The 60,948-nt window shown below is 38.6% G+C and overlaps 1 protein-coding gene across 2 annotated transcripts; it reads left to right on the top strand.

Annotated features, from left to right (window-relative positions):
* The first annotated feature begins 20,991 nt into the window (after positions 1-20,991).
* On the top strand, positions 20,992-23,294 carry LOC147614470 (tubulin alpha-1 chain). 2 transcript variants are annotated; one of them, XM_086780467.1, is made up of 5 exons: positions 21,133-21,280; positions 21,370-21,532; positions 21,676-21,910; positions 21,999-22,369; positions 22,517-23,294. In XM_086780467.1, exons 3-5 carry the CDS (start codon positions 21,688-21,690, stop codon positions 23,171-23,173), a joined length of 1,251 nt encoding a protein of 416 aa, XP_086636593.1. In that variant the 5' UTR covers positions 21,133-21,280; positions 21,370-21,532; positions 21,676-21,687; the 3' UTR covers positions 23,174-23,294. The 2 variants fall into 2 exon arrangements, with proteins under 2 accessions (XP_086636592.1, XP_086636593.1); XM_086780466.1 differs by lacking the exon at positions 21,370-21,532 and having other exon boundaries at positions 20,992-21,280.
* Positions 23,295-60,948: the final 37,654 nt, after the last annotated feature.

Genomic DNA, 60,948 nt, shown 5'->3' with positions numbered 1-60,948 from the left:
ATTGAAGGGTGCCTTCACAAAGACCAAAAAGAAAGGAGAGGAACAATTATATGGCCTCAAGACACATGATTGGCACAAGATATTACAGGTATATAAATATTTACCTTTTCATTTTCTCATTGTGGTACATAATTTGTAAGCTCATATACTAACTTTCATTTTTTTCTATGCATAGTTTATTCTTCCAATTGCTATAGTTAGTTGTGGAGACAAGAAGGTGAGAGAGGCTATTTACAAAATGGGAAGCTTGGTGAGGTATGAATCTTCTCTTCAATTCACTAAGTTATATTATTTATTTGGAATTCTTATGCGCTCACAAGTTATGTATTGGTAAATATACACGTAATTGCTATGTATGTAGGTACATATCCTTAAAGGAAATAGATCCTACATCCATTGAGATGGCTCGTCTCAATGGTATTGAGGCAGTTCTCACTAGCCAATTGCATCTTGTGGTGCATTTGGTATTGAGGCAGTGTGTATGATCGAGGACAACTTCCCTAGAATAATTCTCACTAGCCAATTGCATCTTGTGGTGCATTTGGTTGATGAAGTGGCATTGTTCATGTTCGATGGATGTTTTTCCTTGAAAGAAAACCTTGAAGGACTTTGTGAGACAAAGAGTAGGGCTAAAAGCAAGCATGGCAGAGGGATGGTTTATGCAAGAGTCTCTTGTGTATATCTCAAAACATCTATCTCACATAGATCCTTCCATGCCACGATTATGGAGCAATGAGGAGGATGATCGACTAATCACTAATGTGCCTCAGGGACAAGGAAGGCAACGAAGACTAGATGAAGCATTACACCATAAGGTGAATACATTCTGCATTCTAAATAGTCCCATCATGGAGAAGTGGATTGGGAGATACAAGGATGCAATCAATAGACGAAAGGATAAGAGAAGAGCTTTCAGAAGAGCAAATAGACGCTTGCCCCCATTTCCACCTAGCTTGGAACCTCTACCAAATGTGATCAATATAGAATGGCTTTGTATGGCATCTCAAAATGGAGAGATGATCCCAAGAGAAGAGCATGAGTATGCAAGAGGATGTGACTCTCAAGTAAGTACATTCTTCTTCTCTATCTCACGTATATACCTTGTTTAATGAACTATATATACTAAATGTCATGCTTTTGTTTAATGTTAGTACGAACTATATAATGCAATATGGTCAGAGGGAAGGCACTTTCGCACGGAGCATGTGGATTCTAAAAGAAACACATTTGATTGTGGTGTGATGGCAACTTTTGAGCAAGAAAGTCGAGCTAGTAGACATGATACCAATGTCATAGAGGACAATCTTGAGTATTGTGGAACTATTCATGATATTCTTGAGGTTGGATTTAGTGCATTTAGTCTATTCATCTTTGATGTCAAATGGTTTAAGGTGATATATAGAGGTGCTCATACAACCGTGAAAAAACATCCAAATGTGTTCTTCCAAATTGATTCCACCAAGTTTTGGAATGATGAGAAAGATACCTTCGTACTACCTCAACAAGTCAGTAACCCAACCAATCCCAAATTAAATCTTGATGTAGTATAATAAAAGTGTAACCTCTTTGCTTTGTGATATTAGGTTGTGTTTCATGCGCCGATCAAATTGATCCAAAGTGGTGGTCTGTTATACAAGTTTTCCCTCGTTTAAAACATATCTTTCAAGATCAAGATATCGAGGCCGAATCTCTGGATGAGGTGCAAGTACTAGCTCAAATCGGCTCATTAGAAGAAGATGATGAAGAAAAAATTTTGGACGGGGCCGATGAAGAGCATGAGGAACATCAATCGGAAGAAGATGATGAGTCACCTATCAATCATGACAATGTTTCATTGGATCATGATAGTGATATTGATATAGAAACCCATCTTTTCGTTGAGCTTCCATTAGATATAGACATTGATGAAGCAACACATATGGATTTATTACAAGATGGGATAGATTCATGATCTTAACATTGTTTCGCTTCTCAAAAGTTTTCAACTATCTTATTTTTTGCTTGAAATATGGCTCCAAGGGTTTTAATGGATGATTTTTTAAAACTATACATTATTTTCTGTGTGCATGTGACATGTATTTTCAGAATTCAGCATCCAACAACTCTCTAGAATTTCTTCCAGCAAAAATATTAGCGTAATTTCGCTCCTATCCTCTTTGTTCATCATCAGCAACAAAATCACAGTATAGCAGCAAAATTTCGCTGCTAAAGGTGCTGCTTAATAGCAAAATTTTACTGCGGAACAGTGAAATTTCGCTCCTCCACAATGAAATTTCACTGTGCTAGAAGCACCGCTGATGAGCAGCAAAATTTTGTTGCCCAGCAAAACGAACGTAATCCTTGACATCCCGACAAAAAAGCACTGTTGAAACGTTGTTGTGCCCCCAATGTGTTGTAGTGCCTCATGCATGAAGCTTGCAATTCCGTGCCTTGGTTAACGATTGGAGGCTCCCAAGTTTAACACTCTCAAGCCAATGGTCAAGCTTGCAATACCCTCCACACATCCAAACAAGCCAAGCCATGTCAAGCCGGTCAAGTTTGTGATTCCTCCTGAGTGTCCCAACTCAAGGCGCGCACATCCATACAAGCCAAGCCCATGGATTATTATGCATAGGTGTAAGTGACCATGGTTTTTGGCAGGTAGTATGCACATGTGTAGGATGTGTGGGCATCGAGTATTGACTCCCTACCAGAGGGTATTGCAAGCTTGACCGATTAGACATGGCTTGGATTGTCTGGATGTGCAGGCATCTAGTCTCTACTAGAGGATATTGCAAGCTTGATTGGCATGAGAATGCTGGAAGGAATATCAAGATTAACAGGCCTAACAAGTTTATTGTCAAGGCGGTCCAAAAGTTTACATTCTGTACCAGAACGACTGGCAGGCCCTGTGGGCTTGCCAAGTTCAGAAGCCTTCAGTCCATATACTGAAAAGGAATCACGAGCTTGTCACGCTTGGAGAAGCTCGACTTGTTGGGTGCAAAAGCCTCCAGTCTCTACTTACTCTGCAAAGGAGTCACGAGCTTGACATGCTTGCACAAGCTGGACCTGTTTGGGTGTGAAACCGTCAAGTGCCTTCCAGAAGGATTTACGAGCTTCATGATTGAGGAGCATGCAGGAAGTGGAAGCTCAACACTCAAGAGTCTTCGTAAATATTGTAAGTCGCCCAATGAGTAAGCTTCATTCCAATAATGTAGTATTGCAAATATCTCTAGATTGTTATCCATGTTGTGTAGTTGACCACCATTGGTTAATGTGTGCTATGTCAATTGTCGGATATGTCAAGGAGTAAACGTATGTCCATATGTTTGCATTTTTATACATACACAGCTGCATGTTTTATGCAGGATTCAAAAGGGGTAATCCCACCAGGGAAAGCTTGCATCAAATGCTCTACCCATGTACAGCTAATGTAATACTCCTTGGAACTTTCTCAGGAGGCTCTCTTTATTTTCTCTGAAGCATGTGTCCAAAGTGTTTGGAACATTTTGGAACGGAGTTTGTGACTCCAAGTCATTTGTTCGATTGCATGCAAGTAGCTGGAAAAATTGCTAAGGTCCCTTTCACCAAGGGCAGATGGCCAGCCCATGTTGCAAGTAGCTGGAAAAATTGCTAAGGTCCCTTTCACCAAGGGCAGATGGCCAGCCCACATGGGCTGGCCATCATGTTAACACATTTATCCCCAGATTCTGCTCATCATTGGAGTCCCCTTTTGGTCCCTTTTCATGGCCCTTGGTTGTGGGCTGGCCACCCTTTTTTGTATATGCTTTCTAGCTTTTTTCCCAGGTCGGATACTTCATGCCCTAATGTCGGCAATATGGTCCACAATATGGTAAGTGCATATGCTCTAATGTAGCACATGTAACACATTTGGAGAGCAAAAACGCTCTCCAAATGACCCGCATGCACTACATTACTGCATATGGGCAATATGGTAAGCCCATATATTCTAATGTAGCACTTGTGGTCCATTTGGAGAGCAAAAATACTCTCCAAATGGTCCACATGCGCTACATTAGCGTATATGGGCAATATGGTAAGGCCATATGCACTACATTAGCATATGTGGGCTTACCATAAAAAGTATATGCACTACATTAGTGCATGTGGGCTTACCATAATGCCCATATGAGCTACATTAGCGCATATGGGCTTACCATATTGCCCAATGTGCAACATTACTGTATATGGCCCTATTTAGAGAGCAAAAACACTATATGTGCTAATGTAGCGCATATGGGGAATACGGTAAATTTCTCATATGTGCTGCATTAGCACATGTGACCATACCATAAAGCACATACTACTTTACTATATTGCCCATATGCGTTACATTAGCACATATGGCCCATTTAGTGAACAAAAATGCTATATCCTCTTATATAGTGCATATGGGCAATATGGTAAGCCATATGTGCTACATTAGCACATGTGGGCTTTACTAAATGGCCCAAATGTACTAGGGTGTAAGCAGGTTAACGTAGTATGTTATTTATGCTTGTTAGCACATTTCAAAAGCTTCTTTAACTAGCATGGAAAATGGTAGTTGTGTGGGGTGATATTATAATAGTCTAAAATGTGTGATAGATCTTAATAGTATATTTACCATGTATGAAATATCACGTCAAGTTTTCCACCACTATTCTTAATGATGACGAGGAGTAAGGGAATTGAAATGTGAATCATAAGTCCTACTCGTGTAAAAGTAACGTTTTGAATTTTTTGTGGACACTACTCACAAGGCTTACTTTTTGTTTGTGAAAGTATGAAGCAACAGAGGAAAAGAGTAGGCTCTCCAGCCGAGCAGAGAACACCAAAGCGAGCGAAGAAATTTGAAACAGCAGGCTCTCCAACAGAGCAAAGAACACCAAAGCAAGCAAAGAAATTTGAAACAGCAGGCTCTCCCCAGTAGAGCAAAGAATACCAAAGCGAGCCCAAGCAGCCCCTCCAATCGAGGTGGAGTCAGACAGATAAGAGGAGAAGATGCTGAAGAAAGACAAGTTGTCCTCAGGAAGTAGGTTTCTAACTCATAGAATGTGTTCTCTTTTTTTTTCTTTTGTACATTGTGTGAATTTAGATTAACATCACTAGTTAATACAAAGACCATCTGCCCCAATTCTTTCTCTCAATGCATTAGTCCTCTCTCAAATGTGTTTCCTCAATGCATTACTCCTCACTCTTTCTTCTGATATTGAATATAATTCTTTTTCTCAAATGTGTTCGCTCAATGCATTAGTCCTCTCTCTTTCTTTCTTCTCATTTATATAATTCTGATATTGATGTTTCTTGCATGTCATTTCTATAGCAAGATGGAAGGTCCCTAAGGTATATTATCTACTTCAAACTGCTTTCTGCATAACAAAAGAGGATTTCCACACACAGTGCAACCTCGACATAGAAGGCAAGGACCCAAGGCTCTTAAGGGATTCAGATGTCTCTGAATCTGATTGGTTGTCTCAGTATTCAAGCACACGAGGGAGATAGGTGCATATCGGATTAAGTGCAGTAGTATTCGAGTTCGAGGATGTTTTGATATTTTACAACAAGGTATACCAGAAGCGCCCTACAAACATGGAATTTAACATCACATTTGCTAGAGCATATGTGTTGCAATTTAGTCCAAGTGTTGTCAGAGCAGGAAAGGCAATGTATTTTGCTTGGGCTGTTGTTGCCAAAGATCACAACAATGATCTTCAGAAAGGCGGCTACATTGACAGCCATTTCCTCCGCCGTTGGAAGGTAAACAATGGTGGCGTGGACAGTGCTAGAGGACAACAAAGGGGCACAACTCCAAATTGAAGAAACTCTTAACTCAAGAGCAGCAGCAAGCAGTAGCTTAAGTTTCCCGCATGCAGATTATATGTCTAAGGCCTTGAAGAGATGAAAGCATTAATTGAAGATGTAGAAATAAGAATGAGAGAGGCCAAGCATGCATATGCAATTTGTGAGAAGAAATTGGAGGCTGCAAAAGTTCAAAAATTGAGTGAGGAGAAATTTGCCAAATCCCTCAAGCTGTTAAAAGAACAAATGGAAACAACACAATCAAAGTTGGCTTCCTTGTCTGATGAAGACTCCATCACCAAGAACCACACTTAGTGAGTAGCTAGCAACACAGGAGTCGATGTTGCAGGTTTTGGAGGAGGATCAACAGACTTTATGGACCTATCTGTGATTAAGGTGAATTTATTAGTTTTTCTATTTTTATATTGATTGTACGTGTGTACATTTTGATTAACTGCCTTATGTGTGTTTTCTAATGGATATTGATTAACTGCAGGAGGTTGATATGGAGCTATAGGCTGATGTAATCAAGGAGCTAGAAATGCAGCATGCTTTGCTTGTAGAGATGCTTAGTAGAGTCGAAGGGGGCCAGCAAGTGTGCCTCTTCCCACCTTCACCTTCTATGGTCTCCCACACCATAGATAACCTTATTGTAGTAGGAAAGTGTGCTAGGTGTGGGTAGGGTTTTAACGTCGATGAAACCTTGATGTTGGTGGTACTGCCATGCAAGCACACATATTACTCAATGTGCTTTGCATCATTATGCACTCTTAGGGATCGATGTATATTTCCCTAAGAGTGCATCATTATGCACTCTTAGGGATCGATGTATATTTCCCTACTGTACTATGGTGATTCCGTGGTTTGGAGAGCAGGTAAAGACCTTTTGTTTCATTTTTACATGTATATAATTTGTCACCAATATGCTAGTTAACACTCACATGTATGCTAGTTGATAGGATCCAGTATACTAGTTAACAGCAGTCACACTAACATGCTAGTCAACAGTCACCTATGTTAGTTATCAACAGTCACCTATATGCTAGTTTATAGTCCCCAGTATGCTAGTTAACACTTACCAGTATGCTAGTTAATAGTGTCAAGTATGCTTGTTAACAGTCACCTGTTAACAAGCATGATAGTTAACAATGCCCAGTATGCTTATTAATAGTCACCTATTAACAAACATAATAGTTAACAGTGCCCAATATGCTAGTTTATAGTCCCCACTATGCTATTTTATAGTCCCCAGTATGCTAGTTAACACTTATCAGTATGCTAGTTAACAATGCCCACTATGCTTGTTAACAGTCACCTATTAACAAGCATGATAGTTAACAGTGCCCAGTATGCTAGTCAACACTCCCTAGTATGCTTGTTAACAGTTTCCAATATATTAGTTAATAATCACCTGTTCACTAGCATGCTAGCCAATAACCACCCATGTTAGCTAGCACTTAAATATGTTTAGTTAACAGTCACATGTTCATTAGCATGTTAGTCAACAGTCAGCTACGTTAGTTAGCACTTAAGTATGTTTTGTTAACAATCACATGTTCACTAGTATGCTATTTAATACTACCAATTTGCTAGTTAACAATCCCCAGTATGCAAGTTAATGTTAGCTCTCAGCTATACGGGTTAGCAATGACCAAATATGCTAGTTACCACTTCTTACCTATGTTAGGTCTCAACAATGTTAGTTAGTAGTGACTAGATATGACAAATAGCACTTTTGAACTATGCTAGCACTTTTCAACAATGTTAGTTTAGTAGTGACTAGATATGACAAATAGCACTTTTGAACTATGCTAGCACTTTTCAACCATGTTAGTTATCAACTATGTTAGTAAGCAGTGACCAAGAATGATAGTTAGGAATTCTCAACAATGTTAGTTAGCACTTCTTAAACGTGTTAGTTCTCACGTGTTAGCACTTTTTAACCATGTTAGTTATCAACTATGTTAGTAAGCAGTGACCAAGTATGATAGTTAGGAATTCTCAACAATGTTAGTTAGCACTTCTTAAACGTGTTAGTTCTCACGTGTTTGTTAGAAATGACCAAGTATGCTAGCTAGCACTTGTGAACATTGCTAGGTCTCAACTGTACTAATTAGCTTTGACTAGGTCTGCTAGTTAGCACTCATATGTAGATAGCACCAATACGCTAGTGCAGTCACCTACTCCCTAGACTCATATGTTAGATAGCAAATGCTTTCCAATTTGTACTTATGTTTTTCAGTTGGTTTGTATATTTTTGTAGCTCTGTTGATATGCAACTCATCAAGACAAACAAATGCCCAAAATATGTTTTCATTTGGGAAAATGGAGAGCAGCGTAACAGTAGGTCATATGCACATGTAGGATAAGGGTGGTGAAGACAACGACTCTTCTGTAGATTTGGCCAATTTGAAGAATGCTACTGATAGTGTCGGTGTTGACATAAACCTTATTTTACGATATGTCAAATTTGGAGCAAAAAGGTGACATATAGGACCTGAATTATAGTGAGACACAAGAGTTGGAGAAGGAAAAGGTACAGGACCTGAATTATAGTGAGACACAAGAGTTGGAGGAGGAAAAGGTACAGGATGAATCAGACCACACGCAAGAGGATGCACTACCGTCTGCCCCATATGAAGAAATTGCTGATGTCTTGAAGGAGTTGGAAAGTCAAGGGTATGATCCAAAGATTGTTAATGTAGGAGATGACTCTCCCTTGGGCCACCTTCTAGGTCAGATTGCAAGGAAGAAGGGTCGCGAGCACATGGTGAGCCGAGTATCTCCTGCAAAAAAATTGAAGGTCATTACAGGTATAAAAAAATCCCAAAAATCAAAATCACCTAGTGTAAAAGTTGGCAAAACTTGTGCATGAAAGAAGCTGTGAGGTCACAAGGCTAGTTCTTTCTTCTGTCCATCCTAGTAGTTGCACACCTCATGGAGGTGGTGTATTTTGTAGTTCTCAATTATATTGGAACTATGTTTTGTAAACCAATGATATAATAAAAAATGTCATTTTTTTAATCCATGAGTTTCAATTTTGTGTATGAGTGCACAGCATGCAGAGAACCGTCCACAGCATGCAATCGCCAGTCTTATGTGTACACCCTTGGATAAAGAGAGCCTAGAAGTGTTTCACATGGTAGCCAAAAAGTAGCTTTAGAGGGATTTTGTAAATTTGTGGCCCAATATGTAATCGATACTTCTTTTCACCTCTTATTGCAGCCTTTTCGAGGGCTTTTGTAAATTTTTGGCCCAATATGTAATCATTACTGGGACGACCTCTTAAGAGGGTGATTGTAATTTTTTGGCCTGATGATAATACAATGAATATACATTCAAAGAATCTGCAGTCTATTAAAGTGTGTATAAACTAACATGTACAGTTTATGAAAAAGTGTTGTTTGTTCAAATGAGTCACTTGTTGATTAGTTACAAAACAGTTACCTCTTCTCTCTATTTAGTCAATATGTTTAGTTAATAGTCACTTGTATGCTAGTTAACAGTTACCAGTGCTAGCTAATAGTCCCTGGTATGCTAGTTAACAGTTACCAGTGCTAGCTAATAGTCACTTGTATGCTAGCTAATTACTACTAGTTAACAATCCTTGGTAAGCTAGTCAATAGTTAGCAGTATGCTAGTTAACAATCCCTAGTATGGTAGTTAACAGTATACCAGTCTTCTTTTCTCTGGAAAAATAAAGAGGCACCTATTCTATTCTCAGTATTTACTAATATGTGTGTTAATAGTCACCACTAGCATGCTGTCAACAGTACCTATGTTAGTTAATAGTATACCAGCCTTTTGTTCTCTGGAAAAACAAAGAGGCACCTATTATATTCTCTCTAGTTAGTTAACAGTCACATGTATGCTAGTTAATAGTTACCAGTATGCTAGTTAACAATCCCCAGTATGCTAGTTAATAGTTACCAATATGTTTGTTAACAGTCACCTTTTCACTAGCATGCTATCAATAGAAGTCACCTATGTTAGTTAGCAGTATACCAGTCTTCTGTTCTCTAGGAAAACAAAGAGGCTAGTTAGTTAACAGTATACCTATATACTAGTTAGTTCCTATGTTAGTTAGTAGTATACCAGTCTTCTGTTCTCTAGGAAAACAAAGAGGCTAGTTAGTTATATAGTATACCTGTATGCTAGTTAGTTCTCTAGCTATGTAGTTATTAGTCACGTGTATGCTAGTTAACAATAGTTACTAGTATGCTAGTTAACTGTCACCTGTATGGTAGTTAGCATTCACTTGTATGCTAGTTAATAGTCACCTATATGCTAGTTAATAGTCACCTATATGCTAGTTATTAGTCACCTGTATGCTAGTTAACAGTCACCTGCATGCTAGTTAGCATTCACTTGTATGCTAGTTAATAGTCACCTATATGCTAGTTAATAGTAACCAGTCTTTTGTCTAGGAAAACAAAGAATGTGCAATATATTAAACTGTGCATTTATTAACACATAGTTTAATCGTAGTTTGTTTAAATAAGGCGGTTTATAAAATGCCATGTATTAAAAACGAGTCACATATCAAATGGCATGCTATTAAAAATTGCCTTATAGGTTTTTGGAGTGATACAGTAAAATTTATTTTTTTGGGGATATGCTCCATGGGTATCTTAATACAACGCACAAGATGTGGTAGTATGTGAACTGGGGGCATATTAGAAAGAAGATTAAAGGAATATGCATCTCTCTTCTTATATTGCAAACCCTTGATGACATATGTTACTTTAGCAATTTTATTCTGCCATTCATCCACATAATTGTCTTCAGCCTCGTCCTTCTCTGCAATACATTTGATAAGGTAAAAGTCAACTGCCTCTGTATTGGTTGTACTACAAAAGTGTCACCAATTTGTAGTGCATTGCTCAACACATCATGATGTCCCTCATATGACACTTCATCATATGTATCTTCGTCATCAGGAAGGGGTTCGGAATCAGGTAAGGGTCGCAAAATATGATAATCCCAGGGGAACATGTGCTTTGTTGACACATCTATTCCAATGACCATGCATACATGCATCACAAAAGCAAGCCAAATATATAGTGGCAAGTCTTGTAGAATCCCGTGGGTTATGAGCACGAATGGCATGCACAAAGCGTGACTTTGGGATAGGTTCACAATTCCATTTTACCTCCCTATTTACATCTCCTACTTTGACCTCTGAAAAAACACGGGCATAGGTTCTCTGTTTTGAAGAATAGCAAGCTTCAGCACCCTCTGATAGGTTGGCCCTATAGTAAGCGACTACATTAGCAGCACACTTTAAGGTAGCACCATCTGGCTTTAATTGTTCATGTGTCAACGTTCTCTTCACCACAGCTCCTGCTCTGTCATGTTCTCCCTTGTCATGTTCTGATGCTGAGAAGAAATGACTCATTTGTATCCTAGTAAAACGTGCATACCTTGCTATAAAATAGAATGGCCTGTGTGCGTTGAACTATGAAGCAGCACCATCAGACCACACCCAATGTGATTTAATTGTTACCCCTTGTTTCTTCAACCATTTAAAGTGCAACATAAAGCAATGTTACACAAATAAGGTGTAATGAGCTCTGTCATCTGAAATGAAGAAGTGGACAGTTTTGATGAGTTCACCTGCCTTCTTGTAGTAAGTTATGTGTACAAGTGTGGTAACTTGTGTCGAATGCCAATGCATAGACTGGATCTCATTGTGTCAAATGCCAAATTCTTCACACCATAGTTTTTGCATTGCCCCATCAAGCACTTTCTGTTATGGAAGGACTCATCTTCTTGCTTCAGGCAGACTATTGACTCCCACAACCATGTGACACCATTGAAGGTATGCGCTATAGATGAGCATGTTTTGTTGGTACCATCTCTAGCACAAATCTCACAACTGCATGGACATCCACACCCATGGAGACCAAACTTCTGAGAGCACATGTGATTGAGTGCATCTTTCAAGAAAGACATCTACACATTGATGACACGGAAGCAGTATAGCTGTATATGCCTTTATAGAGTGTCACACTTCCACACATGCATACAAACACACCCATAACACCAGACCCAAGAGCATAAACAAGCTTTATTTCAAAACAAGTCTTTGTCTCTACAAAGTTGTGGATACCCATTATATCCTCAGAACCGTCCTCACCTAGCACCCATTCACAATCAGCCCATTCTTAACAGTCCACTGCCTCTAATCTCATGGCTAGCATCTTTCTTCCTTGACGTGCATGCTTCTATCCACACCTAGCTCCTTGAACATCAATAGCAACCAAGACACCAATACACTACCATGACCAGATACATCACCAATATCATTTATCTTTGAATTCCCAGACAACACTTCCATACACATAGACTAACAAAGACAAACTAGCAGTTACCACCACTTCAATTCTCGAGACAGGCCAACTTAAAGCTTACATCTCCATGCTTATTGACACCCTTAAAACAACTTCAAACTACAAAATCAATTCAAATTGCTAGAATGAGAGACGGCATAGATTTCCTAATGCCTTTGCCCATATGACTTTGCCACAGAAAATTGTGTATAGCGTTGAGAGCAGAAGGCTCCACAACAGTAAGAGCAGTATTGAAATACTCTCTGAGCTCTATAATCTTCCCTGCCTTCACAGTCCACACATGCACCCAACACTTGCTGCTGTCTCAACAGTCTCGCTTTCCTTCACTGCTTCGCTGCAGATGGCGTTCTCCTTTCTCTACTTGGCTGTGCTTGACACCAGTCTCTCTTTTACTTGGCTTTGCTGCCGTTGACCCTCTCCCCTCGTCGCCACCAACTAGTTGTTCCTTCTCTTTTTCACGTTTCCAGTCGCTGCCACCCCTTGTTCTCTTTGCTTGCTGCAGTCGACCCTCGTCTTCTCTACTGCAGCTACTACGACAGCGTACAAGGCGACACCCCCAGAAACTCTCCTCTCCTGCAGCCCACAGTCGGCCCTTCTTCTCTCTCCTTTGCTGCACTCTGTAGTTCCCCCTGCCTCACACCATTGTTGACGCACGTGCTCTTTACTGTCGACGCCAGCCTCCTCTTTCCTCCACTCTCAGTTGACACTGCCACCTTCTCTACTCAGCTGCCCTCGATACCCGCCTTCTCTTCTGCAGCTACTGCTGCGGACATGGGATCACACCCAACCACTACTGCCAATAGAGGCGGCTCCCCAGCAAGTCGCCAACCCCTGTCTCTCCTTGCAAATACTCAGTCCTCTTTTGTTCTCCCCCACAGCCGGCCTTTTTTTTCTTTTCGCCTGCAGTTGACGTGTTCTGGAAGAACCTGCCACCTGGCCCAGATTGGTATCTTTCCTTTTCATCGAATTCTCCCTACGCCACCTTCCTCCTGACACACACATGTCCATCATCACCTTCCTTTTATGCTTCCTTTTTAATCTTGGATATTCTTCACTCCACACACATTATATTGGCCCCCTAACAACTAATTGCCCCCACGCCCATGCACACGTTCGAATACAACCTACAAGTGCCTTTTTTTTTGGGGGACATGCACACATACAGAGTGACCGAATGGCTGATACCATCTCTAGCAGACCACGCTCCAGACAAGCCTGTGCTTCCAAGATTTGATCATTTTCCCTGCGTATATACACTTCCATCAAAGCTTAAAGCCTGATTGTCGTATCCATGACGCCCACACAGAGTCAATGGGTGCTCCATGACTTTACCACAATACGAAACATCACTCATGTACACATGTACAAGTTGAGTTTAAGGTTTTCTAAAAACTTCACACAACGTGATATTCATAGCAACATGTATATCTGTCCTTCACTTGACGAACAAAGAAAGGAAAAATACGAAACAACTCAACCTACAGATAAAAAACCAAAAAGATACATTACTTAGCATGAAAGATGTGCTACTTGGGTTGAAAGATATGCTAACAGCACAATAGATATGCTACTTAGCAAGAAATATATGCTAACAACATGAAAGATATGGTCCTTAGCGTGAAAGATATGCTAACTAGCACGTATGATATGCTACTTAGTGTGAATACTATGCTACTTAGCATGACCTGAAGTATGATATGCTACTTAGCATACACGATATGCTACTTAGCATGACTTGAAGTAGGAAAGATATGCTAACTAATATGCAAGATATGCTAATTAGCATGAAAGATATGTTACTCAGAGTGAAAAATATGCTAATTAGCATGTATGATATGCTAATTATCATGAAAGATATGCTACTTAACATGAAAGATATGCTACTTAGCGTGAAAGACATGCTAACTAGCATGCGCGATATGCTACTTAGCATGACTTGAAGCAGGAAAGATATGCTAACTAATATGCAAGATATGCTAATTAGCATAAAAGATATGTTAGAGTGAAAAATATGCTAACTAGCATGTATGATATACTGCTTAGCATGACTTGACGCAGGAAAGATATGTTAACTAACATGCAAGATATGCTAATTAGCATGAAAGATATGTTACTTGAGTGAAAAATATGCTAACTAGCATGTATGATATTCTACTTATCATGAAAGATATACTACTTAGCATGACTTGAAACTAGCAAGATCAAATAGATGTGCTACTTAGCAAGAAATATATGCTAACTAACATGCAAGATATGCTACTTATAGCATGAGAACTTTTTATGCCAGTTAGTTAGCATCATTTAGGCTAATCAGTATATGATGAATGTGCTAATTAGGCAAAGAATGTGCCTATAAAATGAATTAGTAAGTTGGTTAACACTTGAAACTAGAACAATTAAACATAATATACCTGCGGCTCATTGAGTAGATGGACTGGGTGTTTGATGTAACTTTTCTTTTCTAATCTTTTTCTATAAACATCCTTCTTATTGTTGGGAGAAACAGGTGACTCAGATTCTCAAAATGAGTAAACTAGTTTTTTTTAATTCTTCAGTTATGGTACTACCACGTTGATGCTTCCAACATGGAACCAATGAGAATAACCCATTACCATCTTTTGAAGTGGCTTGGACACGAGACCTTGCCTTGTACAAGGATGGCTTGGAAACCTGCAAAACCCTTGCACCTTAGCAATGGGCATATCTTCAGTTGAGTTCATTAGCATGGTCAAAGTACTTTTCTTTAAGAACAACTCTTCTTTGTTTGTTGGCTGCTTAACAATCGCCAATGTGTTGCGCACATTGGCTACTAGATCCGCTTGCACTTGCAGCTCCTCTCTAGATGATTGATCTCGTAATCCTAGCACTGCAGGGTGTTGTAGAATTCGATTGAAGATTTCACACTTTAGTTTCTTTTCCATGCTTTGGGTCCTGTCATTAAAGAACTTTATTGTCTCAAAGATGATTTGCTGCTTTATTGATTCATCAATCTCCATCAAGTTAGTCTCGCTCTTGCGCTTGCTTTGTTCCCTCTATTCTCTCTTCTTTTTGGCCTCATACTCCGTGATGATGGCACGTGATTCAAGTTGTTTCTCCCAAAGGGCATGATTGGTTGAATCTTCATGTCTTTAAAATCCTACAATTAGTGAAAGTGAGCTTTACAATCTAGTCAAGTGACTTGGTAACAATACAAAAATGTAGCATGTACCATCTTCTTCCATGAACATTGCAATCATAATACAAAAATTTACCTTCTTCCATCACTATTGGGAATGCACCTCTGTTGTCCTCAACAATCAGCCCTGTAATCTTGCCTCTACTAATGTCCACGTTTGGGGAGAGAGAGAGAGAGAGAGAGAGAGAGAGAGAGAGAGAGAGAGAGAGAGAGAGAGAGAGAGAGAGAGAGAGACGAAAGTGAGAGGAAGAATGAAACAAGGCGTTCTGAGTGTGTGTGTCCACCAAAATATTTGTGTGTATCAACAAATCAACCCTTCCATCACTACTTCTTCCATTCACTATTGAGAATGCACCTTTGTTGTCCTCAACAATTAGCCTTGTAATCTTGCATGTAATGTCCACGTTTTGGAGAGAGAGAGAGAGAGAGAGAGAGAGAGAGAGAGAGAGAGAGAGAGAGAGAGAGGACTTTCTTGCAGGTGTTTGTTAGAGAGAGGGAGAGTGGGAGGGAAGACATGGGAGTAGGTGTTGAGGGTTATTTTTTAAATTGTATTAAAAAACATCTCGTTAAAAAAAAACTCTTTTTCAAAAGACACCTGGTTAAATAAATAGAAAGACAAATACCATATGCTAGCAAGCAATGTCCATGGATATGTTATTTAGTAAACGTTAACATGCTTACACCCACTACATTAGCGCATATGGGCAATATGGTAAGCCCATATGTGCTACATTAGCATATGTCGGCTTACCATAAAGCCCACATGAGCTACATTAGCACATATGGGCTTACCCTAAGCCTATATACGCTAATGTAGCGCATGTGGGCCATTTGGAGAGCAAAATCGCTCTCTATATGGCCTACATGCACTACATTAGTGCATATGAGAAATATGGTAATTTCTATATGCACTGTTACAATAGCACATGTGGGCTTACCATAAAGCGCACATGAGCTACATTAGAACGTATGGGCTTATCGTAAGCCATATATACTAATGTAGCACATTTGGGCCATTTGGAGAGAAAAAATGCTTTCCAAATGTTCTACATGGGCTACATCAGTGTACAAGGGCAATATGGTAAGCCCATATACGCTAATATATCGCATGTGGACCATTTGGAGAGCAAAAACAATATCCAAATGAGGAAGGTGGTTTTGTGGTTTTGGAAAACCCACTAATGGTTTTCCACCTAGTTTTACTCTTTGGACAATAGATTGATGGGGATTGGTTACCCAATGGTAAAAAACAAGCCTTCTTTCAACCATACATAAACATAAATCCATAAACGTGTTCTTCTTCAATTTAAATTCAAAAAAATTACCAAAATCACCTCTGTTTTTGTCTCTTTCACCTCTTTGTCCACAAGTTTTTGATCGCCTTAAAGAAGATTAAATTAAACCAAAGCTCTGATACCATTGTCAGGGGACCCTTTAATCTTCTTGAAGAAATAATTAAAAACTCATAAAATATATCAAAAATTAAAACAAAAACTTGAATTAAATTGAAATAAATTAACATAGCATAACACAAAAGCAAAGGAAGGAAAATAATATCACCGTTAAGACAAGATTGGGTGCAATCTCTCCCCCCATGCCGTCTAGCTCCACTTCTCCACGACATGAGTATTTTGAGAATTTTATTAATAAAAATAGCCCAAAGAGCTAATTATAGATGAGCGTACAAGTTGGGCTTCCTTCTCCCACTTTTGGGATATTGCTTTACACATTTTTAACCATGTAAAATCTCCTAAGGTTTGTACATATAAAAACCTTTGCCCAAATAAAATTGCTAGTGGGTCTTGTTAAATAAAATGACTTTGTGCACATTTACACCTATACATTGATCTTGTGCCCACTTTCACATTTCATTAAGTTGAATCCTGCACAAATTAAATTAAACATATTTTGTATAATTATTAATTCATCACAAATATGATAAAATATATATACTTGTAAATAACAGGAGCCTTGAGATTGTAGCCTTGATTTCCACGGGATGGGACCATGTGGCTACAAATCTATCAATAAAGGGCCTTAAAAAAAACATCATTGTGGAGGTACTTAGCGGTTCTTAGATACTCTTACATGAGGTATCTGGACCATTGCTTGGGTCTCTGTGCAGGGTGGTGGTGCCCTACTTGTATATTTTTGGAAATCAAAACGAGCATTGATAAAAATCAGTGCAGTTCCATTTAGGAGGCTAGATAATAGCTAGAGATGGTCTCACCACGTGATAGTGTGGCGAGACTAAGGTCATAACCCGATGCATGCTTTTTGCTCCCTCTTAGCTTAGATCGAATTTGGACCAGTCTTAATATTACCCTTGTCTTAACTAGAAAATTTGACCAGTCGGTAAATATCATTCCTCACTGTTTGATTGGTGTTTGCATTTTGCTTAAATGTACCTTACTCGTGGTTTCGTGTTGCCTTACAGACCTTCCAAGACCTTTGACATTTCATACATCTAGCAACAACCTCGCTAATCTTCATTGACATATTCCGAGGATGAAATTTGCATCAAGAAGGGGGTCATGTTAACCTTCATCGGACACCCAGTGTCATGTTACCTTCATCGGACATTGTATATTTTACATGTGCGATCACACCGCTTGTCTATGAAAGGCATACCACGAGATTCATAATGGAGATTGTATTCTTAGATTAGATGTTTTCATAAGCTTAGGCGATCGTGGATAGCCATGGACCTATTTTTTAAGTATGGCCACCCAAGGTGTGAAGGCTATGGACCAAGATAAGGGTCATTGTGTATACTCACCATTCATTCTTTTATGCTAATTCAATAGAGTTCTCTTCCTCTCCTCTTCTATGCTATTACTTTCTTGCTTGCCTCTTGCTTGTTTGAGCCCTTGTGTTCTTGTTTGCATGTGTGTGAGCGAGTGAGTGTGTGTGATTGAGTGAGAGAGGAGAGTCGAGCTTCCATTGGAGTGCGGTGGGCGGCGTTGGAGTGGAGCTTGGAGTGTGGCTACGTAGCAACAAGATATCCTACAAGAATCCGAGCACAAGAAAAGTAATAAACAAGGTGAGTGACACATCTTGTTTATGCAATTGTAGGCTAGGTTATGGTAGATTAACCTCTCAATTTGAGCTGTTTTATGCTCCTAAGTGCGGTGAGGCAAGGCCCCACGACATTGGCTAGTTCCTGCACTCTTTTTATGGTGCAAGGGCTTCCCAACTTCCAGCTTGTAATTGTTGTAGTCGTGGTGGGTTCCCATACATTCAAATGTATAATATCCAATGGCCTCTGACATGCTTTTGATGTAGGAAAGCATGTTTGGCCTACTTACAAAGCTGACATATTTTTCATATGGGAGAGTATGTTTGGCCTACTTACCAAGCTGACATGCTTTTCATGCGGGAGAGCATGTTTGGCCTACTTACCGAGCTGGCATGCGTGTGCATACTGTCAACTTTGACAAAAACATGTAACAATATTTTGGGCCTACATAGACTTCAATCACTATATATTCACATGACCAATGTACTTGTGTAGAGGGTATACCTTCTCCATCTAAGAGGATAGCTCCATATGAGAAAATCAGAAGAGCAGCTCAAGGAGGTGATGAGATGAGGGGGCGAGGGCCAAGAGAACTTGCTTTGACACTAATTTTACCTTCTCTACTTTAGAGGATAGATCAATCTAAGATAATCAGAAGAGCAACTCGAGGAGGTGATGATAAGGGGTTGAGGGCCAAGAGAACCTATTCTGATACAAGTTGTTGGAGTGGAGACAAAGGTAGCGAGAGAGAGAGAGAGAGAGAGAGAGAGAGAGAGAGAGAGAGAGAGAGAGAGAGAGAGAGAGAGAGAAGCATAACACTTAAAGTAGATTGATGAGAATGAGTGAAGTACAAGTAAAGTGATATGATAAGTTCACTTATACACAGTCATAAGAGTGTGTACATTCTTACACTCTTAAGAGTGAAGTATAAGTGAAGTGACATGATAAGTTCACTTAGCACTGATAAGAGTGAAGCATAAGTGAAGTGACATGATAAGTTCACTTAACACTCATAAGAGTGTGGGATAAAAGACCTCCTAAGGAGGGAAAACAATATCCCCGTCTATTACTAGTCTATGCCCACACATATTTGCCATATAAATAGTTATAACATAAACATTATTGAGAAAATACTGGAGCAAAGACCTTTTAAGGAGGGAAAAAGTATTGTAGTCCATTATTAACCTACACCCACACATCACTACCACATAAATGGCTATTACATAAAGATAATTGATAAAATACTTCAACTTGAAAATACTTGTTCTAGTGAGTCGTGGTTTTCAAAACTTGAAGTCTTATCTTATACTTATATATAATAAACGAGTAAATTATTTTACAAGAGGTAGTTAGAAGCTTTATAAAATGTTCAGTAGTTTAACATGCCATGGATGTAAAGACTGTCCCCCCACTCACAAAAGTTTGATAGATTAAAATCTGCTAAACTTTCAATGGTTTAAATCAAAGTATTGTAACTTAGGTTTTACGATGAGCAAGGTAAGTAATAAACACTTATAATCTCTTATGAACTTTTTATGTCTGTAAATTTGAAGTTCTTAAGCCTTATATGCACATTGGGCATGCATGTAAATCTTTTAAGCCATGTATTCATGTTGGATATTTTCAGCCTATTAAGAGTAAGAAGCAAATGAATTATTAAAAAAAAAGATTATATCTAGAAGCTCATTAAACATTTTGCAAGGAAAACGCACGCAAAAAATGAAGAAAAAGTGCTAAATCTAGAAGCTATCTTTGATGTGATAATGCCTTGCAAGAGTAACCTTATGATTCATACACTTTTTAGTACTTCGGAAAATAGTGTTTTTCCAACACTTGTCTAGGCCATTTTCCCATGGGGCCATGTCAGCTTGGCTAAATGCATTCATTACATCTTTATTACAACTAGACTCTGTGATTCTCACAAACAATGCTCGATGAAAACTAGCATTTGGTGTTTTTTTTCACCAACTGAATTTGTTAGAATTTGGCTATATTTTAGAGGAAAACAAGCATGTGGTGTTTTTTTTCACCAGTTGAATTTGTTAGAATTTGGCTATATTTTGAAGAAAACTGCTCAACTTTTTACATTTGTAGTTATATATCAAAGGAATTGGGTTGAGCAAAATCGATTACACTGCAACCTTGTGCATTTTCTTCAATCGTGGCATCGTTAGAAAGCTCAATGGTGGGGAGAGCAGTGCTCACATAACCTGATTTGTACTATAATTTTTTCGATTGAAATTTAAAAATCTTGGTTGGAATTTGACATTGTCTTTAATTTTAAGGGATGAAATTTACATGTTTTAGTTATAAATCCCAAAATTAGTGTGGTTTTTAGAGATTTTTAGGTCTAAATCCCAGTTAGATTTTAGCATTGCCTTTAATTTTAAGGGTTGAAAAAAACTTTTGTTTCGAGCACTAGTGGTGGGGAGAGGCTGCATTGAATGGTTTTGGCGTTTGTGTTGGGAAGGTGGAATAATCCATCGGCTCACACAAGCTACCTCCACGGTGTAGTTCATAGGCATCGAACCCGGGCCCCATCATGAGAAAATGTTTTCTCTCTATCAGGTTCATTTTATAGCATCATGTGGTCGTTTGAATGTGCATTATTGCAATTATGTTCCACAAGGGGTTAGCCTTGGAAGTTGGCCCTTGTGTGAAGAGGGACTAAAAACCGTTGGGCTAACGACTTGGATTCAAAAGCCACCGTCAGGCGACCGGTGGTTAGAACGGTGCCGTTACGACAAGCTCATCACCCTTTAAAATGCCCCCGTCCTCCTCCAAGCGACGATCCGTGTACCACTGCGTCACTGCTGCCCTTCTGAAGCTTCAGCTTATCTCTCTGCTTTTCCTTTCACGATGAGAGAGTGTATCTCCATCCACATTGGCCAGGCCGGCATCCAGGTCGGTAATGCTTGCTGGGAGCTTTACTGCCTCGAACACGGGATTCAGGTATAAACTGTTTCTCTCCCCGGCTTGCCAATCTCCATAGCAATTCTCTGCAACAGAAACTAACGTAGCATGCCGTGTTCTATCCATAGAAGCATTGCATTCCTCTAGGAGCTCTGTGTTGCTTGCTTCAGGAACCTCAGAAATCAATCTCTGTGGACTCCCAAATTGTCTACTTCCTTAATCTGGTTTCGTAATCTGCTACAACTTCCCTACTTTGCTACACCTTCAATAATCCAGCAGCACAGAGATTAGGTGAGCTGTAGCAAATTAGGGGAAATTGGCGACTTGTAGCAGATTAGGGACAGCAGTACAGAGATTTGGTGATGACGTTTCCAGAATTGCGCACAGAATCGCTCTGATTTCTAATGGAAGCTTCCTTTTTTCTGCGTGCCCAGCCGGATGGCCAGATGCCGAGTGACAAGACGGTGGGAGGCGGGGACGATGCCTTCAACACGTTCTTCAGCGAGACTGGTGCGGGGAAGCATGTGCCGCGAGCTGTGTTTCTGGATCTGGAGCCGACTGTGATCGACGAGGTGAGGACGGGAACCTACCGCCAGCTCTTCCACCCAGAGCAGCTCATTAGCGGCAAAGAAGACGCTGCGAACAACTTCGCCCGCGGCCACTACACCAGTGAGTGAGTTCATCACGGATTTCTTCTATGCTCCCTTTCTGTACCTTCCTGTGTAATCAAGCTCTACTTGTTTCCCCCCTTTTGCAGTTGGCAAGGAAATCGTTGATCTCTGCCTCGATCGCATCAGGAAGCTTGCAGACAACTGCACTGGCTTGCAGGGGTTTCTCGTCTTCCATGCCGTCGGTGGAGGTACCGGTTCTGGCCTCGGGTCTCTCCTTCTCGAAAGGCTTTCTGTCGATTACGGCAAGAAATCGAAGCTCGGCTTCACAGTGTACCCTTCGCCACAAGTCTCCACCTCCGTCGTTGAGCCCTACAACAGTGTGCTGTCCACCCATTCTCTGCTAGAGCACACGGACGTTGCCGTTCTGCTTGATAACGAGGCGATTTACGACATATGCCGCCGCTCTTTGGATATTGAGCGTCCGACATACACGAATCTCAACAGGCTTGTTTCTCAGGTCACCAATTTCCCTCGAGTTTCCATCAAATTGCAGTTTTTTCTGTTTCCCTCAAGCTTCTTTGATCGTTCGGGCGTTTTTTTCCGATGATGCCCTTCACCGTTTGCATTATTGATTCTCTTTCTAACGGACCTCTTCGTAACGCAGGTCATCTCTTCCCTGACAGCTTCGCTGCGTTTCGACGGCGCTCTGAACGTGGATGTGACTGAGTTTCAGACAAATCTGGTGCCGTATCCGAGGATTCACTTCATGCTCTCTTCCTATGCCCCGGTAATCTCCGCCGAGAAGGCCTATCACGAGCAGCTCTCAGTCGCAGAGATCACGAACAGTGCCTTCGAGCCAGCATCGATGATGGCAAAGTGCGACCCTCGGCACGGGAAGTACATGGCGTGCTGTCTGATGTACAGGGGGGACGTGGTGCCCAAGGATGTGAATGCGGCCGTGGCCACCATCAAGACGAAGAGGACGATACAGTTTGTGGACTGGTGTCCGACGGGGTTCAAGTGTGGCATCAACTACCAACCCCCCACTGTGGTACCGGGCGGAGACCTGGCCAAGGTGCAGAGGGCTGTGTGCATGATCTCCAACTCCACAAGCGTGGCCGAGGTCTTCTCCCGGATTGACCACAAGTTCGACCTTATGTACGCCAAGCGCGCCTTCGTGCACTGGTACGTGGGCGAAGGGATGGAAGAGGGAGAGTTCTCTGAGGCCCGCGAGGACCTAGCCGCTCTCGAGAAGGATTACGAGGAAGTGGGCGCCGAGTCTGCAGAAGGCGATGATGGCGATGAAGGCGAGGAGTATTAATTGATGACTGCACACCAAGAACCAGTCTCCATGTACATACGTGCTAATGCTCAAGGTTGCCCCTTGTTTTTTTCCAATACTTCCATGAAATGTTATATGAGTTGCCTTTTCTTACCGCCTAGCAAGATCCCTATTCACCTTGTTTTATATTGCGCTATACTAAGTTTAATTTGCTCTACACGAAGTTTAATATTGCTACAAACAAACATGAAGAGTGTCTCTGATGTGTCTTGTGTAGTCTTGTAGTCTTGGGTAGGGGTGGGGATGTGTGTAAGTTGAAAATCATATGTCAAGAACAACATGTTAAACCCATTTTATGGTTAACAAGGTTGCCACACCCAATTGTATACCAAAGCATAAGTAATCTATATCAAATATCAAGGATAGATACACCAAACTCATGTACAAACAAGCCATGAAACAATGGTGTCAAAATCTCAAACTAAGAAGAGGGTTCATAATGGTTCGATAGATAATTACTAGCATTTTTCGTTCCAAGAGCATATGGCAGTGAGCCAGGATGTGCTCCCTAGTGTTGCAATGCATCAATGTATTATAAGATGAAGCAATGTATAAGCAACAATAGGCCAAATAAAAGCTTTGGGCACTTGCCTGGCTACAGTTTAAGTGTGTGTGCACACTTATGACCATGTATATAAGATAATTTCTCATAATGTAAGTATACTCTTCCATTGTGCAATTGAGCTTTCCCTCTTTACTAAATATATGGCATCATTGGCAAAACCAGAACTCTCACCACCTGTCCACTCAGGGGCCTTTTCGATAGTTCCTAGCTCATATAGTAACCGGCAATATATTCACATATCAAAAATGGAATCTCCGTTGAAGATCAGCAAGACGTTCTAACGGATCCATATAAAAGAGTCATGGACTCTTCCATTGAGGACCAGCAAGGTCAATCAATTAGATCCATGCTCGAATTCAGAAAACAACTCTTACTCCTTGTTCCAATATCTTCCACGACGCACGTGTGGGTATCTTCGATGACCGAGCACCGTATGGTCAGCACCCTCTAGGATCCTTCGCAGGTCACCTAGCGCTTCACTCATAGGCCGCTTCCTTGGTCCCTCATCCACCGTACCGGAAGCTCACCATTTAAATTGAACCGAGGTTCGTCAAGACATCCGCCGACCTTGCTATGCGAGATGTCCTCCGTTGACTCTCCGTCAGCTGTTTGAACTTTATCAGCTAGGTCTCCACAACCTCATTCTCAAGACGGTCAAAATGCTTCCCCAGCATTCTTGACATAAAACAGTCATTTAAAAATAGGTCATAAATACAGCTTCTATAATGAACTCTCGTGTTTCACATTGTTCCACATCTACCCAAATTACTTAATCCATATCCAATTCATGTGTATTCCTATTCTCATCACATCATTTTTCATCTCATCACATCTTTTGTCATTTACCCTCATCACATCTCATCCACTCGCATCAACCCATATTCCCATCCCGTCACACCCCATTCATTCACATCTATTTTAATTTACATCACACCTCATCACATTCATTTCACATCTCATCTCATTCATTCGTATCCCGATTCACATTATATCACATCCCATCCATTCACATCCCATATCATTCATTTACATCCGATTCATATGACATCACATCTCATTTACTCACATCCTGATTCACATCACATTACATCTCATCCATTCACTCACATCGACATCACATCCTTTCACATACACATCCACATCCATTCTTCCACATACACATCCACATACACTTCCACATCCATTCTTCATTCTTCCACATACACATCCGCATCCATTTTTCCACATACACATCCGCATGCATTCTTCCACATACACATTCGCATGCATTCTTCCACATACACATCCATATCCATTCTTCCATGTACACATCCACACATCCACATCCATTCTTCCACATACACATCCAAGTTCATACTTCCACATACACATCCACATCCATTCTTCCACATACACTTCCACAGCCATTCTTCCACATACACATCCACATCCATTCTTCCACATACACTTCCACCACATACACTTCCACATACACTTCCACATCCATTCTTCCACATACACATCCACATCCATTTTTCCACATACACTTCTACATCCATTCTTCCACATACACATCCATATCCATTCTTCCACATACACGTCCACATCCATTTTTCCACATACACATCCACATCCATTTTTCCACATACACATCCACATCCATTCTCATTACATCACATCTTATCATATCCTATTTTCATCTTATCACATCCTATCACATGCTATTCCCATTTAGTAGCATTTTCTAGGTAGATCCCGACGATAATGGGACTTTTTCTAAATTTTTGCCAATTGCTTGGCCTAATTAAAGGTTCTTTTTCTCGACGATTAGTTCCATATTCATTCTCAATTTCTCAAATGAATTATATTCAATATTCCTCTTTTGGAATAGAAAAATTCATGGGATTTATAGAAATCAATTCTACCCATATTTTCACTTTTGATAAGTAATCATAAATTAAATTATACTAAAATTTCCTTTTCTTTCCATTTAATTTCTTGGATCTCAAATACCATGGGAATTTCTCTTTTTGCATTTAATTAATTGCATTCCAATGTCATGGGTATTCCTCTTTTATTCATCCATTATTTCTTATAAAGTAATTTCATTTAAAATAAAATACCCATAAATTCAATATGCCAAGAATTTCTCTTTTTCCATCTAAATGATGGAATTCCAAATGTCATAGGAATTCCTCTTTTAACATTTAAATATTTCTCATAGGTAAAATAAATTTATCTAAATTTTATCTTTGAATTTAATTAAAATACTCATTAATTCCAATATGCTAGGAATTTCTCTTTTTCCATCTCAATGATGGAATTCCAAATATCATAGGAATTCCTCTTTTAACATTTAAATATTTCTCATAGATAAAATAAATTTATCTAAATTTTATCTTTGAATTTAATTAAAATACTCATTAATTTCAATATGCTAGGAATTTCTCTTTTCCCATCTCAATGATGGAATTCCAAATGTCATAGGAATTTCTCTTTTAATATTTAAATATTTCTCATAGATAAAATAAAATTATCTAAATTTTATCTTTGAATTTAATTAAAATACTCATTAGTTTCAATATGCTACGAATTTCTCTTTTTCCATCTCAATGATGGAATTCTGAATGTCATAGGAATTCATCTTTTAACATTAAAAATGAATTACTAGAAATTTCTCTTTGCTAATTACTATTTATTCATAAACATAAAAATCAAAATTTCCATGATTATAATGAGAATCATTCAATTAATATAGGATGATTAATCCTAGAATATGGTAGGAAGTCCTCTTTTCATAATATAAATGAAAATGATTTATGTGTTTATTTTTTAAAATTTTTATCATAGCTCCGCTGCTATTACTGATAATTCTCAATAAATTTGAAAGAATAAAGTTTAGTATTACTCATGTGATTAGAATAACCACTAATTGGATCATTATCCAGTTATGGTTTGATTCTTTAATTTTACCATAAATTAAATAGCATAAAAGTACTAAAAAGCTATTATTTTGGCCTCCAATTAGACAAGCATAGAAATTACTTTTAGATTAGAGAAATGCTTCATGAGAAGCTTCATTTGAATTGAGAATAGGTCATAGGAATGACCATTATTTTGGGGAGAGAGAGAAATGCTTAAAAATTATTATAAATTAAGCATAATTAGAAATTTATGTATTTCTTTATTACAATACATTAAATAACTTCAATAGTATTCAAAAGCCATTCAAATTAATGCTTCTCAATCTTGAGAGGGGTTGAGAAGAGAAACATTTGGAGATTTAAGAAAAAGATGACAATAATCCACACTTTACCTCCTAAATTACTTGATTCTTTGATCATAGTAGAGGCCCCCAACCAATCAATTGGTTTGGTATGATGTTGGAGTCACCAAGGAAGATTGAAGAGAGAGAGAAGCTCCAATCTCTTCAATTTGTAGAGGATTTTTAGAGGATAATAGAAAATATCATTATTTTAGTATAATACTGGCATGGTATAGTTCTCATATTTTTTTACAGAGTACTAAGGATCTATTTATAGGTGAGGGATGCCTCTAACCAAGTCCAACTAGTTTCTAGAATTTTCTAGGTTCAGTTTGGCTGAATTTGGACAAGATTTGGACCTAGTTTGGCTCCCTTTTGATTTGGTTTGATCTTGGAGAGATAAAAATATCACAATATTTTTGAGTTTAAAACTCCACCACACAAGTGAAATAGGCACCTCCTTGAAGAGCTCCCTTCTCCTTACCAAGGTGTCAAAATTGAATCATTATACCCAAAATATCTCATTTTTTTAGTAATACTCAGTTTTTTTTAACTAATAAACCTTGTCCTTAGTCAACTCTTCATCTTATGTGAGCATTTACTCATTTTTGGGGGGTTTTTCTTTTATAAATTAGATTTATCTCCTCCCCACACTTGGATTGATCCAATTGGCCCATAGGAACCTTAATTGATCCAATTGGCCCATAGGAACCTTAATTGGACCATAATCCAAAAATTTCTAAAAATCTAGACCCTTAGGCTAAGGTCCTTTATACTTCTTTTTCATTAATTCCAAATGCACATTGGGAAGTTTTTTTTGAATTTTTGTTTCAGGGAAAACCATTTTAGACGCTAGGAGGATTTTTATATTCAATTTTGGATTACCTCTCTCTAGGCCAAAACAGGGTAAAATAGAATCTTTCTTTTATTTCAAAGAGGAAAATAATTACAAGATCAGATGGGGAGGTTCTTACACCTGCACACCTCAAAAGCTGGAGGGAGGAATCTTACATCCTACCCCACTTAAAAAACGCGAGATGTCCTCATCTCGTAGGTGGAGTATGATCTCTTTCATCTTCTTGTTCTTTTTCAATCACGTCCAGCATTACTCCCTTGGAAGTGGATGGCCGATTTGGGAACATCTCTCTTTGACTTCCCCTATTTTGAGGTGGAGGTCTTGCATTACTTTGGATTAAAACTGCGGGTTGGTTAGAGGGTCTGCCTTTGGAATTTCTCTGATTTTGGCCGAAAGAAACTTGATTACTTTGGAAGGAAGGAGCTGGAGTATGGAATCTTCATCCCTGATTTTCCCACCCTAAAAACCTTGTTCCAAAAGGAGTTGGGCAATCCATACTGCGATGTCCAAATCCTTGACAGTTATAGCATTTCACTCCCTTTTTCAAGGGTGAAACTTATGAAGTTGAATTCCAAGGGATTGAGTTCCGAGAAAAGGACATTTCTTCCATTTTGGAACTTCCCATATCCTGGGCTTAACCCTTATATCTCTTAGATGGTGGAAGGTTGGAATCACCTTCTGGAGCTAAAAACCCTTTGAAAGGTGATGGTGCTGGCTTCGGCAGAATCTTGACATCAAAGCCCTTGGCGAAATCCTTCACCACCCGCACTGCTTCGACCATGGAAACTGGCTTGGCATTCTTCACTAGGATATTCAAAGGTTCGTTCAGTCCCCGAATGAACCTAGCCATCAGTTGTCCTTCATCCAGCGGTGGCGAGTATTTGAGGAGGAGAGCGAACGCTTGGTGATATACTTTAATAGTTCTTCTCCCCTGGGTTAACTCTAAGAATTCGTTCATCTTTGTTTCCAAAAAGCTGGGAGGACAGAACCTCTTCCTTAGGTAAATTTTGAGATCATTCCATGTCTGAGTGTTTCGATCCACACGGTTTGTCTCGCAGTGGTTTCTCCATGCTACTCTGGCTGTTTCTACTATCTTCAACCTTGCAAGAGCCATTTTGCTCTTCTCATTATACCCGGTGACATCGAAGTACTCTTCCATTGCTTCGATCCACGTCTCCACAGTCTCGCCCAAGTTTTTTCCTTCACCCTTGAAAGGTCCAGGCTACGATCTATGAAGAGTTTTACGAACATCCAAGTCGAGCTCTTCCTCATCTAGTTGGGGGTTATCATTCCTACCACGACGCCTCGATCCATGATCCTATCAATATAAAAATTCTTGTTAAGTCCTTTTATTTACAATTCAAATCTGACATTAGATCCAACTGATTCTGGGGTTCTTTTAGATTGGTCAAAGAATCATGGGATAAAGATCCCTTATATAGAACTCATTATCAGATAACAATTTATTCAGAACATATCATTCATATTCTTAACACAATAATGGTCCATCAGACCAAAAATTCCATCTAAACATTCCTCCATGGAAGTTTCAGTTATGCAGGTTTTAATTTGTCATCCCTTAACTTGATCCACCGGGTCAAGTGTTAACAATAGCAATCTGACAGCACAATCCACTAATCTCATAGTGATTTGCTGAAGTCATTATCATCATTCCACTTACGAGCATCATCACAGGGACTCGTCCCATTCATCCTCATTGTGGCTTTGCTCAACTTATCGCTTTTCAACCAAAATTCAGGAATAATCATTTTTCAATCAGAATCCAAATCAACTCATCAATTCTCAACCAGAGTTTTAAAATCATATCAACCACATTTGAATTTATCATCTGGATAGCATTTTTACTTATAATTTCAAGGTCTTAGATTTACTTGTATATACTACCAGTAAAGAGCTGCAGTTATACCCTCAGTATATACGGGTAGTCACAGTCCTTAGAATTATAAGGTAAATACCATCATGACTAGGCCTCAACCAAGTCAAGGGTACTTCATCTGAAGACCCACTTTCAATTTTATGAATCTTCATTCTGAATATCAATTTGTATGAATTTTATCACACAATTACAACCTTTTACTGTTACTTTACAAATTTTTGACATTTTTGGCTTTTCAGTTGATCCACTTTAGCCAATTCGCTTTGATACCAGTAGCTGAAAGATCCCTGCCCCCTCCGCGCTCCGCGCAACGGATTCGGGGGGTGCTAGCAGCGGAAGTAGCACTTCTTGCGCGGGGCAGGATTCCTCACTCGGGGCCTCGCCCACCATGGATATCCGGACAAGAGACTAATCCCTTGGTTCTTCAAAAATCGAACCCGAAAAAACTTCCCCCTACCGGAAAGTACAGGCGATTCCTCCAGGATATTTGTACTCTAACGTAGTCAGGGTCATTACCGACCAAACTGATTCGACCGAACCTGTGAGTCACATGGTCAGATCAAGGAAGAAACTTGCACTTGGATCATAGAAACCAATGCTTTTTTCCCCATCGAGAGGCACATCCGTTGATTCTTTTTCCATAGAACAATTACTATCCGAGATTTACTTCATCTATCGTACCATAACAGAATTGAGTCTCATTTTACGGATCCATGGGATCCAATTAGAAATTTGGTTAGGTTTTGTCCTGGGTACTAGGGAAAAGAGTTCCTAGGCCCCCTAGCTAGATATTCATGCAAATTTAATGCCAGTCACACCACTTACACACCCAATATGAAATTGCCTTTTTCACAGATTCAGCTATCTTTAAACTATGGGCATTATGAGTTCACAGTCATGCCATTTGGATTGACTAATGCCCCGACAATATTTAATCGTCTTATGCAGGATATTCTTAGAGAATACTTAAATGATTTTGTTCTTGTCTTCTTTGAGGATATCTTGGTATACTCAAAGAATGCTGCAGATCATGAAGATTGTGAGGTTCCCGCCCGCTCGCTCCGGGGCTCCTGCCCGCCGCCGTCGGCGGAAGCGGTGTCAGCCTCCCACGTGGGGGGCAGGGGTCCTGCACACTCGGGGCCTCACCTTTGGGATGAGAGGCTAGCCCGGGGGGACGGTCCCTCCGAGGCCGAGCCCGGAAGACCCCTCGCCTGGAAAATACGGGCGATTCTGCCAGGAAGGTGAAAAATCTTTTAACTAAGAGATTACTCTAACGAGTCAAGTCTTGACTAAATTAAACTGATCTGACCAAGCCTGAAGTCACATGGTCAGATCAAGAAGAGACTTGCACTTGGTCCATGGAATTCCGAGGCACAGCCGATGATCCCTTCCCACAGAACAAGGTTTTCTCAGGATTTAAACTGATTAACATAACTAATCGTATCTAGTTGTTTCTCTCAGGAATCCTCCGATATCCAGCCTAACCCCATCCGGCCCATGGGTTAGCCAACCACCCGACCACTGAATTGGTGGGATTCCTTTATAAAGATTTGATTGGGTTTTTGCTTGGGTACCGAGGAAAAGAGTTCCCAGGCCCCCTAGCCGGCGATTCATACAAAAATCAAATAGGCATACCACATACACACCCAATATGAAATTGCCATTTATAACAGATTCAATTGGCTTTAAGAGAATCCTTGAATAAAATCATAATATTTTCGATCATCATTTTCTTGAATTCCAAGTCCATTGTATTACAAAAATGCATCATCTGAACTCTTCGTTGAAGACCAGCTGGCCAACCAACGAGATCCAGTATCAAATTTTTGTTCCAAAAAACTTTTTCTTATCCATCAGATATCTTCCTCGACGTACGCCTGGGTGTCCTAGCAACCGCGAGCCCGTGCATCGCCTGGTCAAAACCCTCTAGGATCCTCCTTAGATGTCCTAGCACTTCACTCAGGGACCGCTTCGTCGGCCCTAGCCCATCCTACCGGAAGCGCACCATTTTAACCGGACTGAGGCTGGTCAAGACCTCGGCAGGCTTTGCCCGCGGGCGACGTCCCTTGACAACTCCCCCCCAGCTGTTCCAAACGAACCTCCTTTAGAAAAACATAAGCCAAATGCTTCCTCCAGCATTTTGGCATAAAACAGTCCCTTGAATGAAAAACAGAGTTTCCAATGCAAGTGAGATTCCAGTTTGAGATTGGTTCCAAAGACCCTTTTTCCAATAATTCCCAGTTTCATAGTGAGGATCCTTGATCTCTCATGAGGGTAATCTACCCGTCATTTTACCCATTTATCCAACTAGATTCTTGGTGAGATTGGTGAGGGAAAAACTAGATTAGTTCTTGTAGTCTATTCTTTGGATATAGTAACTGGAATTGGTCACGAAGTTTTTGTCTAATTTAGTTCGAGAGAAGGACAATTAGGTTTACTATCCGACCTCACGTAGTCTAACTAAATTCATTCAGTTTAGTTCTACCAAGATTCCTTTCAACTAAACATCTAGATTTTGGGTAAATATCCATTTAGTGATTTTTCCAATTCAATTATCCAAGATTTTCTTTTTCCCACATAAATTCTCAACCTTAATTCATTAGGTAGAATTATGATGGAAATTCATCTTTTGACATTAGAATTTAATTCAAATCCATCTTTTCTCAATTATCATGGAAATTCATCTTTTAACTAAAATATTAATACCTATTTTTTTGAATAAACTTGAAATCCTTCTTTTTCTCATTTCAATGAGTGCAATCCCATTATCATGGGAATTCCTCTTTTCCCTAAATTAAATCTATTAAAATTCTTCTTAAAAATTACATAAAAATAACCATTAATTCCTTTAAGCTAAAAATTCCACTTTTCTCATCTAAACATTTGAATTCCAATATAGTAGGAATTCCTCTTTTATTGTTTAAACTTATCTATGCAAAAAGATAAATTTAATTAATTTTTTCTCTTAAAATTTAAATAAAAATCTCCATTAATTACTTTGCACTAGGAATTACACTTTCTTCATTTAATTAATTGGATTCCAATATGGCGGGAATTCCTCTTTCATCATAAAAATTTATCTATACAAGAAGATAAATTTAACTATATTTTCTTTAAAAATTAAATAAAAATCTTCATTAATTTCTTTGCACTAGGAATTATACTTCCCTTATTTAAATATTTGAATTTCAATATGGGGGAAATTCCTCTTTCATCATAAAAGTTTATCTATACAAAAAGATAAATTTAACTAAAATCTTTCATAAATTATACATTATTTTAGCATTCCAATTTTATTCTCTAAATCATTGGAATACATGGATTTCCAATGTCTTGGGGATTACTCTTTTAACATAAAAATAAATTATCAAAAATTCTTCTTCTTTCTAATTTACTAATGATGCGTAATCATAAAATGAATTTCTTCATGTGATTACAATGAGAATCATTCAATTAATCTAGGATGATAATTCCTAGAATATGGTAGGGAGTCCTCTTTTCATATTATGAATGAAAATGTTTTATGTGTTTATTTTATAGAAATTTTGCCATAGCTCCGCCTGCTATTACTGATAATTCTCAATTTCATTGAGAGAATGAAGTTTAATATTATTAATATGATTAGAATGACCACTAATTGGATCATTATCCAATTATGGGTTGGTTCATAATTTCTCTATGAAATAAATATCATAAAAGCATTAAAAAGCCATTATTTTGGCCTCCAATTTTTCAAGCATAAAATTTACTTTTGGATTAGAGAAATGCTTCATGAGAAGCTTCATTTGGATTGAGAATAGGTTATAGGAATGACCTTTCTTTGGGAGGAGAGAGAGAAATGCTTGAAAACCATTAAAATTAAACATAAATGAAAATTTATGTGTTTCTTTATTACAATACATTAAAGCATTTCAATAATTTTCAAAATCCATTCAAATTAAAGCTTCTCAAGCTTGAGAGGGGTTGAGAAGAAAGAAACATTTAGAAATTATAGAAAAAAGACCATAATCCACTCTTTACCTCCTAAAATGCTTGATTCTTTAGTCATTGTAGAGGCCCCCAACCAATCAATTGCTTTGGTATGTCGTAGGAGTCACCAAGGAAGATTGAAGAGAGAGAAAAGCTCCAATCTCTTCAATTTTGTAGAGGTTTTTAGAGGATAATAGAATATAAGCTTAGTTTAGAGTAATACCGGCATAATTTAGTTCACAGATAATAATACAAAGGAATGAGGGTTTATTCATAGGAGAGGGAGGCCACTAACTGAGTCCAAATGAGTTCTAGAATTTTCCAGCTTCAGTTTGGCTGAATTTGGACAAGTTTTGGACCAGTTTGGCTCCCTTTTTGATTTGGTTTGATTTAGGAGAGAGGAGAGATAAAAATATCCTATTATTTTTGAGTTTTAAACTCATCCAAGCATGTGAAATAGGCACCTCCTTGAAGGTCTCCCTTTTCCTTGCACATGTGTCAAAAATGAATGATTACACCAAAATATCTCATTTTTTATTAATACACCATAATTTTTAACTAATAAACCTAGTACTTGGTCAACTCTTCATCTTATGTGGGCATTTACTCATTTTTGGGTATTTTCTTTTATTCTTTGGATTTATCTTCTCCCAACACTTGCATTAATCTTATTGGTCCATAGGAACCTTAATTGGACCATAATCAAATTTTTTTTCAAAAATCTGGACCCTTAGGCTAAGGTCTTCTGAATCAATTTTAATTAATTCCAATTGCACCTTGGAAAATCTATTTTGATTTTCTGTTTCACAAAAACATTTTTTTGATATTTGAAGAAATTATTTATCCAAAAATATCCCAATTTTGATTTACCACTCTCTAGAATTTTTTTATCTCACTAGGCAAAACAAGAAAAAATGATATTTTCTTGTATTCAGAATCATAGAATGATTACAAGGGATTGAAGTAGAGGCTTATTTGATATTCAGGCTGAGGAGAAATCTTACATCCTCTCCCACTTGAAAAACGCGAGATGTCCTCATCTTGCAAAGTGAGGGTAATCCTTCGCCAACTCTTCTTCTTTCTCCCAGGTGGCGTCTTCTAGAGGAAAGAACTTCCACTTTACTAAGAATTCTTTGAGGACTTTGCTCCTGAGAATCTTCTCCCGAATGTCAAGGATTTCCTCAGGTTGGAGTACCATCTGGCCTTGAGTCGGAGAGATCAATTGCTCATCATCAAGCACGTGATTCGGGCTAGATACATACTTCTTAAGCAAACTGACATGGAATACATCATGTACCTTGAGATGGGGAGGGAGAAGAAGTTTGTAGGCTAGATCGCCCACTTTCTTTATGATAACATATGGCCCACAGTATCTGGGAGAGAGCTTCTTGTACTTCCCTAAGGATAAGGAACTTCTTTTTGGTCATACTCGAATGAAGACCATATCTGATTCTTCAAACTCTCTCTCAGATCTCTTTTTATCTGCATACTGCTTTTGCCTGTCTTGGGCTGCCTTTATATCGTTACGGATTGATTGCATATGCTGGTCCATGTCATCAAGAATTTGTCTGGACATTTCGACTCTGATCAATGGGTCAGACCAAGTCAACGGTGTAAGGCAATATTGTCCATACAAATCTTTGAAAGGACTCATCCCAATGCTCCGATGATAAGAAGCATTGTAAGCAAATTCGACCAGATGCAAATGACAACCACTTCTTGGGTTCCCTGGCTGCTGTAGCATGACTGAAGGATATATTCAATTACTTGATTCACCATTTCCATCTGGTCATCTATTTCGGGGTGGTAGGCTATGCTGAGATCCAAGAAAGTTCCTACTGCTTTAAAGAATGCAGTCCAAAATTTCGATGTGAATTTGGGATCTCAGTCACTTACTATCCTCCTGGGTAAACCATGCAATCTGAAGATCTCCTTAAGAAATACTCTGGCAACATCCACTACAGAGTATGTTTCTTTCACTAGAATCAGATGGGCAACTTTGGTTAGCTTGTCAACTACCACAAAAATGGAGTTGTAACCTGATTGCACTGAAGATAATCCAGTGACAAAGTCCATACTGATGCATTCCCACTTCATATGTTCCTACAGGGTCTGCATCCATCTCCTTTGACGCATGTTGAGATCCCTTTGGCTGAAGATCCACTTCAGACTTTGATGATCTGTCATCAAGGTGAATCCTTGTCCCAAAAGATAATGTATTCACAACTTCAGAGCATACACTACTGAGAGTAACTCCAAGTCATGGACGGCATAATTCCTCTCATGTGTTCTGAGTTTTTTGGATTCATAGGCCACTGTATGACCTTCCTGCATTAGAGCACTGCCTAAGGCAAATCCACTGGCATCAGTAGTAACTACCTCAAAGGGTTTAGTAAAATCTGGTAATTTAAGGACAGGGTTGGTTACTAAGGCTGTCTTGAGCTTGTCAAAGTCACTCTGACACATTGCAGTCCACTGAAAAAGTGTACTTTTCTTGAGAAGGTTAGTTAAAGGGAATGCTATCTGAGCATACCTAGGTATAAAGATCCTATACCATCCGATTAACCCTAGGAATCCTCTGACTTCCTTTACTGACTTGGGTTCTAGCCATTCAACTACTACTTGGATCTTTGCGAGGTCAGGAGAAATCCCATGAATCCCAAGTATTCCACCTGGTCAACAGAGAAGAAACACTTGCTCTTCTTTGCAAAGAGTTGGTGTTTCCTTAGGATTTCCAGGACTTTACGCACATGATCTTCATGGTCTGCAACATTCTTCGAGTATACTAAGATATCATCAACAAAGAAGACAAGAAAAAAATCATCCAAGTATTCTTTGAGAATATCTTGCATAAGACGATTGAATGTTGCCAGGGAATTAGTCAATCCAAACGGCATGACTGTGAACTCATAATGCCCATAGCGAGTATTGATGAATGCTGTCTTTGGGATGTCTTGCTCCTTGATTCTGATTTGGTAGTACCCGGATTTGAGATCTATCTTTGTAAACATTTGGGTACCACTCAACCGATCCAAAAGTTCATCAATCCTAGGAATAGGATACTTATTCTTAATTTTTAATTGATTCAGTCCTCTGTAGTCAATACAGAGTCTTAACGTTCCATCTTTCTTCTTTTGAAAGAGAATGGGTGCACCCCAAGGTGAGACACTGGGTCTGACGAATCCCTATTCGAACAGTTGTCTTAACTGCTCCTTAAGTTCTATGGCTTCAGGGACTGGCATTTTGTATGCACGCTGGGCTACTGTGGCTGAGCTCCAGGGGTTAATTTGCTCTCATGATCTACTTCACGAGATGGAGGCATCTCAGTCAGCTCTTCAGAAAACACATCTGCATACTCACTTAACCTCTCTGGTTATTTAGCCTTGCATTTTATGTCTACTAGATTCATTTTAACGACATACACAGCTTGCCTCTTTCTGAGCCCTTTTAATAATTTGGAAGCCTTGACTAATTGTAGCATTGGGGATCCGAAAATTCCAATTCCTTGACTAATTGTAGCATTGGGGATCCGGAAATTCTAATTCCTTGAACTTTATTCCCATGAAGGTCAAGGAAAGAGATGGTTCCTTTGTGACAATGAATGTCAGCCTGATTCTTATGGAGCCAATCCATTCCAAGGATTCCGTCATATATTCCCACCAGGGGAAGGACTCTGAACTGGCACTCTATTACGTTCCCATCTAAGCTAAACTAAATAAGGCCAGTCTCAAGGTGAGTGAAAAGAATCTCCCCACTGGCTAATTCCACTTGCATAGGTTTCCCTGATTTTTGATTTAGGACTAATTTACGCAGACATCTTGGTGGGAAAATAAAAGAATGAGTACTGCCTGAATCGATCAAAAGCTTGAATTTCTTACCTTGGTACTCTGCTAGAGTCTGGAGGGCTGAGAATTGATGGTTATTCCCCTGATGCTCAATTGCTGCATAGATCTGTCCTTTCTCTTCCTCCACTTCCTCGGCTATGATGACTGCTTTGGCTGCTGCAGTCTGAGGCGGAACTCTCTCTCTCTGGTTATTCCAATTCTGGGAGGGAGTTTGGAGATTGCTTTGCATGGAGGTTGCAGGCTGAGCTGGCACTCTTCTAGGGTTACCCTGATTTTGGCGCTGGGGACCCTGATTGGGGAGGACTGATGCCAAATGCTTCCTCCAACATTCTTGCCTTTGAATGAAAAACAGAGTTTCCAATGCAAGTGAGATTCCAATTTGAGATCGGTTCCAAAGACCCTTTTTCCAATAATTCCCAGTTTCATAATGAGGATCCTTGATCTCTCATGAGGGTAATCTACCCGTCATTTTATCCATTTATCCAGCTAGATTCTTGGTGAGATTGGTCAGGGAAAACCTAGATTAGTTCCGGTAGTCTATTCTTTGGATTTAGTTTGAGAGAAGGACAATTAGGTTTACTATCTGACCTCACGTAATCTAACTAAACTCATTCCGTTTAGTTCTACCAGGATTCCTTTCAACTAAACATCTAGATTTTGGGTAAATATCCATTTAGTGATTTTTTCAATTCAATTATCCAAGATTTTCTTTTTCTCACATAAATTCTCAACCTTAATTCATTAGGTAGAATCATGATGGAAATTCATCTTTTGACATTAGAATTTAATTCAAATCCATCTTTTCTCTATTATCATGGAAATTCATCTTTTAACTAAAATATCAATACCTATTTTTTTGACAACTTGAAATCCTTCTTTTTCTCATTTCAATGAGTGTAATCCCATTATCGTGGGAATTCCTCTTTTCCCTAAATTAAATCTATTTAAATTCTTCTTAAAGTTACATAAAAATAACCATTAATTTCTTTAAGCTAAAAATTCCACTTTTCTCATCTAAACATTTGAATTCTATTATAGTAGGAATTCTTCTTTTATCGTTTAAACTTATCTATGCAAAAAGATAAATTTAATTAATTTTTTCTCTTAAAATTTAAATAAAAATATCCATTAATTACTTTGCACTAGGAATTACACTTTCTTCATTTAATTAATTAGATTCCAATATGGCAAGAAAGATAAATTTAACTATATTTTCTTTAAAAATTAAATAAAAATCTTCATTAATTCCTTTGCACTAGGAATTATACTTCCCTTATTTAAATATTCGAATTTCAATATGGTGGGAATTCCTCTTTCATCGTAAAAGTTTATCTATACAAAAAGATAAATTTAACTAAAATCTTTCATAAATTATACATTATTTTAGCATTCCAATTTTATTCTCTAAATCATTAGAATACATGGATTTCCAATGCCTTGGGGATTACTCTTTTAATATAAAAATAAATTATCAAAAATTCCTCTTTTTTCTAATTTACTAATTATGCATAATCATAAAAATAAATTTCTTCATGTGATTACAATGAGAATCATTTAATTAATCTAGGATGATAATTCCTAGAATATGGTAGGAAGTCCTCTTTTCATATTATGAATGAAAATGTTTTATGTGTTTATTTTATAGAAATTTTGCCATAGCTCTGCTGCTATGACTGATAATTCTCAATTTAATTGAGAGAATGAAGTTTAATATTATTAATATGATTAGAATGACCACTAATCGGATCATTATCCAATTATGGGTTGATTCATAAATTCTCTATGAAATAAATATCATAAAGGCATTAAAAAGCCATTATTTTGGCCTCTAATTAGAGAAGCATAAAGATTACTTTTGGATTAGAGAAATGCTTCATGAGAAGAAAGATGGAACATTAAGACTCTGTATTGACTACAGAGGATTGAATCAATTAAAAATTAAGAATACGTATCCTTTTCCTAGGATTGATGAACTTTTGGATCAGTTAAGTGAGACCCATCTCAAATCCGGGTACTACCAGATCAGTACCAAATCAGAATCAAGGAGCAGGGCATCCCAAAGACAGCATTCAATACTCACTATGGGCATTATGAGTTCATAGTCATGCCATTTGGATTGACTAATGCCCCGATGACATTTAATCATCTTATGCAGGATATTCTTATGGATGATTTTGTTCTTGTCTTCTTTGATGATATCTTGGTATACTCAAAGAATGCTGCAGATCATGAAGATTGTGAGGTCCTCGCCTACCCACTCCGGGGCTCCTGTCGGCGGGCGGAAGCGGTGTCAACCTCCCGCACGGGGCGGGGGTCCTGCACACTCGGGGCCTCACCCGCGCGGTGTGTGTAGTTTTTTGGGAACTTCAAACTCAACTTGTACATGTGTACATGAGTGTTGTTCATGTTGTGGTAAAGTCATGGGAGCACCTATTGACTCGGTGTGGGCGTCGTGGATGCGGCAATCAAGCATAGGGCTTTGATGGAAGTGTATGTGCAGGGACAATGTTGAGATTCTGGAAGCACAGGCTCGTCCGGAACGTAGCTCTGCTGAAGGTACTATCAGCTGTTCGATGGCTCGTATATGTGCGCGGCCGTTTGATATGTGTGGGCACGTCAAAATACAATGGGCACTAGGTTGTAATTGAAGTTGGTGGAGGGCATGGGCAGAAAAAAGGTGATAAAGGGCCAAGGTTGTCTTGGACATGGTGTGAAAAGAGATGTTATGGTGGCCATTTTCCAAATAAATAAAATAAATAGAACAATGATTAACGTGGCCAGCTAAAAATAGGCACGTGGAGGCTTGTGTTGTTGCCAACACGTTGGCCAGCATAACAATGGAAACGAGTAGAAGGTTGGCGTGGCGGGAGATGTGTAGCTGAAAAAAACGGAGAAGGTGTGGGCGCCTTGTAAAATAGGGTCGCCTGGTAAGTGAGCGAAGGTCCAGGGGGGTGAATCGCCTTGAAGGCGCTGGAGCAGACAGCATGCAGGCCAGCAGGTAGCTGCTGTGTGCGAAAGGTCAGTCGTCAAAGAGAGAAGAGTACAAGACGACTGGGGAGAGTGGCTAGCAACACATAGCACTGGGAAGAGGCGTGGGACGTGTGTAGCCTGGGTTTAGTGGAAGCAGTGACTTGGGCGCAGCTGTGGCTAGCAACGAGAGGCAACGGGCTAGGTGTGTGGCCGTTGTATAGAGGCTGGGCCCCCCCCGCTTGTGAAGTGCAGAGAGCACAGAAGCCGCCGTGGTCAACTGGGCTGATAGGCTGGCGGCTCTGGTGCGAGTTCATAGATGAAAGCTGGCGACAGTCGTGAAGGGACTAGGCGCAGCTGGTGATACTGCTGGAACAGGATGGATAACAGATGCTAGCGCGCAGCTACAGGTGTTAAAGCATGGGCAGGTGTGTGGAGGCCGCCTAGGTGCTGGTGTTGAGGAAAAAGGTAGAGAAGCGGGCTGCCACCACAGGGCAAAGTTTGTGGAGCGGTGGCTGGGATGACAAAGAGGGAGTGGCTCTCGGTTTTCTGGTGGCTGGCAATGGCAAATAGAGAAGACGAGGAGAGGGAGCCTGGGTAAGGATTGTTTTGGGCTGGCTGTTGTGAGCAACAGTGAGTGCCTTGCTTCGTATTGGATACAGCTGGTGGCTGGTGAAGACAAGAGGTTGCTTTGGGTTTTATGCTTTGAGGACTGGCAGTGTGCTGGTGGTGTAGGAGTGAGTGGACTTCAGCTGAGGTGCAGTGCAAAGAACAAAGAGGTCGGCTACAGAGAAGCAAGGAGCGAAGGGATTTGGAGCGACCAGGAGCTGGAGTGGGCTGATTGCGAGCGGGTGCTTGATGAAGCTGGTGTTTGGATATCTCGGATATCCAATTCTGTAAAGATGAAGGTTCTTTCTGAAATATAAGTCTTGTTCATGCTCTTTGGTCTGGTGTTCTGGTGTGTTTGTATGCGTGTGTGGAAGTGTGGCATTCTATAAAGGCGTAAACAGCTTTACCCCTTCCGTGCCATCACTTTTTGGTGCCTCCACAGAGGAGCAGATTTCCTCTGGTTTGTGAAAGAAGACAGGGTCTGTGCGAAGCAAGATTTGGAAAGATGGCTCAGGATTTTCCGGAGTATTGGGGATTGCCACAAGAGAATGCAACCAGGTTTCTGGAGAAGATGGAGTTTACAGCTTTGATGAAAGACAGGGCAACCCCGGAGATCCTTTCTCGGATTTTGACTTATTGCTTGCAGGGCGATGCAAAAGCATGGCTACAGATGTTTGTGACTACACACAGGAATGTTCATCAACAGGATCCTGAGTATCGTGTAGTCAGAGCTGCATTTTTGGCATAGTTTGTCCATGTGAAGAGTCCGAATGAAGTGTGGAAGGAGTTGTATAACATTCAGCAGAAGGACGGTCAGGATGTGGATCAGTATCTGATTGAGTTTGGTAGACTGTGGAGTCTATGGTGTGAGGCTTTGATTCCTGAAGTACCCCTGCAGATGATTAAGAGGGAGCGGTTTGTGGCTGGTCTGGAGCCAATGATCCGTCTGAAGGTGGAGCTGAAGAACTTGGATAGCTTTGAGGAGGCTGTCAGAGTTGCTCGTGAGAAGGAGTGGAAGGTGAAGCGTTTGAGGCAGATGGGAATGCAGGAAGAGCCAAAGAGGTTTGTGAAGGTGCCAGAGATTGGGAGTATGTATCCTGGAGGAAAAGCTGTTGTTGTTCCTAGATAGGAGGACTCATTGAAGGGAGAGGTTCATGAAGCAGTGGAGCTCATGAAATCTTTAAGCTTGAATTGGATAGAGTCTGCAGGAAGAGGAAGAGGCATAGGTGATATGGGAAGGAAAACTGATGCATCATCTGGTTCTGAAGGAAATTCAACAGATATTGGAAGAGGGAGAGCGTATCCGTGTGATGTGCAATGCCGGAATTGTGGTGAGTGGGGTCATATCAGTCCACAATGTGAGAGACCAGCCAAAGCTAATGGTGGTGTATATCAATTGTCTTTGGGAATGAGTGATAAGGTGAGTGGCCCTAATATGCAGGTGAAGGATGCAATTCAGCCCAATGTTTGTGAAGCCCATAAGGTCACATTTGCAGAGCAGGAAATGGGACAGATTAATCTGTTGGGAATGGAGAAGGGTAAGGTTTCTGGAATCAACCCTGAAGAGCTTTCAGAAGGTGAGGAGGAGGAGGATGGGAGTATTGATGGTGCTGTGGATTGTGAAAGTGATGCTAGTGCTGTGGAGCCTGATGAGTTTGAATATGGATATGATTTGGGTGATCTCTTTGATTTAGAAAAGAGCAATGACTTGCAGGTGCCAGTACTTCAGCCAGTCAAGGTAGAGAGTGATGATCAAGGTGTTACTAATGAAGATGCTATGGATGGAGCACATATGGATGATCCGAGTGATGAGTTGGATATTGCAGCTTGTGAGAGTGTGGATGATGAGCTGGCCAGTGTTCTTGATAATGCATTGGATGATCTGTTGAAGTTGGCTTCCTTGGAGAAGATTACTTGCATGCCAGTTGTGCAGGAAGAGAGTGATGGTGTGACTGATGATGAGTTGGATGCTATTTTGGATGAAGGTGTGACAGATTTCGCAGGTGCGGATGCTGATCATAAGGTGTGTGTTCCTTGTCATGCCCAAGAGAATGAGTCGGTTGTCAGTGGTGAGGATGCATGTGAGGCTATTGTTGTTGGTCAGGGGGACCAAGATGCTTTACCTGGTAGTTTGGGGAGCTTGGACTTGGTAGAGATGCCTGTGCAAGATGTGGAGAATCTTGAAGGATCGCCAATGGTCTTGAAGCTAGAGAAACTGCAGGAAAGTGACAATGATGAGTCTGCAGTGCACGAGGTTGCTATGTGTGATGTTGATGGGCTGAAGGGAAATGGGTCTATAGTGGACACACCGCATGTTGATGCTCAGCATATGGATGAGTGGTTTGGTTATAGTTCGAGTCTGGCAGTTTGCCCAGAGGGAGAGTTGGAAGCCAATGATGTGGGCTGCAAATTCGGTGATCATAAGGTGGGAGTTGATCATCAGATGTGTGTTATTTTGGCATATGATTATGAGTGGGAGTCAGATGTGTCAAAGGAGAGTAGAGGTGAGGAATGGTTGTTTCCCTCACAAGGTTATGTGAGTTGGTCTGGAGGAGGAAGTGCAACAGTGGATGGTGATGATGCCATATATAAAGAGCCCAGGGGGTTGCTGAAAATGGAAGACTATGACAAGGTGTATCAATGGTTGTGTGATAGAGGAAAATGCTTGAAGGATTGGAAGGTAGATGCACCAAGATTTTTGTTTGATCCAGGGGGATAAATGGTCTCAGTTTGTGCAGCTGCTGGACATAAATGTCTCAGCAGAAGAAAGGGGGTTGCTAAATATGTGTGTAGTTTTTTGGGAACTTCAAACTCAACTTGTACATGTGTACATGAGTGTTGTTCATGTTGTGGTAAAGTCATGGGAGCACCTATTGACTCGGTGTGGGCATCGTGGATGCGGCAATCAAGCATAGGGCTTTGATGGAAGTGTATGTGCAGGGACAATGTTGAGATTCTGGAAGCACAGGCTCATCCGGAACGTAGCTGTTGAAGGTAGTATTAGCTGTTCGATGGCTCGTATATGTGCGCGGCCATTTGATATGTGTGGGCACGTCAAAATACAATGGGCACTAGGTTGTAATTGAAGTTGGTGGAGGGCATGGGCAGAAAAAAGGTGATAAAGGGCCAAGGTTGTCTTGGACATGGTGTGAAAAGAGATGTTATGGTGGCCATTTTCCAAATAAATAAAATAAATAGAACAATGATTAACGTGGCCAGCTAAAAATAGGCACGTGGAGGCTTGTGTTGTTGCCAACACGTTGGCCAGCATAACAATGGAAACGAGTAGAAGGTTGGCATGGCGGGAGATGCGTAGCTGAAAAAAACGGAGAAGGTGTGGGCGCCTTGTAAAATAGGGTCGCCTGGTAAGTGAGCGAAGGTCCAGTGGGGTGAATCGCCTTGAAGGCGCTGGAGCAGACAGCATGCAGGCCAGCAGGTAGCTGCTCTGTGCGAAAGGTCAGTTGTCAGAGAGAGAAGAGTACAAGACGACTGGGGAGCGTGGCTAGCAACACATAGCACTGGGAAGAGGCGCTGAGACGTGTGCAGCCTGGGTTTAGTGGAAGCAGTGACTTGGGCGCAGCTGTGGCTAGCAACGAGAGGCAACGGGCTAGGTGTGTGGCCGTTGTATAGAGGCTGGGCCCCCCCCGCTTGTGAAGTGCAGAGAGCACAGAAGCCGTCGTGGTCAACTGGGCTGACGGGCTGGCGGCTCTGGTGCGAGTTCATAGATGAAAGCTGGCGACAGTCGTGAAGGGACTAGACGCAGCTGGTGATACTGCTGGGACAGGATGGATAACAGATGCTGGCATAGCTACAGGTGTTAAAGCATGGGCAGGCGTGTGGAGGCCGCCTAGGTGCTGGTGTTGAGGAAAAAGGTAGAGAAGCGGGCTGCCCCACAGGGCAGAGTTTGTGGAGCGGTGGCTGGGACGACAAAGAGGGAGTGGCTCTCAGTTTTCTGGTGGCTGGCAATGGCAAATAGAGAAGACGAGGAGAGGGAGCCTGGGTAAGGATTGTTTTGGGCTGGCTATTGTGAGCAACAGTGAGTGCCTTGCTTCGTATTGGATACAACTGGTGGCTGGTGAAGACAAGAGGTTGCTTTGGGTTTTATGCTTTGAGGACTGGCAGTGTGCTGGTGGTGTAGGAGTGAGTGGACTTCAGCTGAGGTGCAGTGCAAAGAACAAAGAGGTCGGCTATACAGAGAAGCAAGGAGCGAAGGGATTTGGAGCGACCAGGAGCTGGAGTGGGCTGATTGCGAGCGGGTGCTTGATGAAGCTGGTGTTTGGATATCTCGGATATCCAATTCTGTAAAGATGAAGGTTCTTTCCGAAATATAAGTCTTGTTCATGCTCTTTGGTCTGGTGTGTTTGTATGCGTGTGTGGAAGTGTGGCATTCTATAAAGGCGTAAATAGCTTTACCGCTTCCGTGCCATCAGCGGATGTTCGGGGACGAGAGGCTAGCCCAGGGGGCGGTCCCTTCGAGGCCGGGCCCGGAAGACTGCCCTCGCCTGGAAAACACGGGCAATTCCACCAGGAAGGTGAAAAATCTTTTAACTAGGAGATTACTCTAACGAGTGAAGTCTTGACTAAATTAAATTGATTTGACCAAGTCTGAAGTCACATGGTCAGATCAAGAAGAGACTTGCACTTGGTCCATGGAATCACCGCTTTTTTCCTCATTTCCGAGGCACAGCCGATGATCCCTTCCCATAGAACAAGGTTTTCTCAGGATTTAAACTGATTAACATAACTAATCATATCTAGTTGTTTCTCAGGAATCCTCCGATATCCAGCCTAACCCCATCCGGCCCATGGGTTATTATCCAACCACCCGACCACTGAATTGGTGGGATTCCTTTATAAAGATTTGATTGGGTTTTTGCTCGGGTACCGAGGAAAAGAGTTCCCAGGCCCCCTAGCCGGCGATTCATACAAAAATCAAATAGGCATAGCACATACACACCCAATATGAAATTGCCATTTATAACAGATTCGACTGGCTTTAAGACAATCCTTGAATAAAATCATAATATTTCCGATCATCATTTTCCAAAATTCCAAGTCCATTGTATTACAAAAATGCATCATCTAAACTCTCCGTTGAAGACCAGCTGGCCAACCCACGAGATCCAGTATCAAATTTTTGTTCCCAAAAACCTTTCCTTTTTATCCATCAGATATCTTCCTTGATGTACACCTGGGTGTCCTAGCAACCGAGATCCCGTGCATCACCTAGTCAGAACCCTCTAGGATCCTCCTTAGGTGTCCTAGCACTTCACTCAGGGACCGCTTCGTCGGCCCTCGCCCATCCTACCACAAGCGCACCATTTTAACCATACCGAGGCTGGTCAAGACCTTGGTAGGCTTTGCCACGGGTGACGTCCCTTGACGACTCCCCGCCAGCTATTCCAACGAACCTCCTTTAGAAAAACATAAGCCAAATGCTTCCTCTAGCATTTTGGCATAAAACAGTCCTTCGAATGAAAAACAGAGTTTCCAATGCAAGTGAGATTCCAGTTTGAGATTGGTTCCAAAGACCCTTTTTCCAATAATTTCCAGTTTCATAATGAGGATCCTTGATCTCTCATGAGGGTAATCTACCCGTCATTTTATCCATTTATCTAGCTAGATTCTTGGTGATATTGGTGAGGGAAAAACTAGATTAGTTCCCGTAGTCTATTCTTTAGATTTAGTAACTGGAATTGGTCATGAAGTTTTTATCTGATTTAGTTTGAGAGAAGGACAATTAGGTTTACTATTCGACCTCACGTAGTCTAACTAAATTCATTCAGTTTAGTTCTACCAAGATTCCTTTCAACTAAACATCTAAATTTTGGGTAAATATCCATTTAGTAATTTTTCCAATTCAATTATCCAAGATTTTCTTTTTTCCACATAAATTCTCAACCTTAATTCATTAGGTAGAGAATTATGATGGAAATTCATCTTTTAACATTAGAATTTAATTCAAATCCATCTTTTCTCAATTATCATGGAAATTCATCTTTTAACTAAAATATTAATACCTATTTTTTTAATTAAACTAGAAATTCATCTTTTAACTAAAATATTAATATCTATTCTATTAAAATTCTTCTTAAAAATTACATAAAAATAACCATTAATTCCTTTAAGCTAAAAATTCCACTTTTCTCATCTAAACATTTGAATTCCAATATAGTAGGAATTCCTCTTTTATCATTTAAACTTATCTATGCAAAAAGATAAATTTAATTAATTTTTTCTCTTAAAATTTAAATAAAAATCTCCATTAATTACTTTGCACTAGGAATTACGCTTTCTTCATTTAATTAATTGGATTCCAATATGGTGGGAATTCCTCTTTCATCATAAAAATTTATCTATACAAAAAGATAAATTTAACTATATTTTCTTTAAAAATTAAATAAAAATCTTCATTAATTCCTTTGCACTAGGAATTATACTTCCCTTATTTAAATATTTGAATTTCAATATGGTGGGAATTCCTCTTTCATTATAAAAGTTTATCCATACAAAAAGATAAATTTAACTAAAATCTTTCATAAATTATACATTATTTTAGCATTCCAATTTTATTCCCTAAATCATTGGAATACATGGATTTCCAATGTCTTGGGGATTACTCTTTTAACATAAAAATAAACTATAAAAAACTCCTCTTTTTTCTAATTTACTAATTATGCATAATCATAAAAATAAATTTCTTCATGGTTACAATGAGAATGATTCAATTAATCTAGGATGATAATTCCTAGAATATGGTAGGAAGTCCTCTTTTCATATTATGAATGTAAATGTTTTATGTGTTTATTTTACAGAAATTTTACCATAGCTCCGCTATTATTACTGATAATTCTCAATTTAATTGAGAGAATGAAGTTTAATATTATTAATATGATTAGAATGACCACTAATTGGGGATCATTATTCAATTATGGGTTGATTTATAATTTCTCTATGAAATAAATATCATAAAAGCATTAAAAAGCCATTATTTTGGCCTCTAATTAGACAAGCATAAAATTTACTTTTGGATTAGAGAAATGCTTCATGAGAAGCTTCATTTAGATTGAGAATAGGTCATAGGAATGACCTTTCTTTGGTTGAAGATTTTAGATAAATTCATTTTATGATAAAAGAGGAATTCCCATGTCAATTGGAACCTAATCATTAAATGAGAAAAAGAGAAATTTTAAGCTTATATAAAAAATGGATAATTGTATTTAATTAAAAGAAGAATTTTTATGATATTTAAGTAGAGAAAGATTTGAATTAGTTTTTATTGACAAAAGAGGAATTTTCACCATAATTCCACCTAGGGGATTAAGGTTGAGAAATTAAATGGTAGAAAGAATCTCTTTAGATATTTTATTTGGTTAAATCACTAAATTGGTATTTACCCAAAAGTAGATGTTTATCTGAAGAAAATCCTTGTTAGAACTAAACCGAATGATTTTGGTTAGACTACGAGAGGGACGGACAGTAAACCTACTTGTCCATCTCTCGATCTGAATCAAGCAAAAACTTCGTGACCAATTCTAGTTCCTAAATATAAAGAATAGACTACCGTTGAATTAAACTAGTTTTCCTTTGACCGAAATCACCAAGAATCTAGTTAGACAATCAGTCAAATGATGGGTAGATTACCCTGATGAGAGATCACGTATTCTCATTATGAAACTGGAAATTATGGAAAAAGGGATTTTGTGGAACTAATCTCAAACTGAAAATTTTACTTGCATAGAACCTCTGTTTTCATTTAAAGGACTGTTTTACGCCAGAATGCTGGAGGAAGCATTTGGCATGTGTTTTACTAAGAGGAGGTTTGTTGCAATAGCTGGCGGGGAGTCATCGAGGGACGTCACTCGGGGCAGAGCCTGTCGAGGTCTTGCTGACCAGCCTCGGTACGGTTAAAATGGTGCGCTTTCGGTACGATGGGCGAGGGCCGACAAAGTGGTCCCTGAGTGAAGTGCTAGGATACCTAAGTAGGATCCTAGAGAGTTCTGACCAAGTGATGCATGGGCTCGCGGTTGCTAAGACACCCATGCGTGCATCGAGGAAGATTCGGATGGACTAAAAAGAATGACTTTTGTGAATCAAATTTTGATATTGGATCTCGTTGGTTGGCCAGCTGGCCTTCAACGGAGAGTCCAGAGGACACATTTTGTAATACAATGGACTCAGAATTTTGGAGGATGATGATCAGTAATATTATGATTTTCATTGAAGAATTGTTTTAAAGACAGTCAAATCTGTTATAAATGGTAATTTCATATCGAGTGTGTACGTGGTATGCCTACTTTAAATTTTGCTTGAAAGCCGGCTAGGGGGCCTCGGAACTCTTTTTCTCGGTACCCGGGCAAAACATAACCAAATCTTTATAAAGGAATCCCACCAATATAGTGGTCGGGTGGTTGGATCGGGGGATTCCTGCAAAACAATTAAGATACGATTAGTTACGTTAGTTAGATTAAGTCCTGAAGACCCTTGTTCTATGGGAGGGAATCATTCTGTGCCTCGTTAAAGGAGGAAAAAAGCGGTGATTCTATGGACCAAGTGCAAGTCTCTTCTTTAATCTGACCATGTGACTTCAGGTTTGGTTGGATCAGTTTAACTAGTTAAGACTTTGACTCGTTAGATTAATTCCCTCGTTAAGAAGATTTTCCCATGGCGGAATTGCCTGTGCCTTCCAAGTGAGGGAAGTTTTTTCGAGCTCGGTTTCGGAGGAACCGAGCTCGGTTTCGGAGGAACCGCCGGGCTAGTCTCTTGTCCGGACATCCGCGGGCGAGGCCTCGAGTGTGGATCCTTGCCCCGCGCGAGAGGCTGACATTGCTTCCGCCACCAGCGCCCTTGGAGGGGGAGGGGTCTCACACTGCATAGACTTGATTCTTTGCACATTTATATGCTCAATTATCTTATGCCAAATGTCTATATCTACAACAACTCCTAAACCATTTGTAAACATTGTAGCACTCACTTCAGGCATATTTATATTTAATGTAAACATTCTACCCACTCTGTTGCCTTTTGCAACCAACCTACACTTATCTTTAAAGTCTTTGACATAACAACCATTAGGGTTAAATCAGACTTGCAAACTGTGATCAATCATCTGGCCAACAGAAACCAGATTCTTTGTAATGTTTGAAACATGAAGTACATCTGCAAGGTACTTCACCTTACCATCCTGCTGCATAGACAATGGCACATCTCCAACATGGGCAATCGGATGAGCAATGTCATCCCTTTTGACTTGGCATGTGGTTTGAAGCACTTGAATCAACATACCATACATCATCCTTACATGCTGCTACATCATTTCCAGACACAACATTAACCACATGTTGCATAACAAACAACCTCTCATTATCCTCATTATTTCTACTAGAGGATGCATAGTTGTTTTGCTACACTTTTTCATTTCACATGTTGCTCTGCTTCTTATAGCAATCTGCTACACAGATGTCTAGGCTTACCACAATAACAACAGTCTCGTGTATCATTATGTTGCCTTTGCCAATTACCACCACGACCTCTTTGACTTCCCCTGCCTCTAAACTGGCCTCTTCCACCTGTGTGTTGTTGTTACAAATCCAGGGATTGTTGCTTTGCTGACCATAATTTTGATTACTTGTTTGTCCACCTCTACCTTGTCCTCTACCTACACTTATGTAGAAGGCCTAATGCTCTGAAGAACTGCTTTGTTTTGTGAAGATTGTTGATCTTCACCCAAATTCTTCTCTTCAATGATCAGCATTGACACCAAATCTGTGAAGTTAAAAATGTTCTCCCAAGTTTGAATAGATGTCTTGAACGCCTTGTGTTCAAGACCACTTAGACACACTTCCACCTTATCATCATCATCAAAAGAAACACTAATTGATGCAAGGGATTCCACAATGCCCTTTATCTTCAAGGCATACTCATTCATCGACATATTTTTCTTCTCCACAATATGAAGCTCATTCTTAAACTGAATCTTTCGTCCTTGGTGTTAGTTTCATACAGTTTCACCAAGGTATCCCATGCCTTCTTCGGTGACTTGGCATCCTGCATATGCCCAATAATAGTATCCTATATGCTGATAGAAAGCCAACACATGAATTTTTTTGCTCCTTGATTATTTCAATCCTTGAGTTCTTTTACATATGCACAGCAATTGGATTAATCCACAATATCTGTGGTGCCTCCTCATGTTCACCTTCAATGTAGTCCCCAGTAACCTATTCCCATTAGGAAATTTGTGAATCTAAACCTCCATGCATGGAAGTTGTTCTTGTCAAGCTTCTCTACAACAATCTGGTATATTCCATCATTTGATATCTTGTCTGCAACATAAATTTATGAAAAACAACACTCTTGTTTGACCTGCACAAACTGTTGTATTTTCTGCCAGTGGTACTATATTGCACCCAAACTGTCACAACCAGTGACCTCAATTTGCATACATACACCCAATGGCAATTTTAGACCTCTTTGCAGTACACAATGTCTACACATCCAATCGCCCTTCCTATAGTTCCAAAAATAGAGTTTTGTAGAGACTCGAATCTTACCTGCAGTGCCGTGAACGCCCGCAAACTCAAAAACGGAACTCCAAATGCACCTGAAACATGTTTTCTTCTAGAAAAATTCTATCTAACAGAGGTCTAGACGTTTCCATGTAGCTTTTCTCCTGCAAAGAAAGCTCCTCAATCAGACTTTGTTTGCCGGTGCCTCCAAAAGAGCTCTCGACAAGGGTGTAGTAGGCAACACAAAGGGGAAAGAGTAGTAGACAACACAAGGTGTAAGATTCCTCTCCCAACCCCTTTTTGATGTCTAGTATCTTCCCCTGTAATCAATCCCTCTTCAGAAATATAAAGACCTTGTTTCTAACTATTTTAGCCTAGAGAGAGAAAATATTCTAGAGAGAGAATATTCAGATTTTGAATATTTTTGGATAGAAAAATATCTCTTATAATTCAGATGAGTTCCCCTGAAACAAAAATTCAAAAAGAATTTTCCAATGTGCAATTGGAATTAATTGGAAATAGGTATAAAGAACCTTAGTCTAAGGGTCTAGATTTTCAGAAATCTTTAGACTATGGTCCAATTAAGGTTCCTATGGGCCAATAGCATCAATCCATGTGTAGGGAAGAGATAAATCCAAATTTGTAAAAAGAAGATACCCAAAAATGAGTAAATGCTCACATAAGGTGAAGAGTTGAAAATGTACAAGGTTTATTAGTAAAAAACTATGAGCAATATTAAAATGATGCCATTATGACACATATGTAAGGAAGGGGACTTCTTTAAAGGAGGTGCATATTTCACATAAGATGAAGAGTTGAAAATGTACAAGGTTTATTAGTAAAAAAACTATGAGCAATATTAAAATGATTCCATTATGACACATATGTAAGGAAGGGGAATTCTTTAAAGGAGGTGCATATTTCACATAAGATGAAGAGTTGAAAATGTACAAGGTTTATTAGTAAAAAAACTATGAGCAATATTAAAATGATTCCATTATGACACATATGTAAGGAAGGGGAGTTCTTTAAAGGAGGTGCATATTTCACATGCTTGAATGAGTTTTAAACTCATAAAAATTGAGATATTTCATCTCTCCTCTCTCCTCATTCAAGTCTAGTTCCAAAAAGTTAGCTTAACTGACCTAAAAATGGTCAAATATTGACCAAACTGATTTAGAAAATTCTAGAATCAGTTTGTTTGGTTAGGAGCTCAATTTTTCCTATAAATAGAAGCCTCCCCCTTGTTGAAAAATAGATAGTGTTTATGCATCGTTACTCTACTCCACCTAAGCCAAGAACTGTGAATTCATTTAATAATTCACTAGTTTTTGGAGTTTCCCTCTTTCTTCAATCCCCATTAGTGGCTCCATCAACATACTTAACCAATTGATTGGTTGGGGGCCTCTACCGTGAACAAAGAATCAAGCAAGTTGTAAGGTAATTAGTGAATATTGATCTTTCTATAATTTCTTAATGTTTCTCTCTTCTCAACCCCTCTCAAGCTTGAGAAGCTTAATTGGTATGTTGTTTTTAAATGCTATTGAAGTTTATTGGTGAATAGTAGTGAAGAGTTACATAATTTAATAAATGCTATTGAGGTTAATTTTCATTTATGTTTAAATTCTAATGATTTTTATGTAAATTCTCTCTCTCACTCAAGAAATGGTCATACTCATGACCCATTCTCAATCCAAATCAAGCTTTTCATAAAGCTTTTCCTTAACCCAAGATTAAGCTATGCTTGAGGCCAAATTAATGGCTTTTTTCTATGCTTTTAGTTTATGTATATTGATGATTCAATCCATTATGGATTAAGGATCCAATTAGAGATTATTTTAATTATTTCCTTAATGATAAGCTTTATCCCTTAGAAAAATTGAGATTTATCAGTCATAGCAGCGGAGCTATGGCAAAATTTTTATAAAAATTATGCATAAAATAATTTCATTCAAAGTATAAAAAGAGGACTTCCTACCATATTCTAGGAATTATCATCCTAGATTAATTGAAAGAATTTCATTATAATCATGGAGAAATTAAAATTTAATATCATGCATAAAGGATAAGTTTTTATATCAAAAGTGTTATTTTTACCATTTTTATTTCATGCATAGAAGTATGCATAAAAGAAAAATTTTTATATCAAAAGTGTTACTTTGATCATTTTTAATTTTCATACATAGAAGTATGCATAAAAGAAAAATTTTTATATCAAAAGTGTTACTTTTATCATTTTTAATTTTCATGCATAGAAGTATGCATAAAGGAAAATTTTTATATCAAAAGTGTTACTTTGATCATTTTTAATTTTCATGCATAGAAGTATGTATAAAAGAAAAATTTTTATATCAAAAGTGTTACTTTTATCATTTTTAATTTTCATGCATAGAAGTATGCATAAAGGAAAATTTTTATATCAAAAGTGTTACTTTGATCATTTTTAATTTTCATGCATAGAAGTATGCATAAAAGAAACATTTTTATATCAAAAGTGTTACTTTTATCATTTTTAATTTTCATGCATAGAAGTATGCATAAAGGAAAATTTTTATATCAAAAGTGTTACTTTTATCATTTTTAATTTTCATGCATAGAAGTATGCATAAAGGAAAATTTTTATATAAAAGTGTGACTTTTATCATAATTGAATTTCATGCATAGAGGTATGCATAAAAGTTGATTATTTTATTATAAAAGTGTTACTTTTATCATAATTGGATTTCATGCATGGAGGTATGCATAAAAGATATTCTTTTTATACTAAAAGTGTGATTTTCATCATAAATGGATTTTATGCATAACTTAGATGCATAAGAGAAAATCTTTTATTCTAAAAGTGTAATTCCTACCAAATTGACTTTATGCATAAGAAGATGCATTAAAAAAATGATTTTTAATTCAAAAGTGTCATTCTCATCTAAATTGAATTTATGCATAGGAAGATGCATAAAAGATTGAATTTTAATTCAAAAGTGTCATTTTCATGAATTTATGCATAGGAAGATGCATAAAAGATTGATTTTTCTTCGGAAGTATTAATCTCCTTAAATGGAATTTATGCATAAGTAAATGTGTAAAGAAATCTTATATCAAATATAAGAATTCTCTTGTATTCTATAAATAAGATATGAGATGTGATAGGATGTGATAAGAGGTGTATAAGAGGTGATAAGAGGTGATAAGATGAATTAAGATGTGATAAAATGTGTATGGGATGAGGTAAGAAGTGTATGTGATAGAATAGGATGTATATGGGTTGTGATAGGGCGAGAATGGATGTGATGTAAAAGATTAGATGTGAAGACACATGGGGTTACATGAATGGGAATGTGGAAATGGATGTATGTATGTGGATGTGTGGATGTGGAGATGGGAGTATGGATGTATGAATGTGAAAGTGGATGTATGAATGTGAAAATGGATGTATGCATGAAGATGTATATGCATAGATGTGAATGTGGATGTAGATGTGGATGTATAGATGTGAATGGGAATGTGGATGTGGATGTATGTATGTATGTGGATGTAGATGTGAATGTATAGATGTGAATGGGAATGTGGATGTGGATGTATGTATGTATGTGGATGTAGATGTGAATGTATAGATGTGAATGGGAATGTGGATGTGGATGTATATGAATGTGGATGTAGATGTGGATGTATAGATGTGAATGGGAATGTGGATGTGGATGTATGTATGTATGTGGATGTAGATGTGAATGTATAGATGTGAATGGGAATGTGGATGTGGATGTATATGAATGTGGATGTAGATGTGGATGTATAGATGTGAATGGGAATGTGGATGTGGATGTATGTATGTATGTGGGTGTAGATGTGGATGTATAGATGTGAATGGGAATGTGGATGTGGATGTATGTATGTATGTGGATGTGGATGTATGTATGTATGTGGATGTGGATGTATGAATGAGGACGTGATAATGGATGTATGCATGTAGATGTGGATATATGGATGTGAATATGAATGTGGATGTGGATGTGGATGTATGGATGTGGATATGGATGTGTATGTATGAATGTAGATAAGGGATGTGGATGTATAAATGAGGATGTGAAAATGGAGGTATGCATGTAGATGTGGATGTATGGATGTGAATATGGATGTGGATGTGGATGTATAAATGAGGATGTGAATGTGGATGTGAATGTGAATGTGGATGTGAATGTGGATGTATGGATGTGGATATGGATGTGTATGTATGAATGTGGATATGGGATGTGGATGTATAAATGAGGATGTGAAAATGGATGTATCCATGTAAATGTGGATGTATGAATGTGAATGTGAATTAATGTGTCGTCGATATGAGGAAATGGATGAGAATGAGTACACATTGAATGGAATGTGGAATAAGTAATGTGGACTAAGGAGGGATAATGTGGAAAGACAAGAGTTTGATTTAGAAACTGTATTTTGTGACTGTTTGTAAATGACTGTTTTATGTCAAGAATGCTGGGGAAGCATTTTGACCATCTTGTGGATTAAGGTCATGAAGACCTAACTGTTAAAGTTACAACTGCTGACGGAGAGTCAATGGAGGACGTCTCGCGTAGCAAGGTCGACCGAGGTCTTGACCAGCCTCGGTTCGATTTAAATGGTGAGCTTCCGGTACTGAAAATCGATGTTTTGGATACCAAGGTTTTGGTTTTCATTCAAGTACGGCCCAAAAGAAGTTCTTTATCTCTTGGGGAGTATAAGAACTTATCCCCCAGATATTGTGAGCCTTATATCTGAATTCAATGAAAGTAGGTGACTTAGCCTACAAGCTTCTTTTACCTCCTCATCTCAAAGTTCTTAATGTATTTCATAGAAATATGTGCCAAACCCAAATCATGGAAAGACGGTAAAACTTCAGTGGCAAGTTACCGTTGGCTTCGAAGTTACGCTAGCTCCTTCCTTTATATAAGTCGTAACTTTTACTTGTCGTTCACAGTAATCTTACTCCCATCGATCTCCTTTCTTTCTTAATCTCCTTCATGGCTTGGCAACAAGAATTAGTTTTATCCATAATGATTCCTTACCTTCAAGACGCAAGTGAGTCTGTGAAGAAGGATTTTATAGAACAGTATGAGCGCTCACTTTTTCCTCACCTAGGAACTTCTGTAGCGCAGACCAAATGGCGGACCTATCAAGACATAACTAGGGTAACACCCTGGGGTCAGCAGCACTTTCGTAACAATGTCCGCTTGGCCATGGTTATCGAAGCCTTGGGTTTGGGTCCTCGATACTACTGCGTCATGAGATCAAGACATCTTGGGTTTTCTGAGCGGGTCTTCTTACTGGCGTGTTTTCTTCCTCATGAGAAGATATGCCTTTACCCCGTTTTTGGCTTGCCTCTCAGAGGTCCTTTTGTTAGAACACCTCATACCACTGAGATAGGTGCAGCAATAACCCACAGAATCATTCCCATAGATGAGTTACCTTATACTTGTGCAGCTTGTGAGGACTGCTTTTGTGACCATATGATGGACGGGCTTATGGAAGTGTAAAGAGTTCCTCTATCTTTACTGTATAAGTTCCGAGAATGAATAAAGTTTAAATCTTGTTCGTATTTTGAATCTTGCTCTCTTTAAGACTTATCTTGGTGGTTAATCTTGATTAAAATTTTTCTCTAAGTCTCATATTCGTGAATCTTGCGAAATTACCCCCAGTTTGCGAGATGAGGGCATCTCGCATTTTTTAAGTGGGGTAGAATGTAAGATTCCTCTCCCAACCCCTTTTTGATGTCTAGTATCTTCCCCTGTAATCAATCCCTCTTCAGAAATATAAAGACCTTGTTTCTAACTATTTTAGCCTAGAGAGAGAAAATATTCTAGAGAGAGAATATTCAGATTTTGAATATTTTTGGATAGAAAAATATCTCTTATAATTCAGATGAGTTCCCCTGAAACAAAAATTCAAAAAGAATTTTCCAATGTGCAATTGGAATTAATTGGAAATAGGTATAAAGAACCTTAGTCTAAGGGTCTAGATTTTCAGAAATCTTTAGACTATGGTCCAATTAAGGTTCCTATGGGCCAATAGCATCAATCCATGTGTAGGGAAGAGATAAATCCAAATTTGTAAAAAGAAGATACCCAAAAATGAGTAAATGCTCACATAAGGTGAAGAGTTGAAAATGTACAAGGTTTATTAGTAAAAAACTATGAGCAATATTAAAATGATGCCATTATGACACATATGTAAGGAAGGGGACTTCTTTAAAGGAGGTGCATATTTCACATAAGATGAAGAGTTGAAAATGTACAAGGTTTATTAGTAAAAAAACTATGAGCAATATTAAAATGATTCCATTATGACACATATGTAAGGAAGGGGAATTCTTTAAAGGAGGTGCATATTTCACATAAGATGAAGAGTTGAAAATGTACAAGGTTTATTAGTAAAAAAACTATGAGCAATATTAAAATGATTCCATTATGACACATATGTAAGGAAGGGGAGTTCTTTAAAGGAGGTGCATATTTCACATGCTTGAATGAGTTTTAAACTCATAAAAATTGAGATATTTCATCTCTCCTCTCTCCTCATTCAAGTCTAGTTCCAAAAAGTTAGCTTAACTGACCTAAAAATGGTCAAATATTGACCAAACTGATTTAGAAAATTCTAGAATCAGTTTGTTTGGTTAGGAGCTCAATTTTTCCTATAAATAGAAGCCTCCCCCTTGTTGAAAAATAGATAGTGTTTATGCATCGTTACTCTACTCCACCTAAGCCAAGAACTGTGAATTCATTTAATAATTCACTAGTTTTTGGAGTTTCCCTCTTTCTTCAATCCCCATTAGTGGCTCCATCAACATACTTAACCAATTGATTGGTTGGGGGCCTCTACCGTGAACAAAGAATCAAGCAAGTTGTAAGGTAATTAGTGAATATTGATCTTTCTATAATTTCTTAATGTTTCTCTCTTCTCAACCCCTCTCAAGCTTGAGAAGCTTAATTGGTATGTTGTTTTTAAATGCTATTGAAGTTTATTGGTGAATAGTAGTGAAGAGTTACATAATTTAATAAATGCTATTGAGGTTAATTTTCATTTATGTTTAAATTCTAATGATTTTTATGTAAATTCTCTCTCTTACTCAAGAAATGGTCATACTCATGACCCATTCTCAATCCAAATCAAGCTTTTCATAAAGCTTTTCCTTAACCCAAGATTAAGCTATGCTTGAGGCCAAATTAATGGCTTTTTTCTATGCTTTTAGTTTATGTATATTGATGATTCAATCCATTATGGATTAAGGATCCAATTAGAGATTATTTTAATTATTTCCTTAATGATAAGCTTTATCCCTTAGAAAAATTGAGATTTATCAGTCATAGCAGCGGAGCTATGGCAAAATTTTTATAAAAATTATGCATAAAATAATTTCATTCAAAGTATAAAAAGAGGACTTCCTACCATATTCTAGGAATTATCATCCTAGATTAATTGAAAGAATTTCATTATAATCATGGAGAAATTAAAATTTAATATCATGCATAAAGGATAAGTTTTTATATCAAAAGTGTTATTTTTACCATTTTTATTTCATGCATAGAAGTATGCATAAAAGAAAAATTTTTATATCAAAAGTGTTACTTTGATCATTTTTAATTTTCATACATAGAAGTATGCATAAAAGAAAAATTTTTATATCAAAAGTGTTACTTTTATCATTTTTAATTTTCATGCATAGAAGTATGCATAAAGGAAAATTTTTATATCAAAAGTGTTACTTTGATCATTTTTAATTTTCATGCATAGAAGTATGCATAAAAGAAAAATTTTTATATCAAAAGTGTTACTTTTATCATTTTTAATTTTCATGCATAGAAGTATGCATAAAGGAAAATTTTTATATCAAAAGTGTTACTTTGATCATTTTTAATTTTCATGCATAGAAGTATGCATAAAAGAAACATTTTTATATCAAAAGTGTTACTTTTATCATTTTTAATTTTCATGCATAGAAGTATGCATAAAGGAAAATTTTTATATCAAAAGTGTTACTTTTATCATTTTTAATTTTCATGCATAGAAGTATGCATAAAGGAAAATTTTTATATAAAAGTGTGACTTTTATCATAATTGAATTTCATGCATAGAGGTATGCATAAAAGTTGATTATTTTATTATAAAAGTGTTACTTTTATCATAATTGGATTTCATGCATGGAGGTATGCATAAAAGATATTCTTTTTATACTAAAAGTGTGATTTTCATCATAAATGGATTTTATGCATAACTTAGATGCATAAGAGAAATTCTTTTATTCTAAAAGTGTAATTCCTACCAAATTGACTTTATGCATAAGAAGATGCATTAAAAAAATGATTTTTAATTCAAAAGTGTCATTCTCATCTAAATTGAATTTATGCATAGGAAGATGCATAAAAGATTGAATTTTAATTCAAAAGTGTCATTTTCATGAATTTATGCATAGGAAGATGCATAAAAGATTGATTTTTCTTCGGAAGTATTAATCTCCTTAAATGGAATTTATGCATAAGTAAATGTGTAAAGAAATCTTATATCAAATATAAGAATTCTCTTGTATTCTATAAATAAGATATGAGATGTGATAGGATGTGATAAGAGGTGTATAAGAGGTGATAAGAGGTGATAAGATGAATTAAGATGTGATAAAATGTGTATGGGATGAGGTAAGAAGTGTATGTGATAGAATAGGATGTATATGGGTTGTGATAGGGCGAGAATGGATGTGATGTAAAAGATTAGATGTGAAGACACATGGGGTTACATGAATGGGAATGTGGAAATGGATGTATGTATGTGGATGTGTGGATGTGGAGATGGGAGTATGGATGTATGAATGTGAAAGTGGATGTATGAATGTGAAAATGGATGTATGCATGAAGATGTATATGCATAGATGTGAATGTGGATGTAGATGTGGATGTATAGATGTGAATGGGAATGTGGATGTGGATGTATGTATGTATGTGGATGTAGATGTGAATGTATAGATGTGAATGGGAATGTGGATGTGGATGTATGTATGTATGTGGATGTAGATGTGAATGTATAGATGTGAATGGGAATGTGGATGTGGATGTATATGAATGTGGATGTAGATGTGGATGTATAGATGTGAATGGGAATGTGGATGTGGATGTATGTATGTATGTGGATGTAGATGTGAATGTATAGATGTGAATGGGAATGTGGATGTGGATGTATATGAATGTGGATGTAGATGTGGATGTATAGATGTGAATGGGAATGTGGATGTGGATGTATGTATGTATGTGGGTGTAGATGTGGATG

The sequence above is a fragment of the Cibotium barometz genome, chromosome 42, assembly GCF_041138505.1.
Source record: "Cibotium barometz isolate CiBa-2024 chromosome 42, ASM4113850v1, whole genome shotgun sequence".
Lineage (NCBI taxonomy): Eukaryota > Viridiplantae > Streptophyta > Polypodiopsida > Cyatheales > Cibotiaceae > Cibotium > Cibotium barometz.
Note: the sequence above shows the minus strand (reverse complement) of the source record. Positions and strands in the feature narration are given on the sequence as shown.

Coding starts and splice junctions, on each gene's coding strand:
- LOC147614470 (XM_086780466.1), top strand. CDS start 21,188: ATGAGAGAGTGTATCTCCATCCACATTGGCCAGGCCGGCATCCAGGTC. Junction 21,911..21,998: donor CGCCCGCGGCCACTACACCA/GTGAGTGAGTTC, acceptor CCCCTTTTGCAG/TTGGCAAGGAAATCGTTGAT. Junction 22,370..22,516: donor TCAACAGGCTTGTTTCTCAG/GTCACCAATTTC, acceptor TTCGTAACGCAG/GTCATCTCTTCCCTGACAGC.